The 70,807-nt window shown below is 49.4% G+C and overlaps 2 protein-coding genes across 9 annotated transcripts; one reads left to right on the top strand and one right to left on the bottom strand.

Moving 5' to 3' along the window:
- Positions 1-19,839: 19,839 nt before the first annotated feature.
- Positions 19,840-63,871, bottom strand: DUSP18 (dual specificity phosphatase 18). 5 transcript variants are annotated; one of them, XM_054005974.1, is made up of 2 exons: positions 63,794-63,871; positions 19,840-20,671 (listed from the first exon to the last, which is right to left on the bottom strand). In XM_054005974.1, exon 2 carries the CDS (start codon positions 20,613-20,615, stop codon positions 20,049-20,051), a length of 567 nt encoding a protein of 188 aa, XP_053861949.1. In that variant the 5' UTR covers positions 20,616-20,671; positions 63,794-63,871; the 3' UTR covers positions 19,840-20,048. The 5 variants fall into 5 exon arrangements, with proteins under 5 accessions (XP_053861949.1, XP_053861944.1, XP_053861946.1 ...); XM_054005969.1 differs by lacking the exon at positions 63,794-63,871 and adding an exon at positions 23,832-23,979 and having other exon boundaries at positions 19,840-20,962; XM_054005971.1 differs by lacking the exon at positions 63,794-63,871 and adding an exon at positions 23,832-23,979.
- On the top strand, positions 24,133-35,943 carry C16H5orf52 (chromosome 16 C5orf52 homolog). 4 transcript variants are annotated; one of them, XM_054005976.1, is made up of 5 exons: positions 24,133-24,240; positions 30,142-30,250; positions 32,021-33,425; positions 34,699-34,859; positions 35,207-35,943. In XM_054005976.1, the coding sequence occupies exons 1-3, from the start codon at positions 24,164-24,166 to the stop codon at positions 32,276-32,278; spliced, it is 444 nt and encodes a 147-aa protein (XP_053861951.1). In that variant the 5' UTR covers positions 24,133-24,163; the 3' UTR covers positions 32,279-33,425; positions 34,699-34,859; positions 35,207-35,943. The 4 variants fall into 4 exon arrangements, with proteins under 4 accessions (XP_053861951.1, XP_053861952.1, XP_053861953.1 ...); XM_054005977.1 differs by lacking the exon at positions 34,699-34,859 and adding an exon at positions 34,385-34,540; XM_054005978.1 differs by lacking the exon at positions 34,699-34,859.
- Positions 63,872-70,807: the final 6,936 nt, after the last annotated feature.

Raw genomic sequence — 70,807 nt, 5'->3', positions numbered from 1 at the left:
AGCAGGATCAAGTACTGCTACACTGCCTGAGTCCACCCACCCATATCCCAGATTCCTAGCGCCTTCCCAAAAAGTGCCACCCTAGTTCTTTGTTTGTAGTGCAGTGTAGGGAAAACGTGACTGTCCACCAAACTTGACTGTACAGAGGACAAAGAAAGTAATCCCATGGAATTATGGGATACTTTTGGCGGACTGCTGGAGTACGTCTACACTGTAACAAAAGGCCCACGGCTGGTCCATGGCAGCTGACCTGGGCTCAGGCTGCGGTGCTATAAAACCTCAGTGTAGATGTTCAGACTGGGGCTCTGGGAGCCCATGAGGGGGTGAGTCACAGAGTCTGGGCTCCAGCCTGAGCCCAAACATCTACACTGCAATTTTACAGCCCCGCAGCCTGAGTCTGCTGACCCAGGCCAGCCATGGGGGTTTTATAGCAGTGTAGTCATACCTCTAGGGCATGAGCCCAGTGTGGCTGCGTCCACACTACAAAGCAGCAGGGCTTGTAACCTTGAATCCCAGCTTGGCACAGGCTCTGATCCTCCACCCCATGTAACCTGAGCTCTGGGTTAGAGCGATTTGTGTGTAGACGGAAGGGGTTTAGGCTGGAGCTGGAGTTCGAATCCTTACACTGCAGTGTAGATAGACCTTTGCAGAGCCTGGTGCCCGTGCCCAGGAGCTCCGTGAACTGCAGCGTGCCGGAGAGGCTGTGACAGATTTCTGTTACCAATTTGCCTGAAGCGTCAGGTGATTAGGCTGAGGACACAGGATTGTTTAGGGAGGAGATGACGAAACACACCAAGTGTCTAAGGTTTAAAGAATTGTCTTCATGGCTTCTCCCCTCCAGCCTCACGCCATACCATGGCTCAGGCCCCATCAGCCACTCGAACCAAGGAGAGCCTCTGGAGGTGTTTTTCCTTTTTATAATTATAATTATTTAATTTATTTTATATACAGGATTTTAGTGAAACATTTTTACTACAGGGCTTTGGAGCAACAGGCAAGGACAAGCACACTCACTTTTGAGGAGTTCACTCGGTACAACCTTTGGTGTTTAATAGCTTCCCTCCCTCCCCAGCCCACTGGCTCGAGGTCTGTGGTAGCCATATGAGGAGTGGGTTAACTTTCCATATTTTTACTTTAAAACTAATTTTTTTAATATGGTGTTTATTACCTGAGGATTTTTTGGTAGTATTTTTTTAATATACAATATTAGCAACAAGACAAACAACACAAAACAAAACATAAAACACAAAACACAATTTCTAGTGTGACAGTAAATGTATGGTATTTTGGGCTGCTCTTCAGCTGGTATCAGCTTTTCCTAATTTTTTGAAAGACAAAAAGAACATGTTTCTACCCCTTTGGGGGTGGCAGATTCTTGCTTAAAATATTTCTTTTTTTTATAAATACATTTGCTGATTGCAGGCAAAACAGAACAAAAAATACCCCCTTATTTTCCTGTGTTTGTTCTATAGGCAGGCTAGGTTTCCATGGCTTTTGCCTTTATTAGTTAGGTAATTTGCATGAACACAGATACTTTCTGGCTTGCTTTTGGATTTAAAGCAAGCTCAGAGACTTTGTCTTAAAAGGAACACAAGCAACTTTCACCAGAGTTTTGATTACTTTTAATTTTTAATTTTTGCTTTTAAAACACACAGTGATTTGAAAAGGAAAATACAACCTCTTGTGGCTTTTTTTGGAGCCCTTATAGGAGTTTAATTAAGTAGCATGGTAGGTTTGCAATTTTTTATATATATTTTTTTACAATCTACACCGCACTTATTCTGGGGAAAACGCACATTTCTTCACCACCACTTTGTTTTTACATAGTTGTATATAGATTACATCCCCTTTATACAGTTAAGTTTCACTGGACACTCCTTATGATTTTTTAGCAAATTTGACTAAATTGTTTATAATCAAATTATTTAAATTAGTTTTTTTTTTCCCCTGCCTGGCTTATTTACAGACTTTTTCCTTTACTCCTGCCACTATGCCCTTAGGGCTTCCAACCCATTTCCCAATCATTTTGTTTGCTGTCTGCCTGCTTGGCTGGGCCCAATCCTGCTTTTTTGTTGAACCGTTCCTTTTCATGGGCACAGGCTTTCTTCCACTACCAAATTAGCAAGGATGGTGGGCTCCTTAACTATCTCCCACCCCTCCTGGTCTCTTTCCTTTTTGTAATTACCCCATGGGGTGCTCTCCTCATAGTTGGGGGTGCTGTACATATGACCTTCTCCCCCTTCACCCGCTGGACCTCTCCTCGGTCTTAATGAGGGCCGCTATAGGGGTGCAACAAGGTTCCGCCCAAAATTGAGGAGCCTTACAAAGGGAGAGATCAAAGCCCTCATAAGTGTCACTTGAATCATCCCCTGTGAGGCTTGCCACCTGGACCGAACGCACGACCAATTGACGTTTTAACTGTTCAATTTTTTTTTTATGGCAAGCACACTGCCGTCGTGGCGTATGCTGAGCATGAATAGTCAAGTCTTTGATGAGTCCCTGAAGGACTGGTACTTGCTTAGCCAGTGCTTCCAGGTGGGTGCATTCCACCTTTTCCACCTAGAAGTCCTGTCTTAAGGCTTGCAACTTGTCCTGGGCATAGGCCTGGGTTGCTGCCTGGCTAGTGATCTGCGCTTTCAGTTGCTCAATTTCTACCAGCTGTTGGGTACATACCTCTTCCCTTCTCCACAACTTTTTTTTTTTCCCATTTCAACAACATTTCATAGAATCATAGAATCTCAGGGTTGGAAGGGACCTCAGGAGGTCATCTAGTCCAACCCCCTGCTCAAAGCAGGACCAATCCCCAGACAGATTTTTGCCCCACATCCCTAAATGGCCCCCTCAATGATTAAACTCACAACCCTGGGTTTAGCAGGCCAATGCTCAAACCACTGAGCTATCCCTCCCGTCCCTTTGATACCACATGGCTGCTGCAGTCCAAATTAATCCCACAACTGCCCCTAGGTTTTTACCCTTCAGCTTTTTATACTTGGCATACAGGTCTAACAAATCCTGCCAAGTCTGCCCTCTTTTTTGAAGCTCTGCTACGGAACCCCAGGGATTGTATCCCACCTTGGTGAGAGCCCTCTCCAGCCAGGAGAGGTCTTCACCCCCCTTTGAAAGAGGCAGCAGGGTCCCGTCCCTTTTTGCTGCCTCTCCCATGGCTCTGGCATCAGGTTCACCTGCCTCCCGTTACGCCAACTGACCGGGCCTTGAACCCATCATTGATGCCATCGCCCACGACTGCGAAACTCCCGAGTCCGCAGCTGTACCCTTCTGTTTCCTGAACATGTTGTCAAAATTCGTTAGTACAACTTTTAAGATTTTTTTAATTATTTGAGATTTCACGTAACTCACGCCGGCACCAATGTTACCCCACTGGGCCAGAGGGAGAGCCGCTAAGCTCAGCCCCCAGACCTTGTGGAATCTCAGTGCAGAGGGCGGGGAGCAGCAGGAGCAAGTGCCTTGGCGACCCTACTGCTGCTGAATGGGTTTGGGAGTGGAACAGGATCCCCATTCATCATTCACCTGCCTTGGGACAGGCTGAAGTCTGCTCAAATCATCACTCACTCACCTGTTTGATAGACAGCTGACTGTCCGGATGCTGCAAGCTGTATCTAGGCTGTGCAGCACAGTGGGGGCTGTAATGATGAATGATTGTCCATGTGTACAGTACAGCCTTTCCTCCTGTAGCGAGCCAAACCATCCAAAATATACTCGTCTGGGGTGAAACATGGCAGCAGCTGATTAATAGCCTATAACACCAACAGCTGGGATAAGCTCTTCAATGGAAACTACAAGGGAAGCAGAATGTAATTCTCCACTTGCAGCATGGCCAGGATGCTGGGGCTAATGCATCCACTCTAGTAAGAAAAAGTCCCCTGGAATCTCTCTCGACTGCAGCCAGTGAGTGCCTCAGGATGGCGCTCTATCCCCTTTAGTGGCAGCTAGGCTACATAGAGACATTTAGGAGCCTGCTGCAGCCTTGACTACCAAAGCTTAGCTGAGGCAGTAGAGGCTAACACAAATAATGTAGTTCAATTCCCACTGCTGACAACTCACGCAGGTGCAAGACATTGCATCATCTTTACATCTTGTCCAGCAGACAACCTCTCCAGTAGCTGGGTGACCCTACCACCACGCTGGCAGCTGACTTACTGGGGTGAGGGATAGCTCAGTGGTTTGAGCATTAGCTTTCTAAACCCAGGGTTGTGAGTCCAATCCTTGAGCCCATTTAGGGATCTGGGGCAAAAATTGGGGATTGGTCCTGCTTTGAGCAGGGGGTTGGACTAGATGACCTCCTGAAGTCCCTTCCAACCCTGAGATTCTATGATTAGTCAAGAGTCTGTCTCTCCCCATCACCACTTCCTGGTGTTCCTTAAGAAGTCTCCCCTCTAGGGCCTGGCCTGGCTTGCTTGACCTGTTTAGTTCATGCGTGAGAGCCAGTAGGATCACAGCACAAGGTGATATGTCAACAGGCGATTGCTGTTGATGTAGTTAGCATTGTAAAGCTATGGGAACAGCTACTACATTTAGCAGGATCCCTGCCAGGTTATCCTGCACCCTTACTCTGCAAAGTGCCATGGGCTCTTTAATGTGCATCAGAAGTTGGGAGCTTTGTTTTACCTCCCTCTCCCTTGAGAGTGGGTGCGTTATATGGGCTCCCTGAAGCTGGGTCTCTAACCCTTAGGGATGGACTGCCTTGACTCTTGTTTCTCTTTCTCGACTCTGTTGCTGTAACTTTCCAGCTTTTGGAGCCCTCCCTAGGAGGTGAAATCCACTCACCTGGGCAGGATTCAGCACCCGGCAAAGTTTGTGGCGTTTGCTGAACAGAGGTGAAGGGGAACTCAGCGGTAAGTGCAGACAGCCCTTTTTGTTCCTATGGATTCAGCTCTGTGTCACTGGACAGGGATCACGTGTTTCTGCAAGGCCTTTACCTGTAAAGCACAACATACATGTCGTTTGGTGGGATAAGTGCAATCGGTTCAAAGCAGGACTGGCTGCCTCTGTCTGTGCAGTGCCTAGCATAATGGGGGTGCTGCTTCTGAGCAGAGCTACTAATCTAAGCAGTGACTAGTACTCAGAGCTCATAGAGCTGTGCTGTCTCTAGTATATCCTGCAGCCACCAGCTGCTCTGTTAGAGCCACTTTGGCTCAAGCTGGACCATAGGACTTGTAACCTCACAATTAAAGGTGAGGGACCTCCATCTCCTCCGTTTCATGCCATGTGACCGGGTCCAATTTTTGGTATGCTGTCCCTGTGGCCTCAATCAGACAAGGTCTGCTGCCCCCTCATAGTGCTCAGCCCTGCATGGCTATGGAGACAGCTTTTGTAGTAATCACTACTTCATTCAGCAGGCTTTTTCAGGAAACTCAGACCCTGTCTTCTACCAGGGCAGCCATTATGCCAGCTGTGCCAACTTCTGGTTGAACTGTATGGACTCTTCTCTGCCAAGGGAACTTGTGACCCTCTCTTCCCTTTCCTGAAACAACCACCAGAATTTGATTCTCTTGAGAAACTAAAGCTACATCTACTTTCGTGCTGCAGAGAAGGCACCATTGAAGGAACCCTCACAAAGTGGTCTCTTAAGGGAAACTGTCTTAAAGGTGGCTGAGAATTGTACTCAAAAGCTGCAGGGAATCTCATAAAAGACTGTGTCAAACTTGCTTAAGATGAAAATGTATTTTATTGTTTAAGACATTGGTGATACCTATACTTTATTTTTATAAAATATTTGAAATATACATAATAAAATAGATGTTTAATGTATAAAAGTTCCTTGTAGCCATGATGTTGATCTGTTTGCTGGTTACCTTAGACATGACATAACACTTATATTTTATTGTTTCTGCTGTTTCAGTATAAAAACATATAGCCAATACACAGATCTCTGAAATGCTGACTGTGCACCTTGACATCCCAAGCAATTCAGCTGGTCTCCAAGAGAGGGCGCTGCTGTAGCTGACACAAAACAAATTCTTCCTTGGAAGTATCTTCATCTTAACCCAGCGGTTTTCAAACTTTTTTTTCTGGTGACCCAGTTGAAGAAAATTGTTGATGCCCGTGACCCAACGGAGCTGGGGATGAGGAGTTTGGGGTATGGGAGGGGCTCAGGGCTGGGGCAGAGGGTTGGGATGCAGGGGTGAGGGCTGTGGGGAGGAGCTGGGAATGAGGAGTTCAGGGTGTGGGCAGTGGCTCTGGGCTGGGGTTGAGGTGCGGGAGGGGGTCAGGACTGTGGGCTGGGGGTGCAGGCTCTGGGATGGGGCCAGGGATGAGAGGTTTGGGGTGCAGGAAGGGGTTCTGGGTTTGGGGGGGCTCAGGGCTGGGGCAGGGGATTGGGGTGCGGGCTTACCTCAGGTGGCTCCTGGTCAGCGGTGCAGCGGGAGTGCTAAGGCAGGCTGCCTGCCTGTCCTGGCACCAGGGACTGTGCTGCACCTCAGAAGTGGACAGCAGCAGGTCTGGCTCCTAGGCAGAGGCGTGCAAGCGGCTCTGCGCGGCTCTTGCCCACAGGCAACCCTGGCTGCCCACAGTTTCCAGCTAATGGGAGTTGGAGCCAGTGCTCAGGGCGGGGTCAGTGTGTGGAGCCCCGTGGCTACATCACCTAGGAGCCGGACCTGCTGCTGGCCGCTTCTGGGGCACAGTGTGATGTCAGAACAGGTAGGGACTAGCTTGCCTTATCCAGGCAGCACCGCTGACAGGACTTTTAATGGTCCGGTCGCCAGTGCTGACCAGAGTCACCGCAACCCAGTGCCTTCCATTCTGCAACCCAGTACTGGGTCACAACCCACAGTTTGAAAACCACTGTCTTAACCTATTGAAGTGATTTGATGTGACTGATTGGAGCTTGGCCAATAATTGCAATGCCTGGGGTTGTCCACAAGGGAATTGGGTGCTCAATTCCCATTGAATATCAGTGAAATTCATGGGCCTGGCTCCCTGTGTGCTCAGTACTGTATAGGCCACAACTGGGGACCTGGCTCTGTGCAGCTTATGTTCCAAGAAGTGATATGACAGAGAGAATAAAGCTTCACACCAGATTCCCCTGCAAACTCAGCTCTTCGTGGACAGCTCGGCTCCCGTTCTCTTTCTAACATGGCTTTCATTTGGGGCAGCCTTTGGGTCAAACTCCACAGGACGCACTTAGCCCAGAAGTCTGGCCTCCCACCTCTTGGACGTATCAGCACTGGGTCAAAATGACTTGATCCTCCCATGGTAGATGCTCGGCAGCAGCTTGCTTTCTCATCCTGGGTGCCTGGCAAGGAGGACCTGGTTACATCCTGGTTGGCCCCAGATACAGGTAAAACATGGGGTGCATATGCACGAACGATTGTGCTGTTGCTAACTGAACCAATGGGATTGCACTCAGGGGCGGCGAGTTATATGGGCCTGTGGTGCCTGTGCTCCAGGAATATTCAGGGTCCGGGGCCCATCTCCACCAATGTTCAGAGCTGGGTCTCTCCCCTGGCCCTGCCTGCTGCCCCCGGGCAGTTTAATAGGGCCCGGGGGCCCCTGGTGGCTGCCGCCACGACTGGCAGTGCAGTGGGGCTAAGGTGGCTTCTTGCCTGCCCTCGCTCCGCTCCACTCCCAGAAGCGGCTGACACATCCCTGCGGCCCCTGGGGGGAGGGAGGGTGTCTCCATGCTCTGCCCCCACCCTGAGCGCCGACTCCGCAGCTCCCATTGGCTGTGAGCAGTGGTGCGCGGAGACTTCCCACCTCCCTGCCTAGGAGCCGCTGCCAGAGGGGGGTGAAGGTCACTTTTGGGAGACGCTCAAGGTAAGAGCCGCACCCCTCACCCCCTCCCACACCCCAACCCACTGCCCCAGCCCAGAACCCGCACCCCAAACCCCCACCTGCACCCAAACTCCCTCTCAGAGCCTGCACCCCCTTCTTCACCCCAACCCCCTGCCCCAGCCCAGAGCCCACACCCAGCACCCAAACTCTCTCCCAGAGCCTTAGGCAGGTGTGTGTGTGTGTGGGGGGGGTGGGATTTGGATCCGCCAAAAATTATACAAACCTGCTGCCCCTGATTGCACTGCTGCAGAGCACCCCACCAGAGATCCTGTGTGGGGAGCACATGGTGCCCCACAATCACAGCACTTGCTGCCAGCTTTGCAGGGCCTGAGGTTTTCTGTGTCTGGTATCGCTTCCTGCACCAGATCTATGGTATATAGCAGGGGTGGCCAAATTTACTGACCATCTGAGCCGCATATGGCAATCTTCAGAAGTTTCAGAGCTGGGGTTTCAGCCCCATGGGGAGGGGAGTCTCAGGACTACAGTCCTGTGAGGCGCGCCTGCCTGGGCTCAGGACTTCAGCCCTGGAGGGAGTGGGGGTAGTTGTCCGGTTTTCGACCGGAACGCCCGATTGAAAAAGGATCCTGGCAGCTCTGGTCAGCACCGCTGACCAGGCCTTTAAAAGTCCAGTCGGTGGTGCAGCAGGGCTAAGGCAGACTCCCTACTTGCCGTGGCTCCACGTGGCTCCCGGAAGCAGCGGTATGTCCCTGTGGCCCGTAGGCATTGGTGCAACCAGGGAGTTCTGCATGCTGTCCCGACCCCAAGCGCCGGTTCTGCAATGCCCACTGGCCAGGAACCGTGGCCAATGGGAGCTGCAGGGGCGGTGCCTGCATATGGGGCAGCACGTAGAGCCGCCTGGCCATGCCTCCGCGTAGGAGCCGGAACATGCTGCTGCTTCCGGGAGCTGCCTGAGGTAAGTGCTGCCTGGAGCCTATTCCCCTGACCCTGTCTCGCGCCCCAACCCCTTGCTCCAGTCCTGATGCTCTCCCCCCCTCTGAACCCCTTGGTCCCAGCTCAGAGCCCCCTCCTGCACCCCAAAGCCCTCAGTCCCACCCCAGAGCCCGCACCCCCAACCGGAGCCCTCACCTAGAATCATAGAATCATAGACTTTAAGGTCAGAAGGGACCATTATGATTATCTAGTCTGACCTCCTGCCCAACACAGGCCACAGAAACTCACCCACCCACTCCTGTATCAGACCTGAGTCTGAGCCATTGAAGTCCTCAAATCATGGTTTCAAGACTTCAAGATGCAGAGAATCTTCCAGCAAGTGACCCGTGCACCACGCTGCAGAGGAAGGCGAAAAACCCCCAGGACCTCTGCCAATCTGCCCTAGAGGAAAATTCCTTCCTGACCCCAAATATGGCGATCAGCTAAACCCTGAGCATGTGGGCAAAACTCACCAGCCAGCACCCAGGAAAGAATTCTCTGTAGTAACTCAGATACCACCCCATCTAACATCCCATCATAGGCCATTGGGCATATTTACTGCTAATGCATCCCAACCCCCTCATCCCAGACCCCTCTCCCACACCCTGAACTCCTCATTTCTGGCCCCACCCCAGACCCTGCAACCCAGCCAGAGCTCTCACCCCTTCCCGCACCCCAACCCTGAGCAAGCCTGGTGAAACTGAGCAAGTGAGCGAGGGTGGGGAGAGTGAGCGACAGAGGCGGGGACGGGGAATGGAGTGAGTGGGGGCATGGCCTCTGAGAAGGGGCGGGACCTCAGAGGAGGGACGGGGCAAGGGTGTTCGGTTTTCTGCGAGTAGAAAGTTAGCAACCCTAAGTAGGGTCTCGGAGTTTCAGCCCTGCTGGAGGCACATGCCCAGGCTCAGGGCTTCAACTGAAGCCCTGAGACACCCTTCACCATTGGGCAGAAGCCAGAGGCAACACATGGGGGGGTCACGTGCCTCCCCTGATTTTTGCCAGGGTTTGCTGGGCCCGTTCAGTCACATGGTGCCACGGAGCTCCCCCGCACGAGCTGCGGCCCTGGGGAGAGGCAGCACCAAACAGCTCAGAGTTGCAGGGAGAGCAGCTACTTTTGCTGCTGCCTCTCCTGCGGAGCTAAAGCAGTGACCCCTCCCTGCAGCTCCCAGCTGTTTGCCGCTGCCTCTCCACAAGGAGCTAACACCTGGGAGCTGCAGGGAGGGGCTGTTGATGGTAAAAGGGGGGCATGACTCAAGCTGTTGGGGGGGGTGGCGAACCTTTAAATTGTGCCCCTTCCCCCCCACTCTCAGCAGGGACCAGTCATCTCTGGCAGAAGCCCCATGCGCCACTACCCTGCCGCAGGGCAGAAGCTCCGAGTCACCCCCCCGCCCAACTCTGATAGGTGAAGAATGGCGGGGAGGGCTCCGCAAGCCACACTTTAACTGTAAAAGAGCTGCATGTGGCTCGCAAGCCGCAGTCTGGCCACTCCTGGCATATAGAATCTGTTGTACCTGTTCAGGTAGCTAGCTGGCTCTGCAGACTGCTTTGAATGGTTCTGGCTGGCGTGAGCAGCTTTGTGTGTGCCCGTGAGGGGTTGGGGCTGTCCCCTGCTATGCCCTCATGCTTGTAGATACCACAGCAGAGTCAGTAGCTGCCTGGCAGTCTCTGGGTCCAGCAGTCTGGGTTGGGTCTCTACCAACCAGCACCGCCATTCTTGGACACTGGAGGAGGAAAAAAGCATGACTATTCATAAGGGAGACCGTGGTGCCCATGAGCCATCAATATTCATGAAGGTGGGCCTGGCTCCACCAATGTTTGGGCCCAGTGCTTTGGAGGGGCCCGCGCTATGGGTCAGCAACATGGGGCACTCCCACCTCGGGGGCAGCCCCTGGCGCCCCCGTGCTGCAGAGAGTCTCCGCACGCTGCCCCCCGCCGCCCCGGCTCCCAGCCCATTGGCCAAGAACCCGGCCAATGGGAGCTGCGGGGGCGGTGCCAGAGTTGCCTTGCTGCGCCTCCACAGCAGGCAGGGTGGGGGGCAGGCGGCTGCCTGGGGCAGAGAGCGAGCAGCAGGAGTCTGTCGCTATCAGACAGACACATAGACACAGCCAGGGGGGTTCTGGGGACAGACAAATGGAGCAGGGTGCGGGGGAAAGGAGCAGCGATGGGCACCCCAGGGCTGGCATAAAATACATAGTACAGAGGGGGTTTCCTGGGGGGGAGGGCTATAGCAACACCCCCATTCTTGTCATTCTGTGACTGACACACTATTTTTGCTATGTTTCAGAGTAACAGCCGTGTTAGTCTGTATCCGCAAAAAGAAGAATAGGAGTACTTGTGGCACCTTAGAGACTAACAAATTTATTAGAGCATAAGCTTTCGTGGACTACAGCCCACTTCTTCGGATGCATATAGAATGGAACATATAATGAGGAGATATATATACACACATACAGAGAGCATAAACAGGTGGGAGTTGTCTTACCAACTCTGAGAGGCCAATTAATTAAGAGAAAAAAAAAAAAAACTTTTGAAGTGATAATCAAGCTAGCCGAGTACAGACAGTGTGATAAGAAGTGTGAGAGTACTTACAAGGGGAGATAGTCAACGTTTGTAATGGCTCAGCCATTCCCAGTCCTTATTCAAACCGGAGTTGATTGTGTCTAGTTTGCATATCAATTCTAGCTCTGCAGTCTCTCTTTGGAGTCTGTTTTTGAAGTTTTTCTGTTGTAATATAGCCACCCGCAGGTCTGTCACTGAATGACCAGACAGGTTAAAGTGTTCTCCCACTGGTTTTTGAGTATTTTGATTCCTGATGTCAGATTTGTGTCCATTAATTCTTTTGCGTAGAGACTGTCCGGTTTGGCCAATGTACATGGCAGAGGGGCATTGCTGGCACATGATGGCATATATCACATTGGTAGATGTGCAGGTGAACGAGCCCCTGATGGTATGGCTGATGTGATTAGGTCCTATGATGATGTCACTTGAATGGATATGTGGACAGAGTTGGCATCGGGGTTTGTTACAAGGATAGGTTCCTGGGTTAGTGGTTTTGTTCAGTGATGTGTGGTTGCTGGTGAGTATTTGCTTTAGGTTGGGGGGTTGTCTGTAAGCGAGGACAGGTCTGTCTCCCAAGATCTGTGAGAGTAAAGGATCATCTTTCAGGATAGGTTGTAGATCTCTGATGATGCGCTGGAGAGGTTTTAGTTGGGGGCTGAAGGTGACAGCTAGTGGTGTTCTGTTATTTTCTTTGTTGGGCCTGTCTTGTAGGAGGTGACTTCTGGGTACTCGCCTGGCTCTGTCAATCTGTTTTTTCACTTCAGCAGGTGGGTATTGTAGTTTTAAGAATGCTTGATAGAGATCTTGTAGGTGCTTGTCTCTATCCGAGGGATTGGATATTTTTGCTATGTTAGTGTTCTGTAACCAAGGCCAGCTCCAGGCACCAGCTAAGCAAGCAGGTGCTTGGTGCGGCCAAGGGGAAGGGGCAGCATGTCGGGCTCTTCGGCGGCAATTCGGCAGAGGGTCCCTGTCCCTCTTGGAGGGGAGGACCTGCCGCCGAATTGCAGCTGAAGAAGAAAGCGGTGCAGTGGAGCTGCCGCCAATCGCAATCATGGCTTTTTTTTTTCCGCCACTTGGGGCAGCAAAAACCCCGGAGCCGGCCCTGTCTGTAATTGCACTAATGGTCTCCCTCTAGGATCCAGAAATCTGACTTGTCTGGGCCCAGCCGGAGGACATCTCCCGGGGACCCCCATACAGCCTCCATGCCTGCCCTCACCTATGGCAGTGGTGCCCTCAGGGGCTGTTCTTACTCAGTGGAGATGAGCGATGCTGAATCACTAGGGATTAGTGAGGCTAGCATTAGCTTTGCTGTGTATCTGTGTCACTAATGCCCTGGTCTGTCTGCCTCTTTCAGATCTCAGGGGCATGGGTGATATTGCTGAGGCAAGAAGCAGACTGCAGTGACCCCATCCCTGCCTCTACACTGGGGATGTGCGGCGGCTGTAGCCTAACCAGTGGGGGGGGGGGGGGAGCAGGGGGTGACACAGGTGAATCCTCTGGACATTTAAAAGAAAATTAGTTTTTTCTGCTTTTGCTAAGTTCTAGGAAAGTTGTATTTTGGATTATTGGGGTGTCCTTTATTGCTGCTCATGGGACTGAATGCCAGGGTGCACAGGGGGGACAAGAAGAGGTGAGACCAGCTACGTACAGCCTTAGTGTCTCTTGGCCCTGGCCTGAATGAGGGAGCAGAAGGGCTGAACAGAGCTAAGACCAGCTCTGGACCATCCTGGCTGCTCTTGGGCCTGCGTGCAGCTAGTTTGACCCATGACAGCCAGCAGTCTGAGATATTGCTCGTGGGTGAGAAAGAGCATAGTACTAGGAGGACTAATTGCACTATTGCAGATACTACACTTGCACTGAAACAGTGTAGACAAGACCTTGCACCTTAGATAGGATTGGACTGTGCCCCTGAGCCATGCTTCTGCCTTGCACTGTATTTGGGCCATTGTACAGTTCAAGAACAGGGTTAAAATAAGTGTGGGAACCAGCAGACATAAGGTGATCTCTCCAGGATACCAGGCTGAAGAGGCATAACAGTGAACATTGTGTCCATCATTTCTACAGGTTTCAGAGTAGCAGCCTGTAGCAGGGGGCTGGTGCAGAGGCACCTAATTAGCCCCTGCTCAGCCAGCCCCAATCAGGGGAAATAGATTGAGGCTGGGTAGAAGTCCGGTGCCTGGCCTTTAGAACTGGCGGCACCTGTGGGCCTGAGGGTTCAAGGGCTATAAAGGCTGTCTGGCAGCTAGAAGGAAGGGGGGATGGCCAGGGGAAAGTCAGTCTCTGGGCTGAGGGCAGGGTCTGGGTGGAAGTGGAGATTGTAAGGCCTGCAAACTGTATATAGTACACCACTGGTGGTGGGAGAAGTATGTAAATAAAGCCACGGGTGCTGCAGAAGGAAAAGCCTCTCCGTGCTTTATTGGGGCAGCCAGTGGGCCCCAGGAAGAAGGCCGGGCAGAGGACTTGTTACGAGTGGGGGCTTGTCCGGGATCTAGTGCCAAAGACACAGTTTGGCGACCCGGCAATGGAGAGCACCCTGCAGTGGCTCACTGAGCAACAGACAGAGCTGCAGAAAGCACTGCAAAAACAACAAGGAGTCTGGTGGCACCTACTACAGGACAGGCCCAACAAGGACAATAACAGAACACCACTGGCCATCACATACAGCCTGCAGCTAAAACCTCTCCAGCGCATTATCCACAATCTACAACCTATCCTGGAAAATGATCCCTCACTCTCACAGACCTTGGGAGGCAGGCCAGTCCTCGCTTACAGACAACTCCCCAACCTGAAGCAAATACTCACCAGCAACTACACACCATACCACAGAAACACCAACCCAGGAACCAATCCCTGTAGCAAACCTCGTTGCCTACTCTGTCCCCATATCTACTCTGGCGACACCATCAGAGGACCCAACCACATCAGCCACACCATCGAGGGCTCATTCACCTGCACATCTACTAATGTGATATATGCCATCATGTGCCAGCAATGCCCCTCTGCCATGTACACTGGCCAAACCGGACAGTCCCTCCGCAAAAGAATAAATGGACACAAATCGGACATCAGGAATGGTAACATACATTAGCCAGTAAGTGAACACTTCAATCTCCCTGGTCATTCTATTACAGATTTAAAAGTCACTATCATTGAACAAAAAAACTTCAGAAACAGACTTCAAAGAGAAACAGCAGAACTAAAATTCATTTGCAAATTTAACACCATTAATCTGGGCTTGAATAGGGACTGGGAGTGGCTGGCTCATTACAGAAGCAGCTTTTCCTCTCCTGGAATTGACACCTCCTCATCTATTAGTGGGAGTGGACTACATCCACCCTGATTGAATTGGCCCTGTCAACACTGGTTCTCCACTTGCGAAGTAACTCTCTGCTCTCCATGTGTCAGTATATAATGCCTGCATCTGTAACTTTCACTCTATGCATCCGAAGAAGTGAGGTTTTTACCCACGAAAGCTTATGCCCAAATAAATCTGTTAGTCTTTAAGGTGCCACCAGACTCCTTGTTGTTTTTATAGATACAGACTAAAACGGCTACCCCCTGATACAAAGCACTGCAGTCATTCCAGCAGTCCCACCAGGTGGAGAGGCAGGCTCTACTCGCTTGGCAGGCAGAGCAACAGAGGGCCCTACAGGACTTCATCAAGGAGCAGTCGACAGTGCAGCAGCAGCTCCTGCAAAAGCTGGTGAGTCCTGCTGGGGGAGATGGCATCCGGCCCCCGGGCCTCAGCCTCTGTAAAATGGCCCCAGCAGATGACCCCGACGCCTTTTTGGGTACCTTCAAGCGGGTGGCCCTGGGTGCGGGATGGGACCGGACAACCTGGGCCCTGCGGCTGGCCCCCTATCTTGCAGGGAAGGCACAGGTTGCGTATATGGTCCTGACGGATGCCCAAGTCAGGGACTATGATGCTGTGAAGGCAGCGATTTTGGACCACCTCGGGCTTTCGGCTGAGAAATATCGGCAGAAGTTTTGGGCAGCCCGGTGGGCGGGGGGCGTGCGACCGCGGGCCTTTGCTCAAAAATTAACAGACTGGGCAACACGATGGTTGAGACCCGATGCCCACACCGTGGGACAGATAATGGATCAGGTGATCCTTGAACAGTTTATCCAGTGCCTTCCCAATAGCGTGTGGGTTTGGGTGCGGCGACATCAGCCGGCCACCGTAGAAGCCGCCGTGCAAAGAACAGAGGAGTATGCAGAGGCTGACTTCCCACCAAGGGAGCATCGAGCCCTGCGGGACACAGAGGGGGGCAGGAAACCCCTTGAGCACGCCGGGGTGAAGCTGGTAGACGGGCGACGGGAGGAGCCCAAGGGGACCCCTAGCCGCCTGGGACAGCTCGTATGCTGGCGGTGTGGACAGCTGGGACACAAAAGCCGGGATTGCCCGGTGATGGAGTGTGAGGCAGCTGAATTTTGTGGATGGACTAAGACTGGGGGGCAGAAAAAGAGGCACGGATTGGCCACTATCCCGGTGCGGGTTAGGAATAGGCCCCAGAGGGGTCTAGTGGATACAGCCTCCACTCGCTCCCTCATACAGCGGCGCTTAGTGAAGCCGCATTGGCTCATCCCTGGGGAACGCATGTTAGTAGAATGCATCCACGGGGATAGGGAATATTGTCCCGTGATCCAGGTACCCCTTGAAGTGCAAGGGCAGTTTACCTGGAAGCGGGTGGGGGTAATAGAGGGGTTGGCCTACCCCGTGGTCCTGGGGCTGGACTGGCACCCTCCCCAGAAGGGGAGAGAGACCACAGAGAAGGGACTGTCAAAGAAAGGGGGAAAGAGAACCTTGGAAAGAGAGGGCAAGACCCTGGTGGAGGTGGACCCGGGGCAAGGGGTGGCCCCATGACCTCCAGGGGGAAAAGCCGAGCAGCCTAGACAACCAAGCCAAAATAGGGAGCCTGAGGGAGTCACTGAGGAGCAAAGTGAGCTTCCTGGGCAGGAGCGCCCGGGAGGGGGGACCCCCGGGGAGAGTGGAAGAAACCCAACAGGGGGAGGCCCAACATCAAAGGGACAGAGGGCCTGGACCAGAGACAGGGGGCTGACTTGGGGCAGAGGGCTCTGAGCCGTCACCCGCACTAGAAAAGGAAGGGGAGCCTCCGGGGCGGCCGGCCCAACCATGTGACTGGTGTGAGGACCTCTGGGTGAGTGTGGACATGTGGAGTGCCCCGCCTCCTACCTAATGCACCTTTTGTGGGTGGAGCGTGCCAAAGCCCCTTGGTGTGGTGCCTGGGGATCCCTCAGTTGGGCAGGAGGCCTAGGGTGACCAGATCACAGGAATGAAATATCGGGACGCGGGGGAGGGGCAGAGCAAAAAAAAAAAAGCAGTTTCGCAGGGGCGGGGGGCATTAGCAGGCCCCAGACGCGCTGCCGGATCGTACACAGCGCCCCGGCCGCGCGCGCTGCCCACTCCAGGGCAAAAGGTGGCCCCGATGCAGAGGGGGCTGGAGATAAAGAGGGCATCGGGAGGGACCGAGAGGAAGTGCTGGGAAGCAAAGAAGTCCGGGTGGGCAAGGGCGTACGACTCCAGCGGGGCCCTGGGCAGGGTACAGGATGGATGAGTACAAGGAGGCAGAGCCCGTAGCGGGACCGGGCAGGGACAAAGCTGTCTTTCCCCTGGAAGCGGCTGCAGGAGCCCCCGAGCCCAGGGCTGGCCATGGGGTGGCACGGGCGTGCAGGGGGCCGGGGCTGGCACAGCCAAGCTGCAGCGGTGGCCAGTCTCCCGAGGGGCTCCCCGGAGTTCCGGGCTGGGCAGCGGGCGGGAGGCGGGGCTTTTCCCGGCCCTGCAGAGCCTCCCGCCCCTCCAGCACGCAATCATAGAATCATAGAATATCAGAGTTGGAAGGGACCTCAAGAGGTCATCTAGTCCAACCCCCTGCTCAAAGCAGGACCAATTCCCAGCTAAATCATCCCAGCCAGGGCTTTGTCAAGCCGGGCCTTAAAAACCTCCAAGGAAGGAGACTCCACCACCTCCCTAGGTAACGCATTCCAGTGTTTCACCACCCTCCTAGTGAAATAGTTTTTCCTGATATCCAACCTGGACCTCCCCCACTGCAACTTGAGACCATTGCTCCTTGTTCTGTCATCTGCCACCACTGAGAACAGCCGAGCTCCATCCTCTTTGGAACCCCCCTTCAGGTAGTTGAAGGCTGCTATCAAATCCCCCCTCATTCTTCTCTTCTGGAGACTAAACAATCCCAGTTCTCTCAGCCTCTCCTCATAAGTCATGTGCTCCAGACCCCTAATCATTTTTGTTGCCCTCCGCTGGACTCTTTCCAATTTTTCCACATCCTTCTTGTAGTGTGGGGCCCAAAACTGGACACAGTATTCCAGATGAGGCCTCACCAATGTCGAATAAAGGGGAACGATCACGTTCCTCGATCTGCTGGCAATGCCCCTAGTTATACAGCCCAAAATGCCGTTAGCCTTCTTGGCAACAAGAGCACACTGTTGACTCATATCCAGCTTCATATCCACTGTGACCCCTAGGTCCTTTTCAGCAGAACTGCTACCTAGCCATTCGGTCCCTAGTCTGTAGCAGTGCATGGGATTCTTCCGTCCTAAGTGCAGGACTCTGCACTTGTCCTTGTTGAACCTCATCAGGTTTTTTCTGCCCAATCCTCTAATTTGTCTAGGTCCCTCTGTATCCGATCCCTACCCTCTAGTGTATCTACCACGCCTCCTAGTTTAGTGTCATCTGCAAACTTGCTGAGAGTGCAGTCCACACCATCCTCCAGATCATTAATAAAGATATTAAACAAAACCGGCCCCAGGACCGACCCTTGGGGCACTCCACTTGAAACCGGCTGCCAACTAGACATGGAGCCATTGATCACTACCCGTTGAGCCCGATGATCTAGCCAGCTTTCTATCCACCTTACAGTCCATTCATCCAGCCCATACTTCTTTAACTTGGTGGCAAGAATACTGTGGGAGACAGTATCAAAAGCTTTGCTAAAGTCAAGAAATAACACATCCACTGCTTTCCCCTCATCCACAGAGCCAGTTATCTCATCATAGAAGGCAATGGGCACATGCGGTACGTCCCGCCGCCGGCAGGGAGCCCAGCACCTTCCTGGCGGGGCAAGCCGCTGGAGTGCAGCTGAGCGGGAGAGGTGCGGGGCTCCCCGGCAGCGGCGGGGGAAGTTTATGGGTTCAGGGGACCCCGGCCGGCTCCTCGCCCCTGTCTGCCGGCTGCCCTGCCTGGGACAAGTCTCGCCCCCGCAGCCCCTCTGCACCGTGTGTCTCCAGCGGCCCATGCCCCCGGTCCGCGCCGCCCACCCAGGCCAGAGCTAGCCCCGGCTGCTGCCTGCACGCAGCCCGGGCCATACCCAGCTAGCCCCTAGCAGCTGCGGCAACTTTCCCTTCCCCTTCCGCGCTCCTGGTAGATGCCAGACCCTCCTTCCTCCATTCCCCCTCTACACATCCCTCCTCCCTCCATGGAGGGCTCCAATGGGGGAAGGAGGGGGCGGAGTCGGGGGGGGGTGAGCGCCAGAGTGGAGGGCAAAATTGCTTTTTTGTCCAGTGTCCCAACCGAACATCTGTTGGGATGCAGGACAAAGAAGGAAATATCGGGACGGTCCCGATAAAATCAGGACATCTGGTCACCCTAAGGAGGCCCAACCCCAGAGTAAAATCCACGGACGAGGAAAGCGAGGCCGAGGAAGACCAGGCCTGGTACCAGCTTAAGGGGGGAGGTGTGTAGCAGGATGCTGGTGCAGAGGCACCTAATTAGCCCCTGCTCAGCCAGCCCCAATCAGGGAAATAGATTGGGGCTGGGAAGAGGTCTGGTGCCTGGCATTTAGAACTGGCGGCCAGAAGGAAGGGGGGATGGCCAGGGGAAGGTCAGTCTCCGGGCTGAGGGCAGGGTCTGGGTGGAAGTGGAGATTGTAAGGCCTGCAAACTATATATAGTATATCACTGGTGGTGGGAGAAGTATGTAAATAAAGCCACGGGTGCTGCAGAAGGAAAAGCCTCTCCGTGCTTTATTGGGGCAGCCAGTGGGCCCCAGGAAGAAGGCCAGACAGAGGACTTGTTACACAGCCGTGTTAGTCTGTATCTGCAAAAAAGAACAGGAGTACTTGTGGCACCTTAGAGACTAACAAATTTATTTGAGCATAAGCCCACGAAAGCTCATATAATTAAGATTTCTGAAGGGAGAAGTGCCTATGCATCCTCCAGCAGAAAGGCAGTGAGGGCAATGAGGTGCAGAGGTGAAAGGAGAAGGCAGGGAATCCTTAACCCTCTGGCAACAGGGATGCAGGGGACATCTCTAGCATCTCTGCAGCACAGCAGAGGATGGGGCTTGGGGTCAGTTTTTCAGAACACTTCATTTCAATTCCTATTTAGAAAAAGAATTGTTGGCAACTTTCCCATTGTTCTCAGTTTCCACTGGAATCTATCCCTGAGCATGAACAAAGCCAGAGAAGGCTAACATCTCGCTATGCTGGGATAAAAGGATGCTTTCTAAACACATACCAGTAGCACTGAGACAGCACCTAGAGCTCCTGTGAGAACTCAATACAAATGGGATGTGAAACCCAACAGTGTAGTTTAAATTTGGTTTTATTTATAGTAAAAATCAGACGGCCCCATTCATCTCAGCTAATCCCCTATACTTCTATCAGCAGGGAGCGATGTAGCAAACTTCACTGGGCTGAAGAGTTTATTGTCCAAGTTCCAAACTTGATCAAGCTGAGCTGCTCCTTCGTTGTCTCTCTGGGCTCCTTCACGAGATGTGGTAAAGCTAGTTACAGTCAAAACGCTATCATTATTCTTACTTCATTTTCATAGAGATCCGGAATCAAGCCCAGTGGAGAGTTGACCATTCGGACTGTATTGGTGCCGAAGAGTTTATACTCATACTGGACAAGCTGTTGCCAGAACCCATTGTTAGGTCTGATGATGGGTCGGCAGGACTTGACCCAGGCATGAGCATTCACCAGAGACATGGCATGGTACTTCATCAAATAGGCCAGACACAGGGCAGCTGACCTGCTGATGCCTGCAGCGCAGTGTAGCAGTGTCCGGCCTTGCTGCAGGTCCACGCTATGGATCCTATCTGCCACGGGATCGAAGTAATCGTAGAGGCGAGAGATGGGGGTGTCAGTTACAGGGATGTGCATGTAGTGAATGTCTGGATAGAAGGTGTTCACCACCTCCACGGACACATTGATGACAGTAGTGATTTGGCTGGCGAAGAGCAGGAGCTTGTTATTGGCAGCCGTACCATTGCTGAGGTACAGGCTACTGGTAATCCTGGACAGGCCATAAATGGACGGATGCCTGAATAAGATGGGAATAGAGCCAAAAACTGTATTCATTAAGGCAAACTTTATAAACCAGCTGCAACGGAGGGCTGCATCGTCACACTCTTTGCCTAGAGAAAACAGAGAGAAGACACTTGGGAGACTGAAGACAGTAGGTTGCTGCCACCAAACTAGTAAAGGTGAAGTTTTCACGTGCTTTAAAAATTAACTAGATCTAGAATCATCCATGTTAAAGATGGAAAAGCTGTCTTAGGCCTCATCCAGTCCAGCTCCCAACCAATGCATGATTGCTTTATAAATGCAAAGTGATTCCATCTGATGTCACAGGTGAAAGGGGTTTTCACTTCTTCTCCAGGATACTATTCCACAGCCTAATGGAGTTCACGCTCAGGACAAGCAAACTGCCAAACAAATAAATCCAAGAGCAAGTACAGTTAAGCACACTCTGTACCACAAACACCTGCAGCAAGCCTTAGCCTGGCTTACAAGGAAGGATGCCCTACATGTCTACTAGGGAAGGGCATCGCAGGGTAACGGACCCACAATGGAGAAGGCACTGTGCCCAGCCTTTCAAGACAGTTCTCTAGGGACACATCTAAACCCACCAATCTCAGCTGCTATATTAGAACAGTGACTCTCAACCTTTCCAGGCTACTGTACCCCTTTCAGGAGTCTGATTTGTCTTGTGTACCCCAAGTTTCATCTCATTTAAAAACTACTTGCTTACAAAATCAGACATAAAAATACGAGTGTCACAGCACACTGTTACTGAAAAATTGCTGACTTTCTCATTTTTACCACATAATTATAAAATAAATCAATTGGCATATAAATACTGTTCTTAAATTTCAGCGTATAGTCTATAGAGCAGTATAAACAAGTCATTGTCTGTATGAAATTTTAGTTTCTACTGACTTTGCTAGTGCTTTTTATGTAGCCTGTTGTAAAACTAGGCAAATATCTAGATGAGTTTATGTATCCCCGGAAGACCTCTGTGTACCCCTAGTTGAGAACCACTGTATTAGAATACAGGCTCTCTCTCAGGTAGACAAGTCTTTGTTGAACAATACTAAGCAGCAATTAAACAGGTTTCAGAATTAGCTCCATCCCTTCCTCCAGCTTTCACAACAAGTTAGAAATTTACAGGAGCCCACTGTACGATACTGAGCTATGGCCAAAAGGAAGGAAAAACCCAGGCCCTATATTGTACAGTGGTATTGTACAGAGAGGGCTGGGCAGCAGCATGAACCACTGGGGCCAGCCTTGCTTTTTCCAGCCAGGTGGAATCTATGGTGGGCAGCCTCATGCTTGGATATTTATATATAGGCTTGGCAGAATCTGATTTTTTTTAAATAATGTCAACAGATATATATTTTTTAATTAAATGGTTATTGATTTAAATGTTTGCATTTTTGCATGAATTATGGGGGGTCAACATAAAGCAGCATTATTCTTTGTATGTCTGTAACTTCTATCAGCCATGGAAATACTTTTTTCGTTGGTTTATGTGTATAAAGTAAAACCGACATTTACTGATAAAAATCTAATCCTTCAAAGCCTATTTGTATAGTGCTATGTGGATGAAAAGTTTTATAGAAATATAAAATGATGTATTATGGGTTTAAAATTATGAGTTTAGGTTACAAACATGGGTTATGTATTAACTGTAGTCAATGCTTGCAGTTTATTGGGTTATGAGCTTGGGTTATGTATAGGGTTAAGATTGGGTTGTGTGTTTCAGATTAAGTTGCACATGAGTTACAGCTGTGGGTTAGAGTTACAAATATGGACTGGATTTGGCATGACCAGTTATAGGTTTCAGGTAAATGGTTCATTTTACATTCAGCATTATGGATTGCTGGTGAGAGTAAAGATCAGCATTAGGATTCATTTACAGATTACATGTGAGTTGGGGTTACAAATATGAGAGTAAATTATAGTTTATAAAGTGCACTGAACTCCTCAAATGGCAGGTACTATGTAAGTTCAAAGTGCTAGTATCAGGATTTACACTCTCAGGTGCTTACCTGCTCTCTTTCCCACTGACCCTTAGTGAAACTGGTTCCCTTTTGGTGCAGAACACTGCTGTTTCTGTTTTAGGATTACACTCCTGCTCTGTCTCTATGAAACTGTGGCAACTATAGCAGCAAACAGGAGCAGGGGGGCATGCTATCTCCTGCAGCCTAGAGTACTGCACCACAGCTGAATTCAGAGTGCTTCAAGGAGAGGCCATTTCTGCATCCCAAAGCTACTGTTTGGCCACCCCTGCACAGCTGCACGAACAGTCTCACAAGGTTACATAAAGTGCAAGGTGAAAGATAGCCAATGACCTCGACACATAATGCAAAATGGAGGGAAGTGGAGAAATTAAATGGGTTACTTTGCTATCATTACAATCATTTCAAATCCTAATGCACCAAAGGATCCCACAGTGCTTAACAAACCATTGTACACACAACGACCCCTGCCCACAGCCTGAATGCACCCACTTCTGAGTCCACAATAGTTTAGGGCAGAAGGTGTAGAAAAACGGTGAGCTGAGTGTGTGTGTGGCTTTCAAGGAAGGGAACGTGTGGGAGTAAACATTGAAAGGCTGCACCTTTGTAAAGCTGATGGGAGGGGGAGGGGGGGGGATGAATGTTCAAGTTCCTGAGACTTGGAAATCCTGAAACATAACAGGGCTATAATGAGGCTCCCCGGCCCTTCTCTCAATGGAGGCAGGCCCTGGCTCATGGGCAGGCAGCCTAGAGGGAGACTTTATTCTCACTTGTAACCTTTTGTTTGAACACAGGACTCCGACAGCCTCCGTGCTGTGAATACTGGTGACTTATTATCATTCTGTTTTTAGCCCAGTGTGGTAATTTATCGGTATTGCGGTTGTGTCTAGCAGCCCCAGACATGGTCCAGGACTCCGTGGTGCCCGGCGCTGTACAGCCTGCCCCAAAGCGCTAGCACTGGAAGGCGGGTGACCCAAGCAGGGAGGCTCAGTGGGCGCTGGGCACGGACAAGGGTGATCAGCACCGCCCCAAGAGGTGAGATGGTGGGTAGGGAGGGCTGTGCTGTACCCTCTAGCTGCCGGCCCCTGCCCAAGCCGCTCCGCACCCCGGCGAGGCTCAGCGGGAGCCCCCCGCTCCGCACAGAAATAACCAGCCGCGAAGGGGCTCCCGGAGCTGGGGCTGGGCCGGGGCCCCGGGAGGGCAGCACTGACCCCCGGGAGATGGGCTGGGAGGTCCCCGCCCGGCTGCGCTCACCCCCCGGGCCCGAACTCACCCCCCGTCACCCCCGGCGGCGCCTCCTGCCTCTGACCTCGACACCGCGCCGCCCCCCGGTCTCCGGGGCAACCGGCCACGGGGCCCGCGCAGGGACAATCGCCGCCGCCTCCAGCGCTGCGGGACGAACCCAAGAACCACCCCCGGGACCCCGCACCTCGATCTCCCCGATCCCCCCCGGATCGCCCCCGGGACCCCGCACCCGCCGGGCCTCCCCCGGGATCCCGCCGCGGATCGCCACCCACCAGACCCCTCCTCCCCCGGCCATTGTGACACGCCCGCCCCCGAGGCAGGGGCCCGGCCCAGCCCAGCCCAGCCCAGCCAGCCGGCGGGATGGAGGAGCAGAAGGTCTCGCGGCCCCGGGTCACCTTCTTCCAGCCCCGCGTCAACCAAGTGCTGGTGCTGTTCAGGTGCGGGTCCGGCCAAAGGGCACAGGGACCCCCCACTGCACAGGGACCCCCCATTTCTACCCCTTGGCAGGGGGAACCCCACTGTACAGGCACCCCCGCCCCCCACTTCTACCCCTTGGCACAGGGACCCCCCATTTCTACCCCTTGGCACAGGGGAACCCCACTGCACAGGGACCCCTGCCCCCCACTTCTACCCCTTGGCACAGGGGAACCCCACTGCACAGGGACCCCTGCCCCCCACTTCTACCCCTTGGCACAGGGACCCCCGCCCCCCACTTCTACCCCTTGGCACAGGGAACCCCACTGCACAGGGACCCCCGCTCCCTACTTCTACCCCTTGGCACAGGGACCCCCGCCTCCCACTTCTATCCCTTGGCAGAGGGACCCCCCCACTGCTCAGGGACCCCCACTTCCCACTTCTATCCCTTGGCACAGGGACCCCCCACTGCTCAGGGACCCCCATCCCCCACTTCTACCCTTGGCACAGGGACCCCCCCCACTGCACAGGGACCCCTGCCCCCCATTTCTACCCCTTGGCACAGGGACCCCCCACTGCACAGCGACCCTCACCCCCCACTTCTACCACCAGGCACTACCCCCCACTCTCATTCCCTGACACAGAGATCCTCCGCCACCCACTCTCACTCCTAGGCTCAAGGGATCCCCCTAGTACAAGGACACAGCCCTGCCCTGCACAGGGATCCTCCATCCCCCCACTCTTGCCCCTGGACAGGGACCCACACACATATACATAGGAGTACATCCCTGCCCTACAGAGGGACCTCTCACCTCAGGCACAGGGAGGGAGCGCCCTGCTCCCCCCTCACCCTGGCCACAGGTAGCCCTTTTTCTTTCTCACCTCCCCTTGGGGACAAGAATGACAGCCCTTTCCTGCTCTCAGTCTGAACACACACACTCCCTCCCCCTGTGTGGGTATGTCTCTGAGGCGAGTGTATTAGGGAAATGGGAGGGGGAAGATGCTCTGTGTAATTTTTTGGGTGAAGGGAGCAATTGAGATAAGTGTATTGGTGGGGATGAGGGGAAGGACTCAGCTGTATATTCACTGAGGGGTTGGGATGAGAGGAGAGAGCGCAGTGTGTTTGGTGGCAGAAGGAGCTAGACTACATGTTCTTGGGGTTAGGGTGTTGGTGGCTGGTCTAGAGCTTCCCTCTCTGTGGGATGAGAGAACCTGATAGAAATCCTGTATACTGGGTGGAAGATTCGGTGTGACCCTCTCATTTGGGAGGCTCAGACTTTGGTGATAAATATCTGAAACCCTACAAAAACAACAAGGAGTCTGGTGGCACCTTAAAGACTAACAGATTTATTTGGGCATAAGCTTTCCTGGGTAAAAACCTCACTTCTTCAGATGCATAGAGTGAAAGTTACAGATGCAGGCATTATATACTGACACATGGAGAGAAGGGAGTTACTTCGCAAGTGGAGAACCAGTGTTGACAGGGCCAATTCAATCAGGGTGGCTGTAGTCCACTCCCAATAATAGATGAGGTCACCATATTCCCCAAAAGTGGCGCCTGCGGAACGGCGCCGCAGGCTGGCTCCCGGCGCTCCAGCCGGCGGAACGGGGCCGCGGGCTGGCTCCCGCCTCCTGGTGCTCAGGCCGGCCTGGCCAGCGGAACGGGGCCGCGGGCTGGCTCCTGGCGCTCTGGCCGGCCCAGGACTCCGGCCCTGAGAGAGCGTGGCCAGGGGTCTCGGTGCCCCGGACAGTGCTCCGGATGGGGAAGCGGGGCGGACCTGCGCATGCGCCGCTCCATCTTTTGGCGGTATTTCGGCGCATGCGCAGGGCCGCCGAAATGCCACCGAAGGACCGGCGCCTTTTTTCTCCGCCACTCCTCGTCGGCTGCAACCCTGGCTACACTACTGACTCCCAGTCCCTATTCAAGCCCACATTAATGGTGTTAAATTTGCAAATGAATTTTAGTTCTGCTGTTTCTCTTTGAAGTCTGTTTCTGAAGGTTTTTTTGTTCAATAATAGTGACTTTTAAATCTGTAATAGAATGACATAAGAACATAACATAAGAACATAAGAACGGCCGTACCGGGTCAGACCAAAGGTCCATCTAGCCCAGTATCCTGTCTACCGACAGTGGCCAATGCCAGGTGCCCCAGAGGGAGTGGATCAACAGGCAATGATCAAGTGATCTCTCTCCTGCCATCCATCTCCATCCTCTGACAAACAGAGGCTAGGGACACCATTCCTTACACATCCTGGCTAATAGCCATTAATGGACTTAACCACCATGAATGTATCCAGTTCTCTTTTAAACGCTGTTATAGTCCTAGCCTTCACAACCTCCTCAGGTAAGGAGTTCCACAAGTTGACTGTGCGCTGCGTGAAGAAGAACTTCCTTGTATTTGTTTTAAACCTGCTGCCCATTAATTTCATTTGGTGACCCCTAGTTCTTGTATTATGGGAATAAGTAAATAACTTTTCCTTATCCACTTTCTCCACATCACTCATGATTTTATATACCTCTATCATATCCCCCCTTAGTCTCCTCTTTTCCAAGCTGAAGAGTCCTAGCCTGTTTAATTTCTCCTCATATGGGACCCGTTCCAAACCCCTAATCATTTTAGTTGCCCTTTTCTGAACCTTTTCTAGTGCCAGTATATCTTTTTTTAGATGAGGAGACCACATCTGTACGCAGTATTCGAGATGTGGGCGTACCATCGATTTATATAAGGGCAATAATATATTCTCAGTCTTATTCTCTATCCCCTTTTTAATGATCCCTAACATCCTGTTTGCTTTTTTGACTTCCTGTGCACACTGCGCGGACATCTTCAGAGAACTATCCACGATGACTCCAAGATCTTTTTCCTGACTTGTTGTAGCTAAATTAGCCCCCATCATATTGTATGTATAGTTGGAGTTATTTTTTCCAATGTGCATTACTTTACATTTATCCAAATTCAATTTCATTTGCCATTTTGTTGCCCAATCACTTAGTTTTGAGAGATCTTTTTGAAGTTCATCACAGTCTGCTTTGGTCTTAACTATCTTGAGCAGTTTAGTATCATCTGCAAACTTTGCCACCTCACTGTTTACCCCTTTCTCCAGATCATTTATAAATAAGTTGAATAGGATTGATCCGAGGCCTGACCCTTGGGGAACACCACTAGTTACCTCTCTCCATTCTGAGAATTTACCATTAATTCCTACCCTTTGTTCCCGGTCTTTTAACCAGTTCTCAGTCCATGAAAGGACCTTCCCTTTTATCCCATGACAACTTACTTTACTTAAGAGCCTTTGGTGAGGGACCTTGTCAAAGGCTTTCTGGAAATCTAAGTACACTATGTCCATTGGATTCCCCTTGTCCACATGTTTGTTGACCCCTTCAAAGAACTCTAATAGGTTGGTAAGACATGATTTCCCTTTTCCGAAACCATGTTGACTATTGCTCAACAGTTTATGTTTTTCTATGTGTCTGACAATTTTATTCTTAACTATTGTTTCGACTAATTTGCCCGGTACTGACGTTAGACTTACCGGTCTAATTGCCGGGATCACCTCTAGAGCCCTTTTTAAATATTGGCGTTACATTAGCTAACTTCCAGCCATTGGGTTAAGCCGATTTAAAGGACAGGTTACAAACCTTAGTTAATAGTTCAGAGTTTATGGATCTTGGGTAGCAGATAGAATACCCCTGGTCGGGGTTCTGGGGGGGTGTCCATACTGTAGCCAGCAACTCTCCAAGATCACATTCTACAGGCCACTATCCTCTGATCCCACCGAGGAATACCAAAAGAAACTACACCATCTGCTCAAGAAATTCCCGGCTACAGTCCGGGAACAAATCTACATGGACACCTGCCCAAAACCCCGACCAGGGGTATTCTATCTGCTACCCAAGATCCATAAACCCGGAAACCCTGGACGCCCCATCATCTCAGGCATTGGCACTCTTACAGCAGGATTATCTGGCTATTTGGACTCTCTCGTCAGACCCTACGCTACCAGCACTCCTAGCTATCTTCGAGACACCACCGACTTCCTGAGGAAACTACAATGCATTGGTGTTCTTCCTGAAAACACCATCCTGGCCACCATGGATGTAGAAGCACTTTACACCAATATTCCACATGAGGATGGACTACAAGCTGTTAGGAACAGTATCCCTGATGAGGCCACGGCACGCCTGGTGGCTGAGCTTTGTGACTTTGTCCTCACCCACAACCACTTCAGATTTGGGGACAACTTATACCTTCAAGTCAGTGACACTGCTATGGGTACCTGCATGGCCCCACAGTATGCCAACATTTTTATGGCTGATTTAGAACAACGCTTCCTCAGCACTCGTCCCCTAGTGCCCCTCCTCTACTTGCGCTACATTGATGACATCTTCATCATATGGACCCACGGAAAGGAGGCCCTTGAAGAATTCCACCTGGACTTCAACAATTTCCACCCCATCATCAACCTCAGCCTGGATCAGTCCACACAAGAGATCCACTTCCTGGACACTACAGTGCAAATAAATGATGGTCACATAAACACCACCCTATACTGGAAACCTGCTGACCGCTATACGTATCTACGTGCCTCCAGCTTCCATCCAAGACACATCATGCGATCCATTGTCTACAGCCAACCCCTAAGATACAACCGAATTTGCTCCAACCCCTCAGACAGAGACAAACACCTACAAGATCTCTATCAAGCATTCTTAAAACTACAATACCCACCTGGGGAAGTGAGGAAACAGATTGACAGAGCAAGACGGGTACCCAGAAATCACCTACTATAGGACAGGCCCAACAAGGACAATAACAGAACACCACTGGCCATCACATACAGCCCCCAGCTAAAACCTCTCCAACGCATTATCCACGATCTACAACCTATCCTGGAAAATGATCCATCACTCTTACAGACCTTGGGAGGCAGGCCAGTCCTCGCTTACAGACAACCCCCCAACTTGAAGCAAATACTCACCAGCAACTACACATCACACCACAGAAACACCAACCCAGGAACCAATCCCTGTAGCAAACCTCGTTGCCTACTCTGTCCCCATATCTACTCTGGCGACACCATCAGAGGACCCAACCACATCAGCCACACCATCAAGGGCTCATTCACCTGCACATCTACTAATGTTATATATGCCATCATGTGCCAGCAATGCCCCTCTGCCATGTACATTGGCCAAACCGGACAGTCCCTCCGCAAAAGAATAAATGGACACAAATCGGACAACAGGAATGGTAACATACATAAGCCAGTAAGTGAACACTTCAATCTCCCTGGTCATTCTATTACAGATTTAAAAGTCAGTATCATTGAACAAAAAAACTTCAGAAACAGACTTCAAAGAGAAACAGCGGAACTAAAATTCATTTGCAAATTTAACACCATTAATCTGGGCTTGAATAGGGACTGGGAGTGGCTGGCTCATTACAGAAGCAGCTTTTCCTCTCCTGGAATTGACACCTCCTCATCTATTATTGGGAGTGGACTACATCCACCCTGATTGAATTGGCCCTATCAACACTGGTTCTCCACTTGCGAAGTAACTCCCTGCTCTTCATGTGTCAGTATATAATGCCTGCATCTGTAACTTTCACTCTATGCATCCGAAGAAGTGAGGTTTTTACCCACGAAAGCTTATGCCCAAATAAATCTGTTAGTCTTTAAGGTGCCACCAGACTCCTTGTTGTTTTTGTAGATACAGACTAAACACAGCTACCCCCTGATACTATCTGAAACCTAAAATACATGTCTTTGAGCCATGTAACATCAGCAAAGAACGTGAACTCTTGAGTGAGGCAGGGTGACTCCCTGGTGTCTTGCAGGGCTGTGAACAGTAGAGCTGAGCAAGCAATGGCATTGCTTCTCCTGAGCGGGGAAACTATAACAAGGCCCCTTTCCCCCCTCAGTCTGTTCAATGGCAGTGAAGTGGCTGTGAAAAGGTTTTTGCCAAAGAGTCACTTATCCACAGTCATCATCCGTGACAACACCAGTGTCCAGCGAATTCAGGAGATCAAGGTAACGCTAACACCCTTTCTCTGTCATTTGGAGAGACCCCGAGCACAGTGACTAGAGCAAGCCAGGACCCTACCCCCAGCACACTGAATTCCTCTCTCTGAGCTAGAGGTGAAGGGCTCTGTAGCCCTGCTCCAAGGCCCTGAGCAATCTCGTCCCCAGAATAAAAGCATTGTTGACTTCATTTAGAAATGAGCTGAAATGGCTGCTGGCCCAGGGGCCATAGTGAGAAAGAAGGTCTGGTTTCAAGGCTTGAATCCAGTTGTCTTGCTGTGAAGGTTGGGAACACTATGGAGGCAACATTAAATTCCTAGTGTAAAAGGAGGGTTTGTTTGCTGCACCAGTGAGCCCTAATGGTCATGTCTGGGGAAAGGTCTAGGTTGGATATTAGGAAAAACTATTTCACTAGGAAGGTGGTGAAGCACTGGAATGGGTTACCTAGGGAGACTGTGGAATCTCCATCCTTAGAGGTTTTTAAGGCCCGGCTTGACAAAGCCCTGGCTGAGATGATTTAGTTGGGGTTGGTCCTGCTTTGAGCAGGGGGTTGGACTAGATGACCTCCTGAGGTCTCTTCCAATCCTAATCTATGATTCTATAATTCTATGACTTCTCAATGGAGTCCCTTCTACCTTCTCTGCAGCAGAAGACATTGGGAGGCCACCTCTGATTATGGATGAGGCATCTGAGGACCATCTTATTCATGATGTGTCCTATAAATGCTGAGCACTCTGGTCCCGATCCAACAAAGCACTGGAGCACATGCTTAACTGTAAGTGCGCAGGTAGTGTCATTGTCTTCATTGACATTAGTCATGTGATTCAGTGCTTTATATGGATGAGGGCAAACCTTGCAGGATCTCTATCCAAGGGCTCTCCTCAGGGGAGTGGGAAGCTAGAGGGAGAGAGAGCGTTTTCATGAAGGCTCCAGTAGAGTGCTGATTCTCCCTCATGATCTTAAGATATGGGTGTTTTCTGATTGGCATGGTCTGTCTGGGAGTTAGTCCTATATGGAACATTAAGACCATAGGGAATCTCCATCCTCTGGGATGTTAGGGGGCTCAAGCTGGACAAGAAGTGATCAGCCTGCTCAAAATATCCAGGAAGAGTGAGCAGTGCTTGTGATGCAGGACTGACACGTAAAGCACAGAGACCCAGCTCCTCAAAGATATCTCCAGTTAGGTGCCTTTGAGCATCTGACCACCCAGCTCCCTGAGAGTGGGAAATAGCCACAGCTGTCAGGTGTTTATAAGATTTCAGGAATCAGTTCCCTCTTGTTCTGCTCCACTTGGTTGTAGATAACACGTTGATGGGCACATTAGAGATACCAGGGGAGATTACCTCGTCTCAGCACTGCACAGATTGGGGTCCTTTTATACTACCCAGGTTCTTGTCCCTATGATAGCAGAACAAGGATACAGATATTAAACAAGGATACTGGCCCTACACATAACTCAATGGCATTTCTGTCTGTATTCAAGGCAGTAACTTTTGAACACTGAATCCAGTCAATTCCAGAATGTCAGGGAGTGTTCTTGGACTCAGTGGGCAGAACTCTGTTGATCCTGGTGAAAGCCAGAAAAGCCGGTAAGGAGGCAGAGGCACTTGACCAATCTTCCCAGACCAATGTTCAGAGAAGGGTTGCTACTGTGAAAGCCCAGGGAGTGGGGGAGGATCCTGGAGGACACCTCTTTCCCCAAAGGCTATCCCCACTTTGCAGCTTTTTTGAACCATCACTGGATCCTGTGCTGAAAATCACACGTTTGTTGTCCTAAAGGTAAATCACTTGGAGGAGACAAGAATAAAGACCAGCCACTTTTATGAGCACTTAAAGAAGAAGTTCACGAGTGACCAGCAGAAGAAGATATCACGGTGGAAGAAGGAGTCTGATAAATTTGGGAAAATACTGGAGCTGATCAATCAGAGAACCAAGAACTTGGCGATTGCTTCTGCTAGTCTGACTATGAGGAAGTCCCAAGAAGGCAGCCAGAAAACAATCCCCAAGAAAGAAGCAACCGTAATGTTTGAAAAATGATCCAGAGAGGCATTCATCCAGCACCCCGTCAGGCTGTTTCTAATGAGTTTCTTTTCAGCATCTCTGACACTCAGTTTGTCTTTTTAGCAAAGAGGAGATGAAGAGAGTTCAAGCTAGGGCAGGTCTTAGTTGTTTCAGCAATAAACTAATAGAAATGCATTGAATAGCCATTCCCTTTCTGCTACTTCTCTTGATAATCTGTTTTGAACCGATGAGTTTAAGTCTCTTGGGATGGTGAGTGAAGTGGAGCTGGGAGCAGTGCAGTAAGGGACAGATGTAGGAAGGAAAGAATTTCCGAGGGACTGATTTGCACTTTTAGAACAGAAACATATTTTATTTGGGTGGAACTTTCTACTTGGCTTATGCCCCGTAAAGGTTTAACCTGCATCCAAATGGAAAGGGTAGGAGCTTGTCTGAGGACAAACAGATTTCTGGGACTGTTAGCAGAAGCTCCATGAGGGTGAAGAAGTCCCTTGTGGGGGAGGAGAGAGAGGGATTGCTTGCTGGAGGAGGTTGGGAGTAAGAGAAAGGGGTGAAGAGCTGAGACTGAGAAAATGTCTTCAGTACTCTAGGTATAATTTCTGGGGAAGCAGTACTCATAGAATCAGAGATTCCAAGGCCAGAAGGGACCACTGTGATCATCTAGTCTGACCTCCTGTATCACACAGGCCAGAGAACTGCCCTAAGTAATTCCTAGGGCAGAGCTTTTAGAGAAACACCCAGTCTTGATTTAAAAATTGCCAGTGTTGAAGAATCCACCACATCCCTTGGTAAATTGTTCCAATGGTTAATTACTCTCACTGTTAAAAATTTACACCTTATTTCTGGTCTGAATTTGTCTAGCTTCAATTTTCAGTCATTGGAGTGTGATTAATACCTTGCTCTGCTAGACTGAAGACCCCATTATTAAATTTGTGTTCCCCAAAGGTATAGACTGCAATCAAATCACCTCTTAACCTTCTCTTTGTTAAGCTAAATGGATTGCGCTGCTCGAGTCTATCACTGTAAGGCATGTTTTCCAATCCTTTAATTATTCTCCTGGCTTGTCTCTGAACCTTCTCCAGTTTATCAGCATCCTTCTTAAACTGTGGACACCAGAACTGGACACAGGTTTCCAGCTGTGGCTGCACCAGTGCCAAATACAGAGGTAAATTACCCTCTCTACTTCTCTCTGGATCCTCTAAATCCCCCAGTGCACCTTGCTAACCCTACACCCCTCTATCCCTAATCCCCGCATTCACTTATCTTGGGTTCCCATGGACACCCTTACCCCACAGTCTGGCACTCCCCCTTATATCCCAGACAGTCATTCACAAGCTTGAGCCCCTCACTGCCTACCGACCTTCTCCATCAATGACCCCTGTGGCCGGGAAGAGGGGGCATGCTCCCATCTTGGCTGGGCTTGGTGTGTGCAGGGGCAAATTTCTTCCTGTCTTGATTATGTTGAGCTGAAGGTTTTTTGCTCCCTCGGGGTGGGGTTCTCTCTGCCCCTGCGGTCCCTGTAGCATGGCTGAGCTCTTGTCATGTTCCTTTTGTCATTTGGTACCTCATTATACATTTTCCTAGGCAGCGAGTACCTTTGTTGGCAAGTGCACCGGATAAGACTAGACATCCTTTTTGGATAGTCATAAAGGTGTGTGGGGAGGATGGCCACATGACTGCTGGTTTCTCAGGGCAGGTTGGCTCCAGGGAAGGTGACTACAGCTACTGAGTTTTCCTCCCTCCTATGTTTTTGTCTCTCTCTCTCTTCTCTCATGTGGGCCAACACGTGCTCTCTCTCTCTCCTTGCCTCTGCTTGTACTGTCTCCCTTCATAGGACATGGGCAGGTGTGCTAGATCTTCATCCCCCCAGACTTGGTCACAAGAACCTGCAAGACGGGGTGATGGGGAGGGGTAGGTGAGAAACATGCTGGGCACTGGTGCTGCTGTGGCAATGCTGGTGGGGTGACTGGCCAAGAGACCCATCGGTGAGGAGTTTCTCTCTGTTCATGCAGTGGGGGGCATCTGGAATGGATGTGAGAGGGAGGCAGGGAGAGCAAAATCTCCTGCACCAATAGAGTTTTGGACAGTGATGGCACTTCCTTGGGTTCTTTGCTATGCTTGCAGAGGACTCCTCCAGGCCAGTAGCACAGCCCAGGAGCCCCAGCCAGAGGAGGACGGTCTGGAAGAATTGGACCCGAGCAATCTAGACATCTGACTTGGCAGTGGCACTGAGCAGCCCTCAAGTCCTGTCTGGTGGTGACGGTGATGAAGGAGGAGCAGGTGTCAATTTCAGAAAAATTATGTCTCTCTATCCAGTGTCTGAGTAGAGAGTCCCGCCCTGAGAGCAGAGAGCTGCTTCTTGTTTCCCCAGGACCAATCCCATGGAAGGAGGAGCTCTGCCTTTGGTTTGTAATTGTCCCCTACCCTATCTTCCCCAGGACTAAATGTGAAGAAGGGTGACCTGTGTGCAACTAGAGATGAAACCGGAGTTTTTTCTGGTCTGTCCTTCCACTTCACTGGGTGTATGTCATTGGACACCACATTGTTCTCGATGTGCATACTCCATCATCCCTTTCTTCAGAGAACCAGAGCATCCCGGGTAGGCAGGGTCTCTCTCATGGGGTCAGAGTGTGGAGTAGGGTGACCAGACAGCAAGTGTGAAAAATCAGGATGGGGGTTAATAGGAGCCTATATAAGAAAAAGACCCCAAAATCAGGACTGTCCCTATAAAATCGGGACGTCTGGTCACCCTAGTGTGGAGAGACCTGGGGGGCTGTAGTTCCTTTTCAGTTCTGACCATTTCAGGCACTGGGTAGGCTGGAGGGGAATAGAAAAGGGGGCTCCAAGGAGCAGTAGCCAGTTGACAATTTTGTGTGTCTGTCCTCCGCGCACCAGTGGTGCCTTAAATTACAAGTGTTCTCTCTCTCTCTCACTCTCTCGTTTCAGTTCTTAATGCCATTGTGTAGATGGGAGAATGGCCAGCCTGTGGCAGAGATCAAGAGAAGCAGCAGCCACCTTGAGCCCCTCCCAGGGGACAGAAGCTTGACAGTGAGCTGTGGAGTAAGAGCAAATGGAAATTTGCTTTCCAGGAAGCTACTGTACTTCAGGAAGACTCCCATCACCTCTCACAACTCCTTGAGAGGGCTGAAAGGGCTCCGCCAAGCTCATGGGTCCCCAGTTAGGGGCAGAGGCCTTTCCCCAGGTCCACCCCAAGCTAACATAACAAATTCTCTCCACAGACAACAGTCTTTGAAGCCCTCTTTCAGTAGTTAACTTGTCTAACTTGCATGTAACCAGAGCTGCTCAGTCCTAAATTTATTCCTTTCACATCAGTGAGTGGTATTCCCTGGTCACGGCACTCCTCGTCCTCCTCTCTACTGCCTCAGACCCCTGTGGGGTAAAGGCGAAGGACAAGAACAATAGAATGTTGTGTGGGGTGATGATTTTGGGTGGGGGAGTAGCCATGACTGCTTTGGGGAGATGTAGGGAAAGTCCTTCTGGAACAGCAAGCAGGGCCAGCTCTAGGTTTTTTGCTGCCCCAAGCAAAAAAAAAAAAAAAAAAGTGGCAGGAATGCCGCCCCTGAAATTGTGCCGCCCCAAGCACATGCTTGGTTTGCTGGTGCCTAGAGCCAGTCCTGACAGCAAGCACCGGAGACACATACCATTAAAGTTTCTGCCACGAATTTGATCTTTGTGGTTTTTATTTTCTGCAAGGGAGAACGGATGAAGAATAATTTCAGCTCTGGCCTGAGATTGAGAGGTAGGACTACCTGTCTTTGAGACAGATGCCAGGGAATGTCAGATGAGAGCAGAGGGCTGTTACTGTCACTAAGATCAGGGATGGTGGTGGGGGAGGTCACGCGGGGAATTATAAGCTTCCCAAAATTTGCCTACCCCCACACATAGCAAATGTCACTGCTGCTCCAGGGGAAACACACTCTGTGCATTACCATAACTGGCCATCTGGTATCACTGCTGCCCTGTGGGAAATGCACATGGGCTATAGCAAGGGTGGGCAAACTTTTTGGCCTGAGGGCCACTTTGGGGTTGCAAAACTGTATGGAGGGCTGGGTAGGGAAGGCTGTGCCCAGGACCGGCTCCAGGGTTTTTGCCACCCCAAGCGGCGGCGGGGAAGCCACAATCACAATTGCGATCGGCAGCACTCCAGCGGCAGCTCCGCCGTGCCGCTTTCTTCTTCAGCGGGAATTCAGCGGCAGGTGCTTCCCACCGAGAGGGTCCCGCCGTTGAATTGCCGCCAAAGAGCCTGACATGCCGCCCCTTCCCCTTGGTCGCCCCAAGCACCTGCTTGCTGGGTTGGTGCCTGGAGCCGGCCCTGGCTGTGCCTCCCCAAACAGCCTGGCCCCAGCCTCCTATCCGCCCCCTCCCACTTCGTACCCCCTGACTGCCCCCCTCAGAACCTCCGACCCATCCAATCCCCCGATTCTTGTCCCCTAACCACCCCCTCCTGGGACCCCCTGCCCCAACCGCTCCCCTGGGACCCCACCCCCTATCCAACTTCCCTGCTCCCAGTCCCCTGATCCCTATCCATACCCCCATCCCCAACAGGCCCCCCCGGGACTCCCACACTTCCGCTTCCCGTGAGTCTGGGGGGCAGGGGAACCTTTCCCTAACCCCTCCCCCCCAAGTGACACGGCTGAGGCCTGGGCCACATCACTCCGCTACCCGCCACCAGCAAGTGCAAGGGGCGTCCGTTCCCCAACCTCCCCACACTCACCAGCAGTAGGAAGTGGAGCACCACAGCTGGGAGCTGGCGGAGTAGAGCAGGCTGGTGCTGGGCTGCTCCGCTTCCCGCCGCTGCCGCTGAGTGAGGGGTCGCTGGGGGAAGAGGTGGAATGGGGGCGGGCCAGGGGCAGAGCGGGGGGGTAAGAGGCGGGACGGAGGGAGTTGTCGAGGCCCCAAACCCCCTTAGGGACAGCCCTGCCCTTTGCAGTGGGCGCAGCCCATGGGGGGGGCAGGGGATAGGGCTGGTGCTCCCACGTATGTCATGGTGTCCTAGGCAGCTGCATATGCTGCGTATGCCTAAGGCCGGCCCTGCCCCCCGGAACTCCCCGCCCCTTATCCAACCCCGCCCCAGCCCCCTTACCATGCCGCTCAGAGCAGCATGTCTGGCAGCCGTGCCACCTGGCCGGAGCTAGACTTCTTGTTGTTCAAACTTGGGGGGGGGAAGAGGGCATAAACAGAATAAATAATGAAAAGTTAATATAGATTTTGTTAACGTTCTTTTTTTAATCATCTAAGCTTGCTGTTGGTACCATAAGTACAGACATTTGGGGGAGGGGTTAAGCATGGGGTTTTTATATGATTTTCAACCTGTGTCCCTCTTTAACAATGACAGCATGGGCCCATGAGCTTGCATCACCTGTTTTAAACCAGCATATCTCCCTTTTCCTTTGTTGTCTGCATAGCTACAGGATTCTCCAGTAGTCTGCTTCCCTGCCCCAACGTCTCTGACATTTCAGTGATGATAGAAATAGTAATGACGGCTGTAACTTACTTAGACTGTGGCAGTGCTCAAAAACTGCTAGGTGTTCCATACACAGAGGAAGTCCTGGTCCCTTCCTCAAAGAGTGTACAGTTTAAAAAGACAAAGACAGGAGAAGGAGTAGGGGAAATAATGTATTTATATGGTAGACTCATATTTTATTGATTACATGTTTACTACTTGTTTCACCTTCCATCACTCCCAAGGTAAACATGCGAAATTTCCCTCCCCCTTATTCTCTTCACAAACCAGTTCCCCTTTAACTTTCTCCAACCCACACACCTGCCAGCTTCAATTCTAGTGTCTTTATTTCCCTTCTTAACATTTGCTCCCCTTTCCTCAACATGAATGAGCAATTTATTCAAGATAAATTGATGTTCAGCAGTTTAGTTTCACCTTTGCAGTGAAATAGTAATATGGAGTTTATATAGAAAAAAGGTTGATTTGGCCCATGCAAGAAGAGTCAAAATCCATGTTGTGGTACAACTTCAATGAAAATATATGCCAGAATGTCTGAAAAGATGCTCAAAAAGAACAGGAGTACTTGTGGCACCTTAGAGACTAACAAATTTATTAGAGCATAAGCTTTCGTGGGCTACAACCCACTTCTTCGGATGCATATAGAGTGAAACATATATTGAGGAGATATATATACACACATACAGAGAGCATGAACAGGTGGGAGTTGTCTTACCAACTCTGAGAGGCCAATTAATTAAGAGAAAAAAAAAAAAAACTTTGGAAGTGATAATCAAGATAGCCCAGTACAGACAGTTTGATAAGAAGCAAGTGTGAGAATGCTTACGAGGGGAGATAGATTCAATGTTTGTAATGGCTCAGCCATTCCCAGTCCTTATTTAATCCTGAGTTGATTGTGTCTAGTTTGCATATCAATTCCAGCTCAGCAATCTCTCCTTGGAGTCTGTTTTTGAAGTTTTTCTGTTTTAAGATAGCCACCCGCAGGTCTGTCATTGAATGGCCAGACAGGTTAAAGTGTTCTCCCACTGGTTTTTGAGTATTATGATTCCTGATGTCAGATTTGTGTCCATTAATTCTTTTGCATAGAGACTGTCCAGTTTGGCCAATGTACATGGCAGCGGGGCATTGCTGGCACATGATGGCATATATCACATTGGTAGATGTGCAGGTGAACGAGCCCCTGATGGTATGGCTGATGTGATTAGGCCCTATGATGATGTCACTTGAATAGATATGTGGACAGAGTTGGCATCGGGCTTTGTTACAAGGATAGGTTCCTGGGTCAGTTTTTTTGTTCAGTGATGTGTGGTTACTGGTGAGTATTTGCTTTAGGTTGGGGGGTTGTCTGTAAGCGAGGACAGGTCTGTCTCCCAAGATCTGTGAGAGTAAAGGATCATCTTTCAGGATAGGTTGTAGCTCTCTGATGATAGGTTGTAGATCATCAGAGATCTACAACAGCTGGTGGTGTTCTGTTATTTTCTTTGTTGGCCCTGTCTTGTAGGAGGTGACTTCTGGGTACTCGTCTGGCTCTGTCAATCTGTTTTTTCACTTCAGCAGGTGGGTATTGTAGTTTTAAGAATGCTTGATAGCGATCTTGTAGGTGCTTGTCTCTATCTGAGGGATTAGAGCAAATGCAGTTATATCTTAGAGCTTGGCTGTAGACAATGGACTGTGTGGTGTGTCCTGGATGGAAGCTGGAGGCATGTAGGTAAGTGTAGCAGTCAGTAGGTTTCCGGTATAGGGTGGTATTTATGTGACCATCGCTTATTAGCACAGTAGTGTCCAGGAAATGGACCGCTTGTGTGGATTGATCTAGGCTGAGGTTGATGGTGGGACGGAAATTATTGAAATCATGGTGGAATTCCTCAAGGGCTTCTTTTCCATGGGTCCAGATGATGAAGATGTCATCAATGTAGCGCAAGTAGAGTAGGGGCGTTAGGGGACGAGAGCTAAGGAAGCGTTGTTCTAAGTCAGCCATAAAAATGTTGGCATACTGTGGGGCCATGCGGGTACCCATAGCAGTGCTGCTGACTTGAAGGTATATATTGTCCCCAAATGTGAAATAGTTGTGGGTGAGGACAAAGTCACAGAGTTCAGCCACCAGGTTAGCTGTGACATTATCGGGGATACTGTTCCTGATAGCTTGTAGTCCATCTTTGTGTGGAATATTGGTGTAGAGGGCTTCTACGTCCATAGTGGTCAGGATGGTGTTTTCTGGAAGATCACCGATGGATTGTAGTTTCCTCAGGAAGTCAGTGGTGTCTCGAAGATAGCTAGGAGTGCTGGTAGCATAGGGTCTGAGGAGAGAGTCCACATAACCAGACAAGCCTGATGTTAGGGTGCCAATGCCTGAGATGATGGGGCATCCAGGATTTCCAGGTTTATGGATCTTGGGTAGCAAATAGAATGTCCCTGGTCGGGGTTCTAGGCATGTGTCTGTACAGATTTGTTCCTGTGCTTTGTCAGGGAGTTTTTTTAGCAGATGGTGTAGTTTCTTTAGGTAATCCTCAGTGGGGTCAGAGGATAATGACCTGTAGAATGTGGTGTTAGAGAGCTGTCTAGCAGCCTCTTGGTCATATTCCAATTTATTCATGACGACGACAGCACCTCCTTTGTCAGCCTTTTTGATAATGATGTCAGGGTTGTTTCTGAGGCTGTAGATGGCGTTGTGTTCAGCATGGCTGAGGTTATGGGGCAAGTGATGTTGCTTTTCCACAATTTCAGCCTTTGCACGTTGACGGAAGCAATCTATGTAGAAATCCAGTCTGTTGTTTCGACCGTCCGGAGGAGTCCACGCAGAATCCTTTTTTTTGTAGTGCTGGTAGGGGGGATTCTGTGGGTTAGTATGCTGTTCAGAGGTATGTTGGAAATATTCTTTGAGTCGGAGACGTTGGCCAAACCGGACAGTCTCTACTCAAAAGAATTAATGGACACAAATCTGAAATCAGGAATCATAATACTCAAAAACCAGTGGGAGAACACTTTAACCTGTCTGATCATTCTATGACAGACCTGCGGGTGGCTATCTTAAAACAGAAAAACTTCAAAAACAGACTCCAACGAGAGACTGCTGAGCTAGAATTGATATGCAAACTAGACACAATCAACTCAGGATTAAATAAGGACTGGGAATGGCTGAGCCATTACAAACATTGAATCTATCTCCCCTTGTAAGTATTCTCACACTTCTTATCAAACTGTCTGTACTCGGCTAGCTTGATTATCACTTCCAAAGTTTTTTTTTTTCTCTTACTTAATTGGCCTCTCAGAGTTGGTAAGACAACTCCCACCTGTTCATGCTCTCTGTATGTGTGTATATATATCTCCTCAATATATGTTTCACTCTATATGCATCCGAAGAAGTGGGTTGTAGCCCACGAAAGCTTATGCTCTAATAAATTTGTTAGTCTCTAAGGTGCCACAAGTACTCCTGTTCTTTTTGAGGATACAGACTAACACAGCTGCCACTCTGAAACCTGAAAAGATGCTCTGATTCCCATCCCTGGCACTCTTCATGCAACCTCATGATAAGTATATTATCCAAATACTTTCAGTGTCTATTGTGTCTGTGCACTAATGCTGATTAATGCACACCTTAGGGTTCACAAATTTGAAAGCCCAGATATTGATGTCAAACCAAAGACCATCAATCTACACAGTGTTAAGGTGTTAATATCAGGAAACAAACCATCACCTAAAAGCTTCACTGCAATCCTTCCTTTTTCTTTTGATCTTGTTATTTATTACTGATATGTCAAAAAAGTCCAAACCAAGTTTAATTTTCGTGGAGTGTTTGAAACAAGATGATTGTTCTTACAAGACAATTGCCCCCACTGTCTTCAAGCAATATCTAATCATTTCAGCTGAAAATACACTAAAGTGTTATCTTAAATTCATAACATCTAATAAAATTTGACTGCACATTATTGCACTTCTACTACGCAATACTTTTGAATCGTGATACCTTGTGAAATTCGCATTTTCCATATTTCACAGGAACCGATCTCTTTCAAACCACTAGCAGAGAATCCTAATGGCTTTCAGACAAAGATTCCTTGAGAAATTTTTCCCTAACTCAGATCAGCAATATAGTTCACATTTTCAGAATTCTCACAAACCCCTCTCTTCCAAACCACAAGCAGACAACACTATGTCTTTTGAAGCGTGATGTCTTGTGATATTTGTCCCTAGCACAGATCAGGCATCAATCTCTCATGTTTCCTTTTCTCACTAACTGATCTCTACCAACTGACCAGTAGTGCCTCCTAGAGGAGCTTAAAGAAAAATTCCTTGAGAAATGTGCCACTAGCACAAGTCAGGAATACATTTTTCATTTTTCAAAATTGTTCTGAACCAATCTCAACCATATCTCCAGCAGTCCATCCTAGTGGCTTTTAAATGAAGATTCCTTGAGAAATTTGTCCGTAGCATAGATCAGCAAAGTATTTCACCATTTCAGAATTCTCACAAACTCCTCCCTCCTAACCACGAGCAGACAATACTAATGTCTTTTGAAGGGTGATGCCTTGTGAAATTTGTCCCTAGCACAGATCAGGCATGAATCTCTCATGTTTCCTTTCCTCAATAACCAATCTCTACCAACTGACCAGTAGTGCATCCTCGTGACGTTTCAAGAAAGATTCCTTGAGTAATTTGTCACTAGCTCAGCTCAGGAAGGATTTTCACATTTGTTATTTTTCTCACTAATACATTTAGAAATGCATCCCAATGGCTTTCAAAGCATGCTTCCATGAGAAATTTCTCACTATCACAGATCAGGAATATAATTCACATTTTCTATATTTCGCAGGAACCGATCTCTTTCAAACCACTAGCAGAGCATCCTAATGGCTTTCAGACAAAGATTCCTTGAGAAATTTTTCCGTAGCGCATTTTGGCAATGGAGGTCTCATTTTCAGTATTCTCACAAACCCATCTCTTTCAAGCCACTAGCAGAGCATCCTAATGGCTTCTGAAGCTTGATTCTATAGGTCTACACTATGACTTTAATTCGGATTTAGCAGCGTTAAATTGAATTAACCCTGCACCCATCCATACAACGAAGCCATTTATTTCGAAATAAAGGGCTCTTACAATCGATTTCTATACTCCACCCCGATGAGCGGAGTTGCGCCAAAATCGATATTGTAATTTTGAATTAGGGTTAGTGTGGCCACAATTCAATGGTATTGGCCTCTGGGAGCTATCCCACAGTGCACCATTGTGACCACTCTGGACAGCAATCTGAACTCGGATACACTGGCCAGGTAGACAGGAAAAGCCCTGCGAACATTTGAATTTTATTTCCTGTTTGCCCAGCGTGGAGAGCACAGGTGACCACAGATAGCTCATCAGCACAGGTAACCATGCAGGCCGATAATCGAAAAAGAGCACCAGCATGGACCGTACGGGAGGTACTGGATCTGATCGCTATATGGGGAGAGGATTCAGTGCTAGCAGAACTTCGTTCAAAAAGACAAAATGCCAAAACTTTTGAAAAAATCTCCAAGGGCATGATGGAGAGAGGCCACAATAGGGACTCAGATCAGTGCCACGTGAAAGTCAAGGAGCTCAGACAAGCCTATCAAAAAACAAAGGAGGCAAACGGTCGCTCCGGGTCAGAGCCGCGGACATGCCGCTTCTACGCCGAGCTGCATGCAGTTCTAGGGGGGGCCGCCACCACTATCCCACCTCTGACCGTGGATTCCGAGGCGGGGATAATCTCATCAGCTACACCTGAGGATTCTGCGGACGGGGAAGAGGAGGAGGAGGAGGAGGAGGACGAGCTTGCGGAGAGCACCCAGCACTCTGTTCTCCCCAACAGCCAGGATCTTTTTCTCAGCCTGACTGAAGTACCCTCCCAACCCTCCCAAGCCAGTATCCAAGACCATGACCCCATGGAAGGGACCTCAGGTGAGTTTACCTTTTAAAATATAAAACTTGTTTTAAAAGCAAGCTTTTTTTAATGATTACTTTGCCCTGAGGACTTGGGATGCATTCGCGGCTAGTACAGCTACTGGAAAAGTCTGTTAACGTGTCTGGGAATGGAGCGGAAATCCTCCAGGGACATCTCCATGAAGCTCTCCTGGAGGTACTCCAAAAGCCTTGCCACAAGGTTTCTGGGCAGTGCAGCCTTATTCCGTCCTCCATGGTAGGACACTTGACCGTGCCATGCTTGCAGCAAGTAATCTGGTATCGTTGCATGACAAAGCCTGGCTGTGTATGGTCCCGGTGTTTGCTGGCATTCAAGCAACATCCGTTCTGTATCTCGCTGTGTAATCCTCAGCAGAGTGATATCATTCATGGTAACCTGGTTGAAATACGGGAATTTAATTAAGGGGACAGAGGTGGCCGTTCCTACTGGGCTGTTTGCCTGTAGCTGAAAAGAAATCCTTCCCTGCAGTTAGCCAAGCACGGGATGGGGGGGAGAATTGGCCCAGAGCTTTTCGCATTTGGCTAGAAGGGATCTTCCCTGATACCAGCCACGCAGTGGGGGAAGGGATAAAGCGATCATCCAGAGAATTGGATGGGGGGGTTAGTTTGTTTTCTGCTGCTGAAGGTTAACAGGAAAACCGCAGCATTCAACGGGCTTTGCTTGGTATATGGGAAAGGAGGGTGCAGAAGTTGAAAGACAATGGCTTACCATGGCCGCATGCAAGCCAAATTCTGTTGCCCAGACTTGCGTCTGTGATCTCTAGCAGCAAAGCCACAGGCACTCAATATTAAGAGGCAAAAAGCAACCTTGCACAGAAATCACATGTGCTATGTAATGTGAATAGTGTTGGTCACCGTGAAAGAGTATAAGCATTGTTCTGCAAAATGTATCTTTTTAAAAAATTCTCTCCTTTTTCCCTCCCTCCAGCAGCTGCAAATTCTTCAAGCCTCCCTCCTCCATCCCGAATGCTATCTCAGATAAGGCGTCGGAAAAAGAAGACGCAAGACGAGATGTTCGCAGAAATCATGGAATCCACCCGCAGTGAAAGAGCTCATCTGAATGAGTGGAAGGACATGGTTTCAAAGTATAGGAAAGAAGCCAGTGAACGTGATGACAGGAGAGACCAATGTGAGGACATGAGGGACCAACGTGAGGACAGGAGGGACCAACATGAGGAGAGGAGAGACGCTCGAGATGAGAGGTGGCGGCAGGAAGATCAGAGGAGGCAGGATGCAACGCTGGGGCTGCTGCGTGAGTAAACAGACATGCTCCGGCGTCTGGTGGAGCTTCAGGAATGGCAGCAGGATAACAGAGTGCCGCTACAGCCCCTGTATAACCCCCCTCCCCCCTCACCATGTTCCATAGCCTCCTCACCCAGCCGTGTAAGAATGTGGGGGTGGGGGAGGCTCCATACACCCTCCCATTCCACCACAGTGGACAGCCCAAGCAAAAGGCTGTCATTTATTTAACCTTTTTTTAGTGGCTTTTTCCTTCCCGCCGATCCTCCTCCCAAACCCCACCTGGGTTCTCTCCCTCTTTTTATAATCAATTAATAAAGAATAAATGATTTTTAAATTATAGTGACTTTATTTCCTTTGAAAGCAAGCTGGGGGAAGGGGGAGGGTGGGTTCCTTACAGAGAATGAGTAAATAAAGGAGGACTGTAGCCTGGCCAGTCATGAATCTGGTTTTCAAAGCTTCTCTGATGCGCAGCGCTTCCTGGTGTGCTCTTCTAATCACCCTGGTGTCTGGCTGTGCGTAATCAGCAGCCAGGCGATTTGCCTCAGCCTCCCACCACGCCATAAAGGTCTCCCCCTTACTTTCACAGAGATTGTGGAGCACACAGCAAGCAGAAATAACAATGGGGAGATTGGTTTGGCTGAGGTCTGAGCGACTCAGTAACAATCGCCAGCGACATTTTAAACGGCCAAATGCACATTCTACCACCATTCTGCACTTGCTCAGCCTGTAGTTGAACAGCTCCTGACTCCTGTCCAGGCTGCCTGTGTATGGCTTCATGAGCCATGGCATTAAGGGGTAGGCTGGATCCCCAAGAATAACTATTGTCATTTCAACATCCCCAACGGTTATTTTCTGGTCCGGGAAGTAAGTCCCTTGCTGCAGCCGTTTAAACAGAGTAGTGTTCCTGAAGACGCGAGCATCATGTACCCTTTCTAGCCAGCCCACGTTGATGTTGGTGAAACGTCCCTTGTGAGCCACAAGTGCTTGCAGCACGATTGAAAATTACCCCTTGCAGTTTATGTACTGGGTACCCTGGTGCTCCGGTGCCAAGATAAGGATATGGGTTCCATCTATTGCCCCACCACAGTTAGGGAATCCCATTGCAGCATTTCTCATTTTTCTGATTTTTCATAAACCGATCGCTTCCAAACCATGAGCAATGCATCCCAATAGCCTTCGAAGCATGATGCCATGAGAAGTTTGTCAGTGGCGTAGCTCAGGAATGAATATTTCATTTCCTCTTTTTCTCAAGAACCGAGTTTTTCAAAACCATTTGTAGTGAATCCTAAGGTCTTTTCAGGAATTATTCCATGAACCAGTTGTCAGCAGCACAGCTCAGGAATGATTATCTCATTTTTTGACTTTCTCATGAACCGATGTCTTTAAAACTGGCAAGAGACATTCCTTTTGGCTTTCAGACTAAGAGTCCTTGACAAATTACTCCCTAGAAAAGAGCAGGAATAAATATCTGATTTTCGTATTGCTCACGAACCGATCTCTGTGAAATGAGAGTATCGTAATCGCTCCTGAAGCAGTATTCCTTGAGCATTTTGTCACTAGCACAGCTCAGGAAGGATTTTCACGTGTTTTGTATTTCTCATGCACCGATCTCTTTCAAACCACTAGCAGAGCATCCTAGTGGCTTGTGGAGCCTGATTCCATGAGAAATTGGTCCTAGCACCGATCAGGAGTGTGTTTCTCATTTCTCGGCTTTCTCACAAACCGATCTCTACCAACCCTTTAGCAGTGTATTGTAATGGTTTTCAAACGAAGATTCCTTGATAAATTTCTCACTAGCACAGTTCAGCAATGGATTGCCATTTATTCGTCTTTCTCACGTAGAGATCTCATCCAAATGTCCCATAATCGATCCAAGTGGTAGTAAATGAAGATTTTTTTTTGAGAAAGTCGTCTCTAGCACAGCTCAGGCCTGGATTTTCACATTTCTTTGTATTTCTCACTAACTGAACCCTGCCAAAGCATTAGCAGAGCATCCTAATGTGTTTTCAAGCACGATTGCATGAGAAATGTCTCCCTATGACAGAGCAGGAATATAATTCGCATTTTCCATATGGCTCAGGAACCGATCACTTTCAAACCACTAGCAGAGCATCTTATTGGCTTTTAAACGAAGATTCCTTGAGAAACTTGTCCCTAGCACAGCTCAGAAATGGAAGATTTAATGTCAGTATTCTCACAAACCCATCTCTTTCAAACCACTAGCAGAACATGCAAATGGCTTCTGTAGCATGATTTATGGGATATATGTCAATAGCAACATGCACGAGGCTGTTCTTTTTTTGGTATTTTTCACTAATCGATCTCTAGCAAACCATTAGCAGAGCATCCAACTGTTGTTTAAAGCATGATTCCATGATAAACATTTCAGTAGCACAGATCAGGAATTATTTTCTCTTTTTTCGTCTATCCAACCAACCGATCTCTTCCAAACCACTAGCAATGCAATCCAATGCCCTTCGAAGCATGATTCCCCGAGGAATTTGATCAGTGGCCTAGCTCAGGAATGAATAGTTCATTTCCTCTTTTTCTCAGGAACCGAGTTTTTCGAAACCACTTGTAGTGCATCCTAAGGTCTCTTCAGGAATTATTCCACAAACCAGTTGTCAGCAGCACAGCTCAGGAATGATTAGCTCATTTTTTGACTTTCTCACGAACCGATGTCTTTGAAACCGGCAAGAGACATTCCTTTTGGCTTTCAGACTAAGAGTCCTTGACAAATTACTCCCTAGAAAAGAGCAGGAATAAATATCTGATTTTCGTATTGCTCACGGACCCATTGCTGTCAAATGAGCATTATAGCATCCTAATCGCTCTTGAAGCGTCGTTCCTTGTGAAATAGATCAGGAATGAGTCTTTCATGTTTCCTTTTCGCAGGAACCGATCTCTATCAGCTGACCAGAAGTCCATCCTCGTGGCGTTTAAACAAAGATTCCCTGAGAAATCTGTCATTAGCGGAGCTCAGGAAGGATTTTCACATTTGTTGTTTTTCTCACCATTAGATCTCTTCCAAACAAGTAGAAATGCATCCCAATGAGAAAAGATACTTTCTGATTGGTTGTCTGAGAACCAGTGGGCAGCTACTTCATGCCGTTACAGGATGAGTTTTGCTAATAGCAGATATCACTGACTAAAAATCCAACACAAACGGTGAATCAATGGGAATGATGTCATAAAAGGGCGACATATCCCCTCTGGCTTGGGTAACAAATCTATCCCTGGCCTAATGAGGTGGTAAAGTAAACATACTCACCTCTTTTGGATTTCAGTCTCAGATCCTCAGCCAGTACACAAACTTGCATCCCAGACGAGCCCCCAAACTGAAGGACATAAATCCACACCATGTAGAGGTCAAAGCATAGGGGTTTATTACACACAGCGCTGGCGGAGTGTCACCTGGCTTATTAGGCTCAGAGACACTGTCAATCAATTGATTACAATGAAATATATAGATTTTCCATGGGCGGGGGAAAGTGACGGGGTAGGCAGTTCCACACCCCAGGATAGGTTTTGCAGCAAGACCAGATAGCACATTAGTCAATGGTTAAAAGGTTACATAATGTCTCCGCCCATGGTCTCAAATTAGCAAGTTAACATTTAATTAATACTTTGATAAAATGTTATTAGTATAAAATATATATGTTGAATTCTGATTTGGGGTCCATAGGAATGGAACAACTCCTTTGATTGTCCAACAGGTACATTCCTAGCGGTTAAAGCCAAGAAACAGTGAAAGGATATGGTAATACAGATTGTCTCCTTTATGCCTTAAGGCAGGGCATTGGTCCCTGTGAAGGGAGGGGGAAGGATGCCATATCATTATACTGACATGTGCCAATTTTCATAAACTCAAGGTTGGATCTGTGGGAAGACTGTTTTCCCTTCAGGAGAAACACAATAGGAACAGGGATCCTTTGTTCAATTTGAAACATTGGATGAAACATAATTATTCAGTTATTGCTTCAACATTTGGCATTTCTACTGACCAAGCAGATCCTAGCAAAGGCAATGTCATCTTGTTTATTCTGCTTTTTTCTTAGCTAATCACTATTAACTAGGCATCTGGTCTCCAAACCAAACTCTGGACTTTGGGTCTAAGAAAGAGCTGGCACAATCCATATACCAGGTTGTTATATAACATGCACATGGATTTTAACCCTTCACTTCCCGTCTCTTAGAGAACCCTCATGGCACCCAAGCCCATGGTAAGGGTTCTTTGCCATTCCAGAAACCCAAGTGTTCACCATTTGTCACTCTCAGGTTTGATTAGCCGCTTCTCTTGTTCGTGAGCTATTTTCTGAGACCGGTTTAAAAACAGCATCTGGAGAGAACCCCTCACATCAGGCCAAATCCATTGTGTGATCTTGCACTCTAGATGATTTTATGAAAATATGCTAATGAGTTAAATATAATGTAACTGGAATATGCTTCATGCAAAAGGTCTCTTGTAAGGTATCATTACAAAGCTTATAATCTACTGAGTGTGGTCATCCTATTTGTATAAATGTACCACTCATGTATCTGAAACTAGAAATATGAAATATAACTCTGAGGGCCTATTGTAATTATGCAAAGTCTGGGCCATTAATGGTGGTTTGGAATCTTGATGACTCCCATTAACCAGGACAATCGTCTGCAGATGGCTTTCTTTTACTTGTAAGTCTCCCTGTATACCTGTGTGCTGGCAAGTGGGTAATATTTTCCCTTTAAAAAGGTGATCAAAGTTTATGTGAACCCCTCCAGGTATTTAATAATTTCAGGAAGCCTGATTCTAGTATAACTTATACTGTATAAATCTGATATTACTCTAAACGAGTCAATGGTTTTATAATGGGGTAACTAAAAAATAACAAAACAAAACAAAAAGAACAAAACAAAAAGAAAAACCAGGCCCATAGCCTTTATCCTTCATGTGTAATGGACTAAATTTTTCTGTCATGAGTTTGTTCTTTTTTCTGTTTTCACAAAACATGCAATACACATCAACTTCACTATGGGAAAAAGGTTCCTAATCTTCAATCTATTGGGGAAATGCCTGAAAAAAACACAGAAATCACCTCCCAGAATCTACATGATTTAGACATTTATGCTCCAATACGTCTGTTGACTCTCTGCAGCAGCTCTTCGTACCAACACCGAGGCCTGGTCTACACTACGGGTTTAGGCCGACTTTAGCAGCGTTAAACCGAATTAAGCCTGGACACGTCCACACAACGAAGCCCTTTCTTTCGACTTAAAGGGTCCTTTAAACCGGTTTCTTTACACCACCTCCGACGAGGGGATTAGCGATAAAACCGGCCTTTGCGGGTCGGAATTGGGGTAGTGTGGATGGAATTCGACGTTATTGGCCTCCGGGAGCTATCCCACAGTGCTTCATTGTGACCGCTCTGGACAGCACTCTCAACTCAGATGCACTGACCAGGTAGACAGGAAAAGACCCGCGAATGTTTGAATTTCATTTCCTGTTTGCTCAGCGTGGAGAGCACAGGTGACCACGCAGAGCTCATCAGCACAGGTAACCGTGATGGAGTCCCAGGATCGCAAAAGAGCTCCAGCCTGGACCGAACGGGAGGTACGAGATCTGCTCGCCATATGGGGAGATGAAGCAGTGATAGCTGAACTCCGTAGCAGTAAAAGAAATGGAAAAGTATTAGAAAAGATCTCCAGGGCCATGAAGGACCGAGGCCATAACAGGGACACACAGCAGTGCCGCGTGAAAATTAAGGAGCTACGGCAAGCTTACCACAAAGCCAGAGAAGCAAACGGAAGGTCCAGGGCAGAGCCGCAAACTTGCCGCTACTACGCGGAGCTGCATGCGATCCTAGGGGGTGCAGCCACCACTACCCCAACCATGTGCTATGACTCTCTCACTGGAGAAACACACAGGGAAGACGGTTCGGGGAACGAGGAAGATGAGGATGGAGGTACTGTAGGTAGCTCACAGCAGCAAGGAAGCGGAGAAACCGGTTTCCCCAACAGCCAGGATATGTTTGTGGCCCTGGACCTGGAACCAGTAACCCCCGAACTCACCCAAGACCCTCAGGGCACACAGGAGACCTCTGGTGAGTGTAACTTTGTAAATATTTGTAAACATTACACATGGTTTAAAAACAAGCGTGTTTAATGATTAATTTGCCCTGGCAATCGCGGCCAGTACATCTACTGGAAAAGTCTGTTAACGTGTATGGGGATGGAGTGGAAATCCTCCAGGGACATCTCCAGAAAGCTCTCCTTTATGTACTCCCAAAGCGTTTGCAAAAGGTTTCTGGGGAGGCTGCCTTATCCCGTCCGCCATGGTAGGACACTTTACCACACCAGGCCAGTAGCACGTAGTCTGGAATCATTGCATAACAAAGCATGGCAGCGTATGGTCCCGGTGTTTGCTGGCATGCAGACAACATCCATTCCTTATCTCTCTTTGTTATCCTCAGGAGAGTGATATCATTCACTGTCACCTGGTTGAAATGGGGTGATTTTATTAAGGGGACATTCAGAGGCGCCCGTTCCTGCTCTTCTGAACAGAAATGTTCCCCGCTGTTAACCACACGGTGGAGGGGAGGGGTGAAGTGATCATCCCAGAGAATCGTGTGTGTGTGTGTGGGGGGGTGGTTTACTTGTGTTTGTGCCGCATGTTAACCGGGAAACCGCAGCCCCTCCTTTTACATTGAAAACCCATTTTAAATGGACAACCCAATTCATCCTTGATATGGGAAATGCGCTGCTGTTTGCAACCTTTCCCGCATGTTAAGAAGGTTAAAAAAGCCAAAACACTGTGGCCTACCATGGCTGCCTGCAAGCCGAAATATGCGACCTTGTAATGAAAGAGTGTACCCATTGTTCTCTAAAATGTGTCTTTTTTAACCACCTCTCCCTTCTCCTCCACCAGCTGCAAATGTTTCTCCTTCGCAGAGGCTCGTGAACATTAGAAAGAGAAAACGTAGGACGAGGGACGATATGTTCACGGAGCTGCAGATGTCCTCCCACGCTGATAGAGCACAGCAGAATGCGTGGAGGCAGTCAATGTCGGAGATGAGAAAAGCCCAATATGAACGAGAGGAGAGGTGGCGGGCTGAATGGTGGGATGAAAAGAGCAAGTGGCGGGCTGAAGACGATAGGTGGTGTCAGCTTGCAGACAGACGGCAAGAGTCAATGCTCCGTCTGCTGGAGCATCAAACTGATATGCTCGAGCGTATGGTTGAGCTGCAGGAAAGGCAGCAGGAGCAGAGACCGCCGCTACAGCCCCTGTGTAACCAACAGCCCTCCTCCCCAAGTTCCATAGCCTCCTCACCAAGACGCCCAAGAACACGGTGGGGGGGCCTCCGTCCACCCAGTCACTCCACCCCAGATGATCGCCCAAGCATCAGAAGGCTGGCCTTCAATAAGAGTTAAAGTTTTAAAATGCAGTGTGTCTTTTTCCATCCCTCCTCCCCCACCCATCCCAGGCTACCTTGGCAATTATCCCCCTACTTCTGTGAGGAACTAATAAAGAATGCATGAATGTGAAAAAACAATGACTTTATTGCCTCTGCAAGCGGTGCTCGAATTGGGGAGGGGAGGGTGGGGTGGGGTGGTTGGTTTACAGGGAAGTAGAGTGAACCGGGTCGGGGGGGGGGGTTTGGAGGGTTCATCAAGGAGAAACAAACAGAAGTTTCACACAGTAGCCTGGCCAGTCACAAAACTCGTTTTCAAAGCTTCTCTGATGCGCACCGCGCCCTGCTGTGCTCCTCTAACCGCCCTGGTGTCTGGCTGCGCGTAATCAGCGGCCAGGCGAGTTGCCTCAACCTCCCACCCCGCCATAAAGGTCTCCCCCTTACTCTCACAGATATTGTGGAGCGCACAGCAAGCAGCAATAACAATGGGGATATTCTTTTCGCTGAGGTCTGAGCGAGTCAGTAAGCTGTGCCAGCGCGCTTTTAAACATCCAAATGCACATTCCACCACCATTCGGCACTTGCTCAGCCTGTAGTTGAACAGGTCCTGACTCCTGTCCAGGCTGCCTGTGTAAGGGTTCATGAGCCATGGCATTAAGGGGTAGGCTGGGTCCCCAAGGATCACGATAGGCATTTCAACATCCCCAACGGTCACTTTCTGGTCCGGGAAGAAAGTCTCTTCCTCCAGCTTTCGAAACAGAGCAGAGTTCCTGAAGACGCGAGCATCATGTACCTTTCCCGGCCATCCCACGTTGATGTTGGTGAAACGTCCCTTGTAATCCACCAGGGCTTGCAGCAGCATTGAAAAGTACCCCTTGCGGTTTACGTAGTCGGTGGCTTGGTGCTCCGGTGACAAGATAGGGATATGGGTTCCGTCTATGGCCCCGCCACAGTTTGGGAATCCCATTTCAGCAAAACCATCCACTATTGACTGCACGTTGCCCAGAGTCACTACCCTTGCTATCACCAGGTCTTTCATTGCCCTGGCAAATTGGATCACAGCAGCCCCCACCGTAGATTTGCCCACTCCAAATTGATTCCCGACTGACCGGTAGCTGTCTGGCGTTGCAAGCTTCCACAGGGCTATCGCCACTCGCTTCTCAACTGTGAGGGCTGCTCTCATCTTGGTATCCTGGCGTTTCAGGGCAGGGGAAAGCAAGTCACAAAGTTCCATGAAAGTGCCCTTACGCATGCGAAAGTTTCGCAGCCACTGGGAATCGTCCCATACCTGCAGCACGATGCGATCCCACCAGTCTGTGCTTGTTTCCCGGGCCCAGAATCGGCGTTCCACGGCATGAACCTGCCCCAGTGACACCATGATTTCCACATTGCTGGGGCCTGTGCCTTGTGAGAGGTCTATGTCCATGTCAATTTCCTCATCACTCTCGTCGCCGCGCTGCAATCGCCTCCTCGGCTGGTCCGGGTTTTGCCTTGGCATGTCCTGGCTCTGCATATACTCCAGGACAATGCGCGTGGTGTTCATAGTGCTCATAATTGCTGCGGTGATCTGAGCGGGCTCCATGATCCCAGTGCTAGCTATGGTGCCTGGTCAGAAAAAAGGCGCGAAAGTAGTATCTGATGGACCAGGAGAAGGAGGGAGGGCGGGAGGGAGGGAGGGCCGAGTGACGACATGGCGTACAGGTACAGGAACAGGGAGAAACACAAACAACTGTCACACAGAATGGTCCCCCCAAAGATTAAACTGAAAACCCTGGGCTTAGCAGGCCATTGATTTCATGGAGGAAGGGGAAGCAAATGAATACAGAACAAATCTATTTTTTACATCTTAAGCTGGCAGCCGACGGTGCAGCATGAGTGATAGCCTCTCCAGTACAACGATGATGGATACCAGTCATAATATACCATCGTCTGCCAAAAGGCAAGGGGCTGCTGCTGTGTAGCAATGCAGCCCCACGTCTGCCAGCCCCACGTCCATCAGCACCCAGCATCGCCCTCGGCCTCTTCTGGGTGCTTAGCAGACAATACTGGGCAATTGGCAGAAAATAGTATACTACGACTGGTAGCCATCATCATCAAAACATGTCTGCCCAGGTGGCCATGATTGACAGCCACTCCAGTATGACGATGATGGGTACCAGTCATAATATACCATCGCCTACCAAAGGGCAAGGGGCTAGTGCAATGCAGCCCTACGGCTGCCAGCCCCACGGCTATCACTCATGCTACACCGTCTACCGCCAAAAGGCAGTTAGCAGCTGCTGCTGTGTAGCAATGCAGTCCCACGTCTGCCGGCACCCAGAGGACATATGGTGACGGTGAGCTCAGCTGAGCTGAGCGGGCTCCATGCTTGCCGTGGTATGTTGTCTGCACAGGTAACCCAGGTAAAAAGGCGCGAATCTATTGTCTGCCGTTGCTGTGACGAGGGGGGAGGGGCCTGACGACATGTACCCAGAACCGCCCGTGACACTGTTTTGCATCATCCGGGCATTGGGATCTCAACCCAGAATTCAAAGAAAAGGCGCGAAAGTAGTATCTGACGGACTAGGGGAAGGAGGGAGGGCGGGCCGAGTGACGACATGGCGTACAGGTACAGGGAATTAAAATCAAGAACGGTGGCTGTGCATCAGGGAGAAACACAAACAACTGTCACACAGAATGGTCCTCCCAAAGATTAAACTGAAAACCCTGGGTTTAGCAGATTTGACGGAGGGAGGGGGAAGCAAATGAATACAGAGCAAATCTATTTTTTACATCTTAAGACGACGGTGCAGCGTGACTGATAGCCCTCGGCATCTTTCTGGGTGCTTGGCAGCAAATACGGGGCGCTTGGCAGTTAGTGTATGACGATGGTCTTCAGGCCTATTGCACGATCGGGTGCTCGGGGAAGACTCTGCTAACGTGCAATGACCCGACTTGTAATAGGACGGTTAACAGTCGTAATACACCATCTACTGCCAAAAGGCAAGCCCCACGGCTGCCAGCACCCAGATCGCCGATGAAGGCTACCAGTCTACTGCACCGTCTACCGCCAAAAGGCAGTTAGCAGCTGCTGCTGTGTAGCAATGCAGTCCCATGTCTGCCGGCACCCAGAGGACATATGGTGACGGTGAGCTCAGCTGAGCTGAACGAGCTCCATGTTGTCTGCACAGGTAACCCAGGTAACCCAGGTAAAAAGGCGCGAATCTATTGTCTGCCGTTGCTGTGACGGGGGGGGAGGGGCCTGACGACATGTACCCAGAACCGCCCGCGACACTGTTTTGCATCATCCGGGCATTGGGATCTCAACCCAGAATTCCAAGGGGCGGCGGAGACTGCGGGAACTGTGGGATAGCTGTGGGATAGCTACCCATAGTGCAATGCTCCGGAAGTCGACGCTAGCCTCGTACTGTGGACTCGGTCCGCCGACTAGAGCACCTAGAGCATTTTATGTGTGGACACACACAATCGGCTGTATACAACCGATTTCAATAAAACCGGCTTCTATAAATTCGAACTAATTTCGTAGTGTAGACATACCCTGAGATACACAGTGCCAAGTTTGACTGGCTCAGCTCTAAAGCAGGTCTGAGCGCCACTTCCATCAGGAGGGACTTCAGCCTGGCCTCCCTGTCCTTTTTCATATGTGGATTGAACTGGTGGCAGAGCTGACAGCGATCCGCAATAGGAGTCTCACCCAAGCACTTTAGACAGCTAGAGTGCAGGTCGCTCATAGGCATGGGCTTGCCGCAGGAAGCACCAGGTTTGAAGCCCAGAGACCGAGGCATACCCAGTTGCAGGACCAGAAGAAACTCTGCTACAAGAGCCCAACTAAGTATTTATACCAATCAACTAAAGTCAAAAAGAGAAAACAACTGTGGGGAAAAGGGATGGAGTAACGAGAGAACCACTGAGACTCTTGAGAGGTGCAGGGCGGCTGGTCACAGAACACGCAGAGATCCCAAGCCAGGCGCCCGAGAGGAGTGGGGTGGGTCAGGCCTCCCCACCCACCCCTCTTCTCCTCTGTGCTGCACTCCACAGGGATGAGCAGGGTGGGGGCACCGATGGGATCTCAGAGGGACCAGACCCCAAATTCCCCCATGTGCGTGTTGGGGACAGATACAGCTAGAGAGGGGAACACTTTTGGTGGCCAAGGTGTAGGACTGCGGCAAGCTGGCAGCCCAAGGACTGCGAGGAGGGGGCAAATGGGGGGAGGAGGGCAGGAGGGGCAGGAGGGTCGGTGGGGACAGAACAGGAGCTCCCCAGCACATGCTTAGGGGCAGGCGATCGGAGCCCCTCTCTCAGCACTGGGAAATCTGACCTTAGATAAACCTGGGAAATAAGACAAAGCAAACAATGAAGGAGGCACACCGTTGAGCAGCTTCTCCCCAAGGCTGGGGTGAATGCAGCACTGCCTGCTCTTGTGACTTTGCTGTGCATCTCATGATAGCGTGGAGTTTTATTAAATCCCCAGTTCCTGGACTCATGGGATTAGAGGAGAGTCTCAGCTCTTTTCTTACAGCAGTAACTTCTAGTCCTTCTAGGAGCAAGGAAAACCCCGGAAATGTGTCCCCTAAAGGCTCAAACCAGATGGCAAATAAAAATAACCTCCAATATTATTCCCAAAATACTTACGATATTTAAGCTAAACTCAGGATTTCTGGGGCCTAACTCATGATGTCTGAACACTTGGGGCTGTCAATATTGGGATTCCCCATCCCTCAGTGTGTTCCAGTTTTATTAATCTCTCCTCCTGTGGAAGCTGTTCTATACCCCATATCATCTTTGTTGCCCTTTGCTGTACCTTTTCCAGTTCCAATAGAGCTTTTTTTCCCAATAGGGTGACAACATCTGCACACAGTATCCATGATGTGGGCATCCCATGGATTTATATAGAGGCAATATGATCTTTTCTTATCTATCCCTTTCCTAATGATTCCCAACATTCTGTTCGCTTTTTTGACTGCCGCTGCACATTGAGTACATGTTTTCAGAGAACTATCCACAATGACTCCAAAAGCTCTTTCTTGAGTGGTAACAACTAATTTAGACCCCATCATTTGATATGTATAGTTGGGATTATGTTTTCCAGTGTGCATTACTTTGCATTTATCCACACTGAATTTCATCTGCCATTTTGTTGCTCAGTCACCCAGTTTTGTGAGATCCCTTTGTAACTCTTTGCAGTCTGCTTCGGACTTAACTTATTCACGCTGTGGCTGCACCTAGGTCCCCTGTAGGGACCAGTCCCCCTCTTGTTCCAGTCACTGCACGGGCCCTGCCCCATGGAGCTCACTGGCTGATCACCCGTCCCTACAGTCGGGTTCCCCCAACAGATCCACAGGCAGGATCAGGGCCAAAGCAGGGGGTGGGGAAGGGCAATGGCTCCCAGACAAAGGGCCTGGTGCTGCAGAGACTGAACCCCTGATCCCTTCACTCCGGTGAGCATCTCACTGACATCAGACACTGCTCAGGGGAGTTACACACACCCTTTCTGATCCCCACAACTGGCTCTCCCTTCCAGCCTCCCACACTCATCCTTGGTAACTTCAGCTTCCAAGTCGATGGCCTATCCGACCCTCTGCTCTCCATCTCCTCATCCTCCCCTCTGCATTCACCTGGCCCCCCTGGGTCAGCTCCCCCACTCTCCAAAAGGGCCATGCACTGGACTCATGTTCACCAAGCCCTGCTCTCTGAGCTCTCCGGTGCTGATTCCCCTTCTCCGACCATCACCAGGTCTCTCTCCGCATCACCCGTCAGCCACCTCTCCCCATGTTTTAGAATGAATATTGTGTGTGCCTTGGTTTCCACTATGAGCTGCATGGTTAACAAGGTGGGGGGAAAGATTAATGGCTCTGCAGAGATCCAGGTGTGACTGATGCCAGACAAATGTCTGGGCAGTTGTCTTCTGGGACTCCCCAGGGTCTGGGTCCTAAGCTGATGGGGAGTCCCAGAAGACAACTGCCCAGACATTTGGCACCTTGCAACTAATAACCATGATGACCTCTGCAGGAAGCCAGCCAGCTGTGACCAGCTGGAAAACAAAGAGCTGAGGACGAGGCCAGGTGACAATGTTTGGCAGGAACAAGAACAAAAGACTAAGGAGGGGCCCCTGGGGGCTAAGTGTGGGCTGTTGGAGGGAGGAGAAGCTTCTGGACTGGGACAAAAGAGAAAGTTCTAGGTTCTGGACAGACCCAGATGGACTTGGCTGTAACTTTCCGTTCTCTATTGGAAAGCCTGTTGAGCGTCTTTAGGGTGCGTTTAGAGGAGAGAGCAACAAGGGTGATGTCATGGTGGGCATCTGCTATAGACCATCAGACCAGGAGGATGAGGTAGCTGTCTGAAGAAAGCTTCGTCTAACAAGTTTCCTGGTCACAGCCCTGGTTCTCATGGGGGACTTCAATCACCCTGATACGTGCTGGGAGAGCAATACAGCAGTGCACAGACAATCCAGGGGCCGTGCTCCTCTTGACCTGCTCACCAACAAGGAAGAATTGGTAGGGGAAGTAGAAGTGGGTGGCAACCTGAGCAGCAGTGACCATGAGATGTTCAAGTTCAGGAGCCTGACAAAAGGAAGAAAGGAGAGCAGCAGAATACGGACCCTGGATTTCAGAAAAGCAGATTTAGACTCCCTCGGGGAACTGATGGACAGGATCCCCTGAGAGGTTAATATGAGGGGGAAAGGGGTCCAGGAGAGCTGGCTGTATTTTGAAGAAGAACACAGGAACAAACCATCCCGATGTGCAGAAAGCATGTCAAATATGGCAGGTGACCAGCTTGGCTTAAAGGTGAAAATCTTCGGTGAACTTAAATACAAAAAGGAAGCTTACAAGAAGTGTAAACTTGGACAGATGACTAGGGAGGAGTATAACAATACTGCTCGAGCATGCAGGGATGTAATCAGGAAGGCCAAAGCACAACTGGAGTTGCAGCTAGCAAGGGATGTGAAGGGTATCAAGAAGAGTTTCTACAGGTATGTGAGCAACAAGAAGGTGGTCAGGGTAAGTGTGGGACCCTTACTGAATGGGGGAGGCAACCTAGTGACAGATGATGAGGAAAAAGCTGAAGTACTCAAGGCTTTTTCTGCCTCGATCTTCACAGACAAGGTCAGCTCCCAGACTACTGCACTGGGCAACACAGTATGGGGAGGAGGTGAGCAGCCCTCAGTGGTGAAAAGAACAGGTTAAGGACTATTTGGAAAAGCTGACATGCACAAATCCATGGAGCCGGAGCTAATGCATCCAAGGGTGCTGAGAGAGTTGGTTGATGTGATTGCAGAGTCATTGGCCATTATCTTTGAAAATTCATGGCCATCGATGGAGGTACCAGATGACTGGGAAAAGGTAAATATAGTGTCCATCTTTAAAAAGGGGAAGAAGGAGAATATGGGGAACAATGGACCTAACCTCAGTCCCTGGAAAAATCATGGAGTAGATACTCAAGGAATCCATTTTGAAGCACTTGGAGGAGACGAATGTGATCAGGAACAGTCAACATGGATTCACCAATGGCAAGTCATGCCTGACCAACCTGATTGCCTTCTATGATGAGATAACTGGCTCTCTGGATATGGGGAAAGCGGTGCACGTGATATATCATGACTTTAGCAAAGCTTTTGATACGGTCTCCCACAGTATTCTTGCCAGCAAGTTAAAGACGTATGGATTGAATGAACAGACTATAAGGTGGATAGAAAGTTGGCTATGTCGTTGGGCTCAATGGATAGTGATCAACAGCTTGATGTCTAGTTCACAACCGGTATCAAGCAGAGTACCCCAGGGGTCGGTCCTGGGGCCGGTTTTGTTCAGCATCTTTATTAATGATCTGGATGATGGGATGGATTGCACCCTCAGAAAGTTTGCAGATGACACTAAGCTATGGGGAGAGGTAGATGTGCTGGAGGGTAGGGATAGGATCCAGAGTGACCTAGACAAATTGGAGGATTGGGCCAAAAGAAATCTGATGAGATTCAACAAGGACAAGTGCAGAGTTCTGCACTTAGGACGGAAGAATCGCATGCATCGCTACAGGCAGGGGACCCACTGGGGCCGGCTCCAGGTACCAGCCGACCAAGCATGTGCTTGGGGCGGCACCTTGTAAGGGGCGGCCATCTTTGGGTGGTGGGGCAGCACTCAGGGTTTTTTGGGTTTTTTGGTTCGGCAGGGTGGCGCTCGAGGTTTTTTGTTTCAATGGGGCAGGGCGGCGCTCGGGGGGTTGTTTCGACGGGGCATGGCAGCGCTCTGGGGCGTTGTTTCGGCGGGGTAGGGTGGCGTTCAGGGGGTTGTTTCGGCGGGGCAGGGCGGCGCTCGGGGGGGTTGTTTCGGCGGAGCAGCACTGCTTTTTTTTTTTGCATGGGGCGGCAAAAAAGTTAGAGCTGGCCCTGGGACCGACTGGCTAATCCACAGTTCTGCAGAAAAGGACCTGGAGATTACAGTGGACGAGAAACTGGATATGAGTCAGCAGTGGGCCCTTGTTGCGAAGAAGGCTAAGGCATATTGGGCTGCATTAGTAGAAGCGTTGCCAGCAGATCGAGGGAAGAGATTATGCCCCTCTATTTGGCACTGGTGAGGCCAAATCTGCAGTATTTTGTCCAGTTTTGGGCCCCCCACTACAGAAAGGATGTGGACAAATTGGAAAGAGACCAGTGGAGGGCAACAAAAATGACTAGGGAGCTGGAGCACATGACTTACAAGGAGAGGCTGAGAGAACTGGGCTTATGTAGTTTGTAGAAGAGTGAGGGGGGATTTGATAGCAACCTTCAACTACCAGAAGGGGGGGTTCCAAAGAGGATGGAGCTCGGCTGTTCTGTTGGCAGATGACAGAACAAGGAGTAATGGTTTCAAGTTGCAGTGGGGGAGGTCTAGGTTGGATATTAGGAAGAACTATTTCATTAAGAGTGTGGTGAAGCACTGGAATGGGTTACCTAGGGAGCTGGTGGAATCTCCTTCCTTAGAGGTTTTTAAGGCCCAGGTTGACAAAACCCTTGCTGGGATGATTTAGTTGGAGTTGGTCCTGCTTTAAGCAGTGGGTTGAACTAGATGACCTCTGAGGACTCTTCCAACCCTAATCTTCCATGGTTCTATGACCCCGCAGGGCCAGGCTGCACAGGCCTAACCCTGTTTAGGTCAAACCAAGCCTGTTACTGAGGTGACACAAGGGCACCAATGTGCCTTAAACCACTTCAAACAAAACTCACCCTATAGCCTGACCCAGCTCAACACGGGCTGCTGAGCTCCCCAGGGTCTGAGCTGCAGCCTCATGCGGAACAAGGAAGGTTCAAGTCCATGCAAGGAAAAGCATGACGTGCCTTCCCTTCTTCTCACCCCACCCTGTTGGGATCCGGAAGCTCTTTATCCGGCAGTTACGGGAGATCCTAACAGCACAAACGCAGCAGCTGTTCTGTGCTCTGCAACGGGAGCTCACATCCAAACTTAGACCTGATTAATGCACAGATCCTGGGTTCTCCAAACTCTGCCCCCGCCCTGGGGCGCCAACACAATGCCAGAGACAGAGGGGGTTAACATCTCTGCCCAAAGGGGAAGGATAGCTCAGTGGTTTGAGCATTGGCCTGCTAAAACCAGGGTTGTGAGTTCAATCCTTAAGGGATCCATTTAGGCATCTGGGGCTCAAAAAAAAACAACAACAACTGTCAGGGACAGCACTTGGTCCTGCTAGTGAAGACAGGGGACTGGACTCAATGATCTTTCAAGGTCTCTTCCAGCTCTATGAGATAGCTATATCTCCATACATCTAACAACCTACTTCCACTAGAGATATGACCCATTGCCATTGCTGACTATGGGTGCAACTAGACTGGTGCTGACACAACTTAGCTGTATGTAGCCAAGGACAAGTCACACTCAGGACTTCCAGGCACTGGGGTTAAACACAGCATGAAGAACCTTCTGGGAGCCATTAAAGGTCAGAGCTCCCAGAAGCCTTTTCCCTTCATTTAACCCCGGTCTATTTGGGAGGGTTATTTACTTCCTCTCACTAACCATTAGCCTGAGCTCTGCACACAGGAATTGTGTCTGAAATCCCCGCCCTGCCCTGAGACGCTGGGAATGAAACAGCCTGGGCAGCACCTGGAACCGGGGATTTCCCGACAGCCTGGGAGCATCACGGGGGTGCGACGGGATTGTCAGCATGTGCAGCACCCATAGGTGCTGGACCCAACGGTGCCGCACCCCCTGGCTGGGAGTGGTTGGTTAGATGATGGGGTTACAGTTCGGGACAGTGGCTCTCAGCCCCCCCCCCCCCCCACTACACACATTGTCCCAGCAGCGCCCCGGCATAGCCAGCTCATCTAGTCTGACCCCCGCAGCACCCAGGCCTGAGATCTTCCCGCGACTCCTTTATGGAGCTCAGTAACTTGTCTGTCAGGCTAGGAACTTTAAGCACTTTATGAATTAAGTCCGTCCCCCCATTCTCCCTTTGGGGTGAGGATAACACAATAATCCCTGGCACTTCTACAGCATCATTTGCCCCCAGTTTGGGGATGGGGAGAGAGGCACAAAAAGAGGCCAGTGATTTGCCATGGAAGAAGCAAATATAGGGATAGAACCCAGTATTCCTGGCTCCCAGTCCCCCTGACTAGAGCCCACTCCTCTCCCACAGCTGGGGACAGAACCCAGGAGTCCTGGCTCCAGCCCCTGATCTAAGCACAGGAGGACAATGACCTAACCCCTGTATTTTCTTTGCTTTTGCAAGTCACTCGGCTGTTTACATCATTTCTGGGAATTATTTTTGGTTAGTCTCCTCCTCTTGGGGGGAGAGGAGGTACCAAGGCTCTGGGGCCTGTGAAGTTTGCCCTATGCTGCAGTACAGTCACTGTGGGCTTTAGTATCCCTTGGGTTTGGATACGGCCCTGGGTTGGTCTCTCCTGGTCTGGGGAGCCAGGCTAATGGGAAACACCTGGGATGCTGTCAAGGCTGATTCCCCACTTTGAGTGCAGAAGGTGGGGGTCCACAAGGACTCTAAAAAGTAATACTGGCCACTCCAGGCTTGTATTAAACTCCCAAGGTTACAGATCCCCCTGGCCTTGGGTTGGTAAATGTTGCCACCACCCAAACCCAAGAAGGCACACTTGGGAATTCCTTCCTGTGGGGTACCCCCAAGCTCTTTCACCCCCACTCTGGGGAAGAGCTGAGAGAAGGAAAAGAAAAAGAAATCAGCTGTTGCCACCAGCTAACTGAAAAACACGTGCACAGACTTCTTAAGACACAGAAATCCAATCATGTTCTTAAAAAAGGTAAATTTTAAGAAAGAAAGAAAGAAAGAAAGAAAGAAAGAAAGAAAGAAAGAAAGAAAATCAGGCTGTTGCTAGATATTAAAAGAGCAACTGCAAAGATTAAGCACCGAGAATGGCTTTCTTGGGATCCAGTTTAAACATTACAAAAACACCTGTGTTTAGCACAGAGGAATCCACAAGCTCAAAATAAAGAGATAAACCCGATTGCGTTTAAACTAAACATTTTCTGTTCTACTTACATATCTGTGGTTCTAAATGACTGATTTCCAGGTATGATAATGATGATTTTTCATACCTGGCCCAAGCTTTACAGCATACCCTGCTGCTCTCTGTGTCTCTGCAGCCCAAGGAACAACAACAACACAGACAAAGGGGAAGTTTTTTCTCAATTTTAAAAGTTGCTAGTCTTCCCATTGGCTCTTTTAGCCAGGTGCCCAACTCACTTCCTCTTACCTAAGCATTTCGGTGAGACTTCTTAACCCTTTACAGGTAAATCAAATAGAGAACAGCTACCGAGAAGGATTTTTATAGCTAACTGCCGGGCTTCAGTGTCCATAAAAGGGTGCTACCCCCTCTCATTGCCCCCCCAAATCACAGATGGTGCTGGCCAGCCTGGTCCAGGTCGGGTTCACACCGGCTGTGATTTCTTCCCAGAGGTTTAGGAAAACAAAGTTAATAAGATACACACACCTCTAATTTGACTACTAATTACATGAAGGACTAAACAGTATTTTCCACATTTCAAGGACTACAATGATTTAGAATACAGGGACAGTTTTTACCAGTTGATTCTGGGAAACTCTCCTGGGAGCCACTTTGTTAGAGGCTCCTGAAATGTGTTGTATTTCAAAATCAAAGTCTTGAAGAGCTAAACTCCACCTAAAAAGTTTCTTGTTAGTCTCTTTGATGGTGTGAAGTCACTTCAGTGCAGCATGATCAGTCTGCAGGTGGAAACGCTGTCCTCAAAATATATGGATGTAGCTTCTCCAGAGCATACACAATGGCATAACATTCCTTTTCTGAGACTGACCAGTGGCTTTCCCGCTCAGAAAGTTTTTTGCTGAGAAACCCGACAGGATGAAATTGTTGATCTGGTCCTTACTGCATTAAAACTGCTCTTACACCACGCTCTGTGGTTACAATGAAAGGTTGGTCAAAGTCCGGGGCCCTTAGTACAGGGTCAGACATAAGGGCTGCCTTAAGCTGGTTAAAGGCTTTTTGACACTCCTCAATCCACTGAACTACATTTGGCTTTTTCTTCCTGGTTATGTCTGTCAGTGAGGTGGCAGTTTGGCTGTAGTGTGTTACAAATCGCCTGTAATATCCGACCAAACCTAAGAAGGATTGGACCCGCTTCTTTGACTTAGGGACAGGCCAATGTTGGATAGCATTTACTTTAGCCTGTAGGGGGTTGATAGTTCCTTGACCCACCTGGTGTCCAAGGTATGTCACCCTCTTTAGACCTATCTGACACTTTTTATCCATAACTGTTAGTCTTGCCTCCCGTACGCACTGGAAGACAGCTTGGAGGCATTCCAGGTTTTCGGCCCATGAATCTGAGAATATGGCCACATCGTCAAGATAAAGGACTGCAAATTCCCCAGATCCAGCCAGAAGGTTATCTACAAGTCTCTGGAAGATAGCGGGTGCATTTCACAGTCCGAAAGGGAGCACATTAAATTTGTACAGCCCTGCATGTCTGGTGAAGGCTGACCTTTCCTTGGCTGGGTCATCTAACGGCACTTGCCAGTACCCGTTAGTTAAATCTAAGGTGGAGATAAACTGGGCTCATCTGTGCGTTGCATTGGATAGTTCTCTGGGCAAGTTACAGCATTTAGCTTATGGTCGTCCATACAAAAGTGGATTTCCCCATCTGGTTTGGGAACCAGAACCACTGGAGAGGCCCAGGCACTCTCAGAGGGGTGGATTACACCCATCTGTAACATGTCCTTGATCTCCCTTTCTATTGCGGTTTTGGCTTGAGGAGCCATCCGGTAGGGTTGGGCTCTAATTGGGTGAGCATCACCTGTGTCAATGGAGTGGTATGCCCGTTCTGTCCTTCCTGGGGTGGCTGAAAACATTGGTTCAAAGCTGGTACACAGCTGCTGGATCTGCTATCGCTGCTTATGCCCGAGTGTCATGGAAAGGCTCACCTCTTCCACGCTGCCGTTGCTTTTCCCTTCATAGTATCAAGTATCAGGGGGTAGCCGTGTTAGTCTGTATCTACAAAAACAACAAGGAGTCTGGTGGCACCTTAAAGACTAACAGATTTATTTGGGCATAAGCTTTCGTGAGTAAAAACCTCACTTCTTCGGATGCACTTCCCTTCATAGTAGACTCCTTCAGGCCACTCAGCGTTGTCTCTCGCATGAGCTGTAAACTGGAAAGTCTTGATTTCGCGGGAATAAAAGGGCTTTAGAAAATTAACATGGAACACTTTAGGTTTTAGGGTAGGGTCTGGGAACGTTATGAGGTAATTAACAGCTCCCAGGCATTTTCGGACCGTAAATGGCCCATCCCATGTCGCTTCCGTCTTATTGGCAGGGAGCGCTTTCAGGACCTTGAGTTGGTCACCTACTTTGAAGGAACGCTCTCTGGTATGTTTATCTGCCTGGGCCTTTTGCTCTTGCTGAGCCTCCTGTAGCTTTTCTGGAGCAAGGGTTAGAGAGTCTTTGAGGGTGTTTTGTAGGTTGGTTACAAAGTCCAAAATGTTAGTTCTTAGGGAAGATGTAACCCCCTCCCATTGCTGCTTCACCACCTGTAATGGCCCCCTAACTTCATGGCCATAAACAAGTTCAAAGGGTGACAACCCCAAACTGGGATGTGGTATAGCCCTGTAGGCAAAGAGCAACAACTGCAACATTAGATCCCAATCATTGGAGTGCTCATTCATGAATTTACATATCATGGCCACCAAAGTCACATTAAACTTCTCCACTAGGTCATTCGTTTGATAGTGGTAAGGGGTGGTAACCAAGTGGTTCACCCCATAAGCTTCCCAAAGACGTTTCATGGTCCCTGCCAGGAAATTAGTTCCCGAATCCGTAAAGATGGAGGGCCAACCTACCCTGGCAAAAATGTCTGTCAATACCTGGCACAAGCTTTTAGCCCTGGTGTTGCTTAGGCCATTGGGTGGCAAAATCCATGAAAGTCAGTATGTACAGCTTTCCTCTGGGTGTCTTCTTAGAAAATCTTAGAAAATCCACAGCTACATGCTGAAATGGAACCTCAATTATGGGGAGTGGCTGGAGAGGGGCCTTGACCTGGTCTTGGGGCTTCCCCACCCTTTGGCACATCTCACAAGACTGCACGTAGGTAGAAACGTCCTTGCCCATTCCCTCCCAGTGCATGACTTCCCCAAATGGTCTTTGGTCCTGTTCACCCCAGCATTGCCACAAGGGTGATCATGAGCTAAGCTCAAGAGCTTTACCCAGTACTTAGTTGGAACTACCAACTGTCTCTGAGGATGCCAGTCCTCCTGGTGCCCACCAGAAAGGGTGTCCTTGTATAAAAGTCCTCCATCTACAACAAACCGGGACCTATTAGAAGAGTTGAGAGGTGGTGGGTCACTCTGTGCCACCGTCCAAGCTCCCTTGAGGCTTTCATCTGCTTCCTGCTCTGCCTGGAACTGCTCCCTTGATGCTGGAGACATCAGCTCCTCGCTGGGTTGTGGACTTGGGCTTGGTCCCACTGGAAGTGATGCAGGTGATGGGGGTATCTCTGTTGACTGTGAACCGCTCTCCACTGGTGCACTAGGTGGTATTTCAGGCTCCGATTGAGCCTCTTGCACAGGTTGAGTTGCTGCTGCAGGTGCAGGCCCTGTGGCGCCCTTTGGTTCTGGCTCCCCTGACTCTGGTGCGGTTGCAAGCACGGGCTCTGGTGCTGACTGCTCCGCCGGTTCCGATCCTTAGGCTGGTTCTGGCTGGGACCCAGGAACTGGATCTACAACCGCTGTCGTAGAGTCTGGTCTGGGGTCTGGTTCCACCACCTCTGGCTGGATCCCTGGGCCTGTGGTATCTGGAGTCACAGACTGGGCTCTTGTAGGAGGCTCAGGAATGGTGTTAGGTGTGGAGCCATTTAGTGTGGCTGCGGGAGACCATCCCCACCCTTTTCGTTAGCCTCGCATAGTTGGCTAAGTCTTCTCCCAGCAGCATGGGAATGGGATAATCATCATGGACCACAAAAGTCCATATTCCTGACCAGCCCTTCTACTGGACAGGCAACTTGGCTGTAGGCAGGTTAAAAGAGTTGGCCTTAAAGGGTTGCACCGTTACTTGGGCCTCTGGGTCAGGGAATTTGGGGTCCACTAGGAATTGGTGGATAGCTAACACCTGAGCTCCAGTGTCTCTCCACACAATAATTTTCCTCCTGCCCACACTCACGGTTTCCCTTCACTCTGGGGCATCCGGGACTGAAGGCTCTTGGTGGGACCCCAGGGTGATGAGTTGCAGTAAATTACAAAAGGGGGAGTGAAGAAACAAGATGGCAGCACCATCATCCTGAGACCCTGATGGCTGGACGAGAATGCAAGCTTGACAAAGTACAAAGGCATTCGTCCTACATCAAGAACAAGAGACAAGATAAGGAAACAGAGAATAGCTGTGAAAACAAAATGCTGATGATGAAAGTGAAACTGCGGAAACAACTACTTTGTGATTAATGATTCAAGCATGACATAGCAAAGTTCATAAGCTTACATGAGGATTTGTTGCTATAAAAGATAGTCAAGAGCTGAGGGGCTTTGGGTTCGTATTGCCACAACTTCGGAGCATCGGAGCGCGACTGACAGGACCCCGCTCTCCCACTCATGACCAATCTAACTGGCCATAAGATTCATCCAAGCTACAGACTGGTAACTATAACATTGACTGGTGGAACAGTGCAATGAGTCTCTGTGTGTGTGTGTTTATGTGAGCATATGCTAGCTGCTTTATTATTGTATGCTTAATAAACGTTTGTGAGAATACAGAAAATGAGACCTACATTAGTGATCTGTGCTAGGGACAACTTTCCGATGGAATCTTTGTTGAAAAGCCATTAGGATGCTCTGCTACTGATTTGAAAGTGATCGGTTCCAAACATTTAGAAATGCATCCCAATGGCTTTCGAAGCAGGATTCCATGAGAAACTTGTTCATAGCCGAGATCACAGAAATAATTCTCATTTTCTGTATTTCTATTATTTTGTCTTCATGTCCCGTAGTCCATCCAAGTGGTAGTAAACGAAGAGTTTTGAGAAAGGCGTCTCTAGCACAGCTCAGGAATGGATTTTCACATTTATTGTATTTCTCATGAACCGAGGTCTTTCAAAGCGGCAGGAGATATTTGTTCTGGCTTTCAGAGGAAGAAATTACTGCCTAGCGAAGAGTAGGAATAAATAGCTGATATTCGTATTACTCACGTACCGATCTCTGTCAAATGCGAGTATCATAACCGTTCTTCAAGCAGTATTCCTTCAGGATTTTGTCACTATGGGCTGGTCCACACTAACCCCCCACTTCGAACTAAAATAGGCAACTTCAGCTACGTTATTAAGGTAGCTAAAGTCGAACTATCTTAGTTCGAACTTACCGCGGGTCCATACGCGGCAGGCAGGCTCCCCCCGTTGATGCCGCGTACTACTGTCGCCGAGCAGGAGTACCGGCGTCTTCGGCGAGCACTTCCGGTATCAATCCCAGATGATCGATTGCTTACCGCCGGACCCGGAGGTAAAGATAGACGTACCCTATATATAAATCTCATTTACTGTATTTCTCATGCAGCGATCTCTTTTAAACCACAACATCCTAGGTGCCTTTGAAGCATGATTCCATGAGAAATTGGTCCTAACACTGATCAGGAATGTGTTTCTCATTTTGACTGTTGCTAACAAACCGATCTCTACCAACTCTTTAGAAGTGTATTATAATGGTTTTCAAACGCAGATACCTTGATAAATTTCCCACTAGCACAGTTAAGCAATGTATTTACATTATTTCATATTTCCCTATCTTTCAGTAGCACAGATCAGGAATTATTTTCTCTTTTTTCATCTAGCCAACCAACCGATCGCTTCCAAACCATTAGCAATGCATTCCATTGGCCTTCGAAGTATGATTCCAAGAGAAAATTGTCAGTAGCGTAGCTCAGGAATGACTAGTTCATTTCCTCTTAATCACAGGAACCGTGTTTTTCAAAACCGTTTGTAGTGCAGCCTGAGGTCTTTTCAGGACGTATTCAATGAACAGTAGTCAGCAGCACAGATCAGGACTGATGATCTCATTTCACAACTTTCTCACAAACCGCTGTCTTTCAAACTGGCAGGAGCTATTCCTTATGGCTTTCAGAGGAAAAGTCATTGAGAAATTACTCCCTAGAAAAGAGCAGGATTGCTCTCGGACCCATCTCTGTCGAATGAGCATTATAGCATCCTAATCATTCTTGAAACGTCGTTCCTTGTGAAATAGATCAAGAATGAGTCTCTCATGTTTCCTTTTCTCACGAACCGATCTCTACCAACTGACCACTACTCCATCCTTGTGGCGTTTAAACAAAGATTCCATGAGAAACCTGTCAGTAGCAGAGCTCAGGAAGGATTTTCAAATTTGTTATTTTTCTCACTATTGGATGTCTTCCAAACAAGTAGTAATGCATCCCAGTGGTTTTAGTAGCAGGATTCTATGAGACAGTGGTCAGTAGCCAAGATCTGGGATATAATGATCATTTTCTGTATTTCTCATGCAGCGATCTCCTTTAAAAGACTAGCAGAGCATCCTAGTGGCCTTTGAAGCATGAGTCCATGAGAAATTGGTCCTAACACTGATCAGGAATGTGTTTCTCATTTTCCCTCTGTCTCACAAACCAATCTCTACCAACTCTTTAGAAGTGTATTTGTCATAACTCTAAGGGGAAGGGTAACAGCTGTCCTGTGTACAGTACTATAAAATCCCTCCTGGCCAGAGACTCCAAAATCCTTTTCCCTGTAAAGGGTTAAGAAGCTCAGGTAACCTGGCTGGCATCTGACCTAAAGGACCAATAAGGGGACAAGATATTTTCAAATCTTGGGGCTGGGGGGAAGGCTTTTGTTTGTGTTCTTTGTTTGGGAGTCCGTTCGCTCTCGGGACTGAGAGGGACCAGACATCAATCCAGGTTCTCCACATCTTTCTAAACAAGTCTCTCCTATTTCAAACTTGTAAGTAAATAGCCAGGCAAGGCGTGTTAGTTTTCCTTTGTTTTCTCAACTTGTACATGTACCTTTTACTAGAGTGTTTATCT

Source organism: Malaclemys terrapin, chromosome 16 (assembly GCF_027887155.1).
Source record: "Malaclemys terrapin pileata isolate rMalTer1 chromosome 16, rMalTer1.hap1, whole genome shotgun sequence".
In the NCBI taxonomy this organism is placed as follows: Eukaryota; Metazoa; Chordata; order Testudines; family Emydidae; genus Malaclemys; species Malaclemys terrapin.
Note: the sequence above shows the minus strand (reverse complement) of the source record. Positions and strands in the feature narration are given on the sequence as shown.

Excerpts from the sequence above, each read along its gene's own strand:
- DUSP18 (XM_054005974.1), bottom strand. The coding sequence starts at position 20,615 with ATGAATACAGTTTTTGGCTCTATTCCCATCTTATTCAGGCATCCGTCC.
- C16H5orf52 (XM_054005975.1), top strand. The coding sequence starts at position 24,164 with ATGGAGGAGCAGAAGGTCTCGCGGCCCCGGGTCACCTTCTTCCAGCCC. Across the intron at positions 24,241-30,141 it reads CAAGTGCTGGTGCTGTTCAG|TCTGTTCAATGGCAGTGAAG; the intron begins GTGCGGGTCCGG and ends TTCCCCCCTCAG. Across the intron at positions 30,251-35,206 it reads AGCGAATTCAGGAGATCAAG|TTCTTAATGCCATTGTGTAG; the intron begins GTAACGCTAACA and ends CTCTCGTTTCAG.